This window comes from Schistocerca gregaria, chromosome 7 (assembly GCF_023897955.1).
Source record: "Schistocerca gregaria isolate iqSchGreg1 chromosome 7, iqSchGreg1.2, whole genome shotgun sequence".
Classification (NCBI taxonomy): Eukaryota; Metazoa; Arthropoda; class Insecta; order Orthoptera; family Acrididae; genus Schistocerca; species Schistocerca gregaria.
In genome coordinates, this window is record NC_064926.1 from 36,073,436 (window position 1) to 36,145,524 (window position 72,089).

The 72,089-nt window shown below is 43.4% G+C and overlaps 1 protein-coding gene across 1 annotated transcript; it reads right to left on the bottom strand.

Annotated features, from left to right (window-relative positions):
* Positions 1 to 5,254: 5,254 nt before the first annotated feature.
* LOC126281556 (myogenesis-regulating glycosidase-like) lies at positions 5,255 to 31,731 on the bottom strand. The gene is made up of 6 exons (XM_049980626.1): positions 31,662 to 31,731; positions 24,845 to 24,979; positions 17,329 to 18,299; positions 10,175 to 10,609; positions 8,023 to 8,179; positions 5,255 to 5,565 (listed from the first exon to the last, which is right to left on the bottom strand). The coding sequence occupies exons 2-6, from the start codon at positions 24,975 to 24,977 to the stop codon at positions 5,369 to 5,371; spliced, it is 1,893 nt and encodes a 630-aa protein (XP_049836583.1). The 5' UTR covers positions 24,978 to 24,979; positions 31,662 to 31,731; the 3' UTR covers positions 5,255 to 5,368.
* Between the last annotated feature and the right edge of the window lie 40,358 nt (positions 31,732 to 72,089).

The following is a 72,089-nucleotide window of genomic DNA, read 5'->3' on the forward strand; positions in this document are numbered from 1 at the left end:
CAGAGAAGAAGCAAATGGACCTTCTTTACTTTTATATCAGGGTGGCAGTTGTATTGATACTGTGCCATAAGAAAGTGACTGAAAAGAAGAGGGAGCATCCGTCTGATGATGGACTGGCTTCAGACATGAGAGTCATACCAAGAGATAGAGGAGAATTACGACCAGCTACAGAGATACAGTTTGATCCCATTGACCTTTTGCCTTTGCATGATGTAGGAACTCCAAGTCGCTCAAATTAACAAAATGTACAGGGCGTTCTAGACTTCATTACAGAAAATGTAAAGTACATTTGTGTCTCCAAAAGGACAGAAATTGTTTTTTGCAGTTTCGTACTAAACCTTAATGTAAGAGTGTTGACCATTGTTGTTTAAATATGTACTGTAATTTGGAATTATTTTTATTGTTTCTTCTATTTTAAAGTGAAATAAAGAGTGGCACACTTGATCAATACTGTTAACCTCCTTACTGCATGCCATGCAGCTCGAGACCTGATGAACACAAATGTGTACATTAAATGTCTGGAAGACTAGAGGTCATATGAAAATTTTTCTTAGAAAAATGTTGTCAGGAGACTCACCTGATATAAAAATTATGTTAGACCTTTTTTTTATAAGTGAATAAAAAATCAGGTCTGAAAGGGTTAAAATAACACACAAAATACCGACAAACACTGTTGGTATGACTATGAATTATTCACGTTTTGTCGAAGTACAATAGGGAATAAACAATTACCGCTGTTCTTTATTGAAAAAACGCGGTTAGTGAGAATGATGCAAACACCTTCCCTTGCTATCGACTGAATTAGAAGGCTTATCGCTTGTTTGGTTTAATTAATTGATAGAATATGAAGCAACTGGTATAAAGAATGCTTTTTCCAAACTTTCTATAAAAGAAAGTCGTCTATCAAGAAAATGCTTTTGTTCAATTACTTTATTTATGACTGAACGCTTCTAAAACTGATGAAATTCGTCAGTGCTCTGCACTGCAATCGAGCTCTGGCAACGTCGTTCTCTGTTCATTGGCTGGCTCTGTTTTGTGACGTCAGATGCGCAGTACGAACCTGAACTCGGCCTCTGTCGTAAATAACGCGCACTTTAGTTACAAAATGGGCCATGAGTTTTTTGTTGCAACGTTAGATCGATCCTATGCACAGGCAATTTTTTTTGGGTTGTTAAGATATACGTTTCAGTTTGCATACATAGTGGTACATTTCTATCAGTCATTTTTAAGTTTTTCTATTCATGCTGGGACATGTTAAGATTTCTAAAGTGTAGAACAATTGTGTTTATGGCGAAACAGATAATTTTATTTATTGAACAAATCATTCATATGTAAAAATTGCGACACTGTGGTAAGTAATTGGAAACAGGAGCAAATAAATTAGTTATGACAACACTGCATAGCGACACTTCTAAGAATGAAGAGAAAAACATGAAATATGTAACTAGCTTCAGTATTGTTCCTCGATCCATGGGAGCTGATTAGATAAACGATGTATATTCCTTTCTTGGGACAGAAAGGCCACAGCCTGTCCAAACATATTTTTTGCTGAGCTATGTCTGGTTGTGGATTTTGGCACCTGTGCACCGATGTTGGACATGCTCCCGTCAGGCGGGTTTGGCTGCTTGCCTCCGTCAATCCGTACTCAAGCTAGTAAATTCGCCCTCCCACTCTCTGTGCGAACTACCCTTATTTGTAATATATTTGAATGTATTTAAACTTCCAAAACTTCTCTGGAAAGAAGGAATTTATTGTTTTATTGTTGTGTATCTTATTACTACTGTGATCTCGTGCTTAGGTCTCAGAGTTTAGGCATTCCATGTTACTTTTAAGCCTACTTAAGTGAATTTGTTTGTTTGAGGGGTCTTGTTAGGAGTTGGCTGTTTAATCAAATTAATTCCTGCATTCGGTCATTTCTGTTAAACGATTAAGCGATTAACCTTTGTATTAATTATGCAGTCATTGTGAGACATAAACTTTCTCCGGTGCCCGGGGCAGGGTTGGCATTTATTACTCTAGTGTCGATGCTTGGGAATTACTTATCTGATGCTCAATCTTGCCTGAATTATCCGTCTGCGTGTTTGCCCTCGGCTTCCCCAGTTGGCTGTACCGCAGGTGCCGTTGGCACGCTCGTGCTCTTCGCCGTCCGCCGACGCCGCGGGCGTGCTCAGTACGTGTCGCCTTCGTACGTGTGTGTGGCGTGGTGTTCCCAATCCTGCCTCCCGTCTCTTTACAAGTTCAGTTATCAGTCTTGTGGCATTCGCACTTCAGGTGAAATCGAGGTGTCCGCTACCGTAAGCTATGGCAGCCAAGTTTTGCCTCTGGCAGCCCAGCCATGTCTTGTATTCCTACTTCATATGAAGATCTTTCAAACCGTAATTGTGGATTACTGTAAAATTTTAAAATCTTTGTTAGCTTTGCTTTAAAATTGTCAGTTCCCCATGGGCGTTCCAAATCTTTGTTGTAATGCTGGTAGAGTAAATTTTAAGATATTGTCAAATGCTGAACTTGTAAAATTTTGAATAATGTTATGTTCCTGTTTGGAACGTTGCTAAATTGCTAGCGCCAAAAGCGTCCTCAAGTTATTTGGATGGTAAGCCTGAGCTTTTATATATACTCCTGGAAATGGAAAAAAGAACACATTGACACCGGTGTGTCAGACCCACCATACTTGCTCCGGACACTGCGAGAGGGCTGTACAAGCAATGATCATACGCACGGCACAGCAGACACACCAGGAACCGCGGTATTGGCCGTCGAATGGCGCTAGCTGCGCAGCATTTGTGCACCGCCGCCGTCAGTGTCAGCCAGTTTGCCGTGGCATACGGAGCTCCATAGCAGTCTTTAACACTGGTAGCTTGCCGCGACAGCGTGGACGTGAACCGTATGTGCAGTTGACGGACTTTGAGCGAGGGCGTATAGTGGGCATGCGGGAGGCTGGGTGGACGTACCGCCGAATTGCTCAACACGTGGGGCGTGAGGTCTCCACAGTACATCGATGTTGTCGTCAGTGGTCGGCGGAAGGTGCACGTGCCCGTCGACCTGGGACCGGACCGCAGCGACGCACGGATGCACCGTAGGATCCTACGCAGTGCCGTAGGGGACAACACCGCCACTTCCCAGCAAGTTAGGGACACTGTTGCTCCTGGGGTATCGGCGAGGACCATTCGCAACCGTCTCCATGAAGCTGGGCTACGGTCCCGCACACCGTTAGGCCGTCTTCCGCTCACGCCCCAACATCGTGCAGCCCGCCTCCAGTGGTGTCGCGACAGGCGTGAATGGAGGGACGAATGGAGACGTGTCGTCTTCAGCGATGAGAGTCGCTTCTGCCTTGGTGCCAATGATGGTCGTATGCGTGTTTGGCGCCGTGCAGGTGAGCGCCACAATCAGGACTGCATACGACCGAGGCACACAGGGCCAACACCCGGCATCATGGTGTGGGGAGCGATCTCCTACACTGGCGGTACACCTCTGGTGATCTTCGAGGGGACGCATCCAAACCGTCATCGAACCCATCGTTCTACCATTCCTAGACCGGAAAGGGAACTTGCTGTTCCAACAGGACAATGCACGACCGCATGTATCCCGTGCCACCCAACGTGCTCTAGAATGTGTAAGTCAACTACCCTGGCCAGCAAGATCTCCGGATCTGTCCCCCATTGAGCATGTTTGGGACTGGATGAAGCGTCGTCTCACGTGGTCTGCACGTCCAGCACGAACGCTGGTCCAACTGAGGCGCCAGGTGGAAATGGCATGGCAAGCCGTTCCACAGGACTACATCCAGCATCTCTACGATCGTCTCCATGGGAGAATAGCAGCCTGCATTGCTGCCAAAGGTGGATGTACACTGTAATAGTGCCGACATTGTGCATGCTCTGTTGCCTGTGTCTATGTGCCTGTGGTTCTGTCAGTGTGATCATGTGATGTATCTGACCCCAGGAATGTGTCGATAAAGTTTCCCCTTCCTGGGACAATGAATTCACGGTGTTCTTATTTAAATTTCCAGGAGTGTTTATATAAGAACCACCTTCCTTGTTTGATGTTTATTACCTAATGAGTGGTTTTCATATTGTTTTGATACTGTTGTTTCTACAAGGCCTGTGAAGTCAGATTCACCTGGTTGCAATCTTGCGGGTGTCTAAAGGGCTCTCGAGCTGTTTTTTTAAATGAATGTTAAACTTTTTATTTTAAAGTGGCTTTACTTGTCCTGAAAGAAAAAAAAATTTGGTCCTTTTGGTTCGCTGTCCTGGAATCAATCTGACCGTTACTATTGATTTACATGTTACTGATGTTTTTAAGTGTATCTTGTTAAATAAAGGATAGCTAACTATTGTGATGCAACAAATGGCATTCGTCAAACTCAACCTGTGCCTTCCTCTTGCCCGTTGATTTGTTGTAGTATCCTGTGGCGGTTCTAGGCGCTACATTCTGGAACCATGCTACCGCTACGGTCGCAGGTTCGAATCCTGCCTCAGGCATGGGTGAGTGTGATGTCCTTAGGTTAGTTAGGTTTAAGTAGTACTAAGTTCTAGGGGACTGATTACCTCGGAAGTTGTCAGAGCCATTTTTGAACCAAAACAAAGCGAGTAAAACATCTGAAGAAACATAGTAGAATGTGAACTGGTACTCACTTTTGCTGAAATGGAATATAGAGGTAATCATGTGATGTTTTCACAACACTTTCAGTCAAATGTGTCTTCAGTGTGTGATATTACACAAAATGGTTCAATTGGCTTTGAGCACTATGGGACTTAACATCTGAGGTCATCAGTCCCCTAGAGCTTAGAACTACTTAAACCTAACTAACCTAAGGACATCACAAACATCCATGCCCGAGGCAGGATTCGAACCTGCGACCGTAGCAGTCGCGCGGTTCCGGACTGAAGCGCCTAGAACCGCTCGGCTACAACAGCCGGCTGTGATGTTACACAAGAACGCGAATAAATACATGTAACAAACGTGGTTTTGATGCAACGAACTCCTGCCTACCATTCTGGTGGCCTACAACAATGTTTAACACTCCACTGTCGTTGGCACGTGTGGTACTGCTTGTGTAATATGCGGCAACTTTAAATATGAGCAGGAGAACGATGCCCTGCAAGAACGATCAGCCACTGTTCTTGGTCGACACTTTTGTAAATACACATAGCCGACAGCTGTATTCCATGCTATAAGATAACAGACTGTTCATTTGGACCAAGTGGCAGGCTGAAAGTGAGTTGCATGGGTACATTTTATGAATAATCTGAACACATATATTAACCTAACATCTATTTCCAGCAGCCATCATACAGGTTAATGGTAGCACAGTCCCGTCACTAAAATGACCAGCGACGCTCGTACTGCCTTCACATTACGCCAGCTCGAGCTAGGCGCTGACTCTGGTGAAGTAGGGCAGAGTGTTGAGCGGCGCGGGGTAGCTGTGTAGCCAGGCCGGACCCTGAATGGTGGGGTGCTCGGGGTCCGCCTCATCCCGCCACATCCCCTTCGGCAGGTAGATGTCGCGACTGTCGTTGTCGTGCCACACCACTGGCGCCACCAGAATGTCGTCGCCCAGCAGGAACTCTGCACATAAAGCAAACACAGCGTCACCGCACGGCATATGCCAGTTGTTTAGCGTCTACGTTATGTATTGAATCTCTTTTTGTGCAACCCCAAACTTTCTCGAGAATCTCATCTCTGCTGCTTGTATTCTTGTTCTCTTTTTTATAGAACTGTCGTTTCCATACTACAGTAATGTTATCGCCAAGGTTTCATGAAATCTAATCTTTGTATCTTTTCAGGTTTTATAGTTGAGTTTCGTTCATTGTTTCACACACTGTTTGAAATTTGTACATTACGTTTTTTTTAGTTAACGAAATTTGAAGACTAGATTCTATACGTGTAGGCTTGTGTCAATTTACTGGTAACTGGATTTTGTCTTTTACTCAGTACTGGGCTGAGCGCAAGAAACAAGTAGCCAATCTTCAAAGAGAAAGTGGACATGGAATGACTCAAGTGGTCCAATGTGACCAATCAAGTTAATAATAAAATTACATTATCGTCTGCGAATTGCATAGATTAGTTTGTGTATCTAATTTAACTCCTGAATAATGGATAATTACATGATTACCAGTTTTTATGGGCATTCTCAGTATAAGATTGTATACCGATTAGGTTCCTTTCAGATTACGCTGATACTATAGCTCCCTACTTAGCACTCATATACAACCGCTCGCTCACCGATAGATCTGTACCTACAGATTGGAAAATTGCGCAACTCGCACCAGTGTTCAAGAAGGGTAGTAGGAGTAATCCATTTAACTACAGACCTATATCATTGACGTCGGTTTGCAGTAGGGTTTTGGAGCATATACTGCATTCAAACATTATGAATCACCTCGAAGGGAACGATCTATTGACACGTAATCAGCATGGCTTCAGAAAACATCGCTCTTGTGCAACGCAGCTAGCTCTTTATTCACACGAAGTAATGGCCGCTATCGACAGGGGATCTCAAGTTGATTCCGTATTTCTAGATTTCCGGAAAGCTTTTGACACCGTTCCTCACAAGCGACTTCTAATCAAGCTGCGGAGCTATGGAGTATCGTCTCAGTTGTGCGACTGGATTCGTGATTTCCTGTCAGGAAGGTCGCAGTTCGTAGTAATAGACGGCAAATCATCGAGTAAAACTGAAGTGATATCAGGTGTTTCCCAGGGAAGCGTCCTGGGACCTCTACTGTTCCTGATCTATATAAATGACCTGGGTGACAATCTGAGCAGTTCTCTTAGATTGTTCGGAGATGATGCTGTAATTTACCGTCTAGTAAGGTCATCCGAAGACCAGTATCAGCTGCAAAGCGATTTAGAAAAGATTGGTGTATGGTGTGTCAGGTGGCAGTTGACGCTAAATAACGAAAGGTGTGAGATGATCCACATGAGTTCCAAAAGAAATCCGTTGGAATTCGATTACTCGATAAATAGTACAATTCTCAAGGCTGTCAATTCAACTAAGTACCTGGGTGTTAAAATTACAAATAACTTCAGTTGGAAGGACCACATAGACAATATTGTCGGGAAGGCGAGCCAAAGGTTGCGTTTCATTGGCAGGACACTTAGAAGATGCAACAAGTCCACTAAAGAGACAGCTTATGCTACACTCGTTCGTCCTCTGTTAGAATATTTCTGCGCGGTGTGGGATCCTTACCAGGTGGGATTGACGGAGGACATCGAAAGGGTGCAAAAAAGGGCAGCTCGTTTTGTATTATCGCATTATAGGGGAGAGAGTGTGGCAGATATGATACACGAGTTGGGATGGAAGTCATTACAGCATAGACGTTTTTCGTCGCGGCGAGACCTTTTTACGAAATTTCAGTCACCAACTTTCTCTTCCGAATGCGAAAATATTTTGTTGAGCCCAACCTACATAGGTAGGAATGATCATCAAAATAAAATAAGAGAAATCAGAGCTCGAACAGAAAGGTTTAGGTGTTCGTTTTTCCCGCTCGCTGTTCGGGAGTGGAATAGTAGAGAGATAGTATGATTGTGGTTCGATGAACCCTCTGCCACGCACTTAAATGTGAATTGCAGAGTAGTCATGTAGATGTAGATGTAGATGTAGAAACGGTGGAAAGGTTGTCACGAAATAGCAGCTCAGTCGCGGTACGACGGTTTCGAAGCTAGGCCAATCTTGAGGAAATTGACTGAAAAGACTAGTCTCGGGGTGGGTTACGGAACATGCGGCGTGCGTAGTAACCGGACCACCTCGCGAGAATGTGAGCGGTTTCTGTCGCTACACTGTATCCTGAGTACTGCTGAAGTTTTCCGCTAAAAAACATCTCTTCAAAGACAGTCTTCAATTCAGATTTAGAGTTATCTCAGTTTTGCGCTAGTTTTTGGTGGAAGCACGCTCTAATGGTTAGTTCTGAGACAGACCGTAACGCACAGAGTCGGAAGTGGATTACAGACTGAACATGGTAAAATACGAACAAGTGTGCAAAATAAATGTACAGTAGGAACTGCACAGCAATCTGTCGGTCATACCTGAGTCGATTGTGAGTGCCGTGGGATCCGTTGGGTCGATCCACCAGATTGGCCTGTTGACGGGAGTGCCGTCCTCAACGGCTTTCTTCATCAGCTCAACGATGAGCGGTGCGTACTGGATGTGCAGGCTGATCAGGTTGCGGCAGATGTCCAGCGTCTGTAACGTAATCGGCCATTGTACTGTTACAGGGGTGAGCTACCCTGCTCAAATTAAATCCAATAGAGTGTTAATGAACGAGTAAACAACGTTTTGAAGATAATCGTGTACTGAACATATATCTTGGGATAAAGAATCAGAATGCATAAATTTCTCAGTGCAGAGAACATTATTACGACACTGTTTTCTTGAATCATACTGAAATTGGGATTCCAGCAATCTGAAGGTAGGCCTTGAAGCAAAACATCTTTCTCGACGTGTATTTAACTGTAATTTTAAGATTTCTGTGATTCTCTTGCAATGACTGTCCGAGAAATAACTTTTATCAACAAAGGGAGTCCACCAACATTGATGAATGGTCGCTGAAGCAGATACACAACATCCTGTGCTAAAAAACAAAAAGTGAGACATTAACGCAATGAGAACTAAAGGGAATACGTTACATTTCTGGTACAAACAAATCATAAAAAACATGTAGGGTGACAACTGAACCCCAAACCAAAGGATTACAGCTACGACAACTGGAATTGGTACGATCACAAACAACATGTTGTTTGGAAGGCAAACCAGAGGTTACGTTTTATTGGCAATATACCTAGAAAATTTAACACACCTATGTTTGTCTGTCCGCTTAGGGAATACTGCTGCGTGATATGGGATCTTTACCAGACACAGTTCACGGAGGATATCAAAAAAGTTCAAAGAAGGGCAGCTTGCTTTCTGTTATCGCGAAATAGGGGAAAGAGTGCCACGGATATGTTATGCGTGTTAGGTGGCAAAGATTAGTACAGAGGCGTCTTTCGTTGCGCACAGGTCTTTTCACACCGTTAAATCACGAACTTCCTCTCCCGAATGCGGAAATATTTTGTTGGCTCTCAGATACGTAGGAAGAAATGTTCATCTTCAGAAAATAACAGAAACCAAAGACCGAGTGGAAAGATTTTAGTGTTCCTCTTTCCCACGCACTTTGCTTGACTGGAAGGTTAGGGAAATAGTCTGAAGGTGATCTGATGATCACTGTGCAAAGCACCCAAGTGTAGACTGCACATTAGTGGGACGCACGTGTAGAGAGAGATGTAGATGTGTGAATGGGCAGTTCGAAGAAAGAACTACCAGGTATGAACTGCGGAGAAGACATACGTTTTAATAATAAACGATCCACGCGATTGGAATGTTGGTGTTCCCTTCTAATGTTAAGTTGTTATTATTTCATGATGTGTTGCTTCGTAATAAGAGAAAAGTAAATATGCTGGTTTCTCGCACGAATCAGTCGATAAACCGACTAATAAAACAATGCCGACGATTTCTGCTAATATTTCTACTGTCGCCAAGTTTCAGAAAATAAGCACCCTGAGCGTAGTTACAGGGACAGCTCCAAATCAAAACACTGAGCACCTGCACAGATATCGGTCTGACAGAAAATCTTTTGTTGCAGGCAGTCCGCTCGCTTTGTCTTAATTCACGAGCTAATAAATGATTGTCTCCGCTATTTCGTGCACGAGTATCAGTCTACTTGAGAAAACGCTATATATATATTTTGAAAAGACCTACAGGTAAGTTTAATACGATCACGCTAATTGAGATTACTCGAGAAATTGAAAAGTACAAATGCTAACCGACCTCTTTGTTACGTTACGCCATTACTTATTAGAAAACGAATTACATCTGTAAATTGAAAATTATCAGGTACCTTCACCTGGCGCTGGTTTCCTGATAATCGCACACCTCACACGGAATATTTGTTTCCACAACTCGTTGTTTATAAGTGTTTTGCGTGATCTCAGTCAATTGTATATTTATTGTCTCTTGAAAATATTCGCTACAAGTGATTACCATATATTGAACCGTATTGTTTGACTACTTATAGATTTAGAATTAGTTTTGAAATACATGTCGATTAATTCTGCAGCTTAATCGGTAATGCCTCACATTGTATCAATGCTGTGAAAATATATTTACTTTACATGTGAATCGCGTAGATAGGAAGTTACTCACTTCGTTGTCGAAGTCCCAGGGCTTGACGTGGAAGCGTAAGCCAGGCATGAAGGTGACCAACTGCAGCCAGCGGATGTACAGGTCGTAGGTGGGGTAGCCGCCGTGGTTCTCGGCGCCGCCCACCTGCTCCGGCATCACGAAGGGGTGGCCGACCATGCTGAGCTGCAGAAGCTTGGGCACCAGCGTCTTGAGGCCGTTCTGGCCGCTCCACGCGGTGTCGACGACGTCCATGAGGAAGAAGTGAGGGAGGTGCTGGCTCTCCACGCTGGAGCGCAGCGTCACCATGGGTCCGAACTGGGAGGCGGCTCTCGAGTACTCGTCCGAGAAGACCACGGGGCTCTTCTCCAGTGGCGTGATGTCCGCCGGCTGCGGCAGGTAGCTGGACTCGCCGTAGTCGAACCTGAACGTGTCCACCCCTGTCTCATTGCGGAGTGCCTGAAAAGAGTTTAGGAATAAAATGCCGTACCTGGACAGACGGAGGAAAATGGCACCCGGGGAGGAATGATTGCTTGTCAGACGCAGGCGCGGTGCACGTAGCATCCATGAGCGCGCTGTGTGTGTGGAATGGGGAAGTTTGACCAAGGGGAGATTGTCTGGAGGCTCGCCACGAGCGTTTCGGAAACTGCACGACTTGTCGGGAGTTCGGGGAATGCTGCGGTGAGTGCCTTCAACAAGTGGCGAAACCACGTCCAGGCGACGTGAAGTTGGGCAGCTACTGGTCATTACAAGTGTCGGACATCGTGAGGTCAGCAGACTGGTAAAAAAGGATGGAAGTGAACTTTGGTGGAACTTACATCAGACTTTAACGCTGGGCAGAATATAAATATGTCGGAATATACTCCACACGATAGGCCTCCGCAACCGACGCCCGGCTCATGTGCCGCTGTTAACAGCAAGACATCGGCAACTACGAGTCAAGTGAGCAAGGGGCTGTCGGCACTGGAGGTTAACACAGTAACAGAGCCTGGCGTGGTCTGATGAATCCCGAAGCCTTCTGCATCATGCCGATAGGAGGGGAGAATTCGTCATCGTCTACAGGAACAGCTCCTCGACACCTGTGCTGTGGGACAGATACAAGGATGCGGCGGCTCCAGAATTCATCGCCCTGTCCCCGGAATTGACGGGAATTAGCTGACTTGTGTATGCCGATGCGGTGTCAACTCCCTCCAGCTACATACCGAGGCTTCATTTGTTCCATGCCACACCGCGTTGCCGTTGGTATCCGTTGGCTATTAGGAAGGTGCTCATAATGTTCTGGGTGAACAGTGAACAAGGTACATATTATCTGCTGGCAGGAGTGTCCGAGCGGTTCTAGGCACTACAGTCAGGAACCGCGCGACCGCTACGGTCGCAGGTTCGAATCCTGCCTCGGGCGCGGATGTGTGTGATGTCCTTAGGTTAGTTAGGTTTAAGTAGCTCAAAGTTCTAGGGTACTGATGACCTCAGCAGTTAAGTCGCATAGTGCTCAGAGCCATTTGAACCATTTGAACATATTATTTGCAAATGCATAAGCCTTCTCACTGAAAGCAAAAACAGAATTTAGGTATTGATCTGTTCTAATCACAACCACTCAACTGTTGATATATGTAGATGGAGTGCTGGAGTGTGATGTCCTTAGTCCCTGGAGTGTGTCTCTAAAATCGGAAAATTGTTCCTCTGACGTATTTTTCGCAATAACTTGAACCAGTGTAAAAAAAAAAGGTTCAAATGGCTCTGAGCACTATGGGACTTAACGTCTGAGGTCATCAGTCCCCTAGAACTTAGAACTACTTAAACCTAACTAACCTAAGGGCACCATACACATCTATGCCCGAGGCAGGATTCGAACCTGCGACCGCAGCGGTCTCGCGGTTCCAGACTGCATTTCCTAGAACCGCACGTGCACTCCGGCCGGCGAACCACTGTAAAAAATATGAAAAAAAGGATTTGCAATGGCACCGACATTCCTAGGAACGTCAGTCGCAGCTGCAAACAGGTGATAGTGCCAGTTCTCGCTCACCAAAGAAAAATCTCTATAAAAATATCTTAATTCTATGCAGTTTTATTGCGCGGTAACACCCGCTGTCTTGCAATGAAACAGAATTTAGAATATTCCGCACGAAGTCGAAAAAAGTATCGCAATTAAATCATACAAAGACACAACAAATGAAGGCAGGAGTTCAAAGTTAATGTATCAAGAAATCTACATAGGACTACACTTAGCTCAACGCTAGATTTTAGCTAGTAGGTGGGTATATTTAAACTTCTTGGGGTTACGGTGGGTTAAGTGTTTTACCGGACAATATAATTATTGTTGTTGAGCATGGCCTCCAAAATACCATCTCCTTCCAATTATGAAGACTTCTCGGGTTATCAGCTGAGTCAAAGCGCCGTTCTGCGGCAACGCTTCCACACGTTTTCTACTTACCATCTTTAGGTGAAGTGTCGGGTTCGTGTCTTATCCTGGTTTTTATAGCCGCTGGACCTCTGCCTCGTCTGCTTCGGCGCGCCTCTGGTAGGAGCTCAGCGCCACGTCGAGGTGGCGGTGGCGGTGGGGTTCGGGGAGGAAAATCGCGCCCGGTGGTGGTGGGGGCTCCCTGTCTGCTGACAGGTCCGGGCATCGCGTCCTGCTGAGGCCTGTTCATTGCATCCGCTGCCGCGCCTTCCCTGTATCACGTTGGAGTTCGCGTTGTACTTTTGTTATCGCTGCCTCCCATGCGGTGGTAATCTAAAAACCGCTATCTCGATTGACAAGATTATCATAGACTCGTATCTCCACACCTTCCTTAAATATCGAACCCCAGAACATGTTCGCCCTGCTCAGCAACTTTGTTTGTTCGAAATCAAACATATGGTTTTGGTTGAGACTGTATTTCACCGCTGCAGATTTCTCCGTTTGGCTTAGGCGAACGTTCCTAACGTTTTCTGACCAGCGCTGCGATATACATCGCTGCCTCTGGCCGATGCACTGTTTGCCACACTCGAAGTGACTGCAGCTATCTGTATTCCTAGTTTGTGCTTCACCGAGCACAGCATGTTCTTCATTCTGGCCGATGAGCGAAGAACGATTTATTAATATCCTGGCAATATTTGCCTTGGGTGTCCCACGATACTGAAGGAATGGCAAGCACTTAATGCCTTAGACACACACAGTGATTACGGTAACTGCACCGACCTTTAGCCAGCGAAAACTTGTTATAAGATGGCTTAACTTGCTGACAGAATTAGAACCTCGTGCAAGGAAACATTACGCCACACAGTCCTGAATGAGCGACCACATCATCAACCAACAACAAGCATGAATTTACTCATAACACTCGACAGAATAGCGAAACAATTAAACTGTCAAAACTACACCTCCCATCGGGCAGTACGATAGGAGGAGGGAAGATCACCGTCTTCAATTACACCGGTGCCGGGGACAGGAAACCCGATCGCCGGAGGCCACAAGGCAGAAGAGACACTGTTTACGCAAACTTATTACTTAATGATGAAACCTTCCACTAACTTAAGTTGCAATTATGCTCGAATAGGCAATGCACGACCTCCGATGGCAAGGATCCACACATCCGACCACGAACGCTTCGCCAGTTTACCCAACACGCCACGGTCACGCGACAACACGCTCTGTCACCGGAGTTGACGTCTTCTCTGCGACGTTGACGGATAGTGACCGCTCCTTCATGTTAGGTGTGTCCTATTTAAGCTCCAGTGTTGAAACGGAGGACTTAAAGAAGCTTCGTAACGTCCCACCAAGGTGAAATGAACAGCAACTAGTCGTGGGGCGATTCTGTATACAACCAACCGGCGGGGAGCTCTTCTGTCACCCCCACCCGCTCGTTACACACAACATACATCACGTGGCATCTCGGTACAACCGAGCACGCCAGGTCGTTGCTGGCGAGCCTCACTGCCCTCCCGTATCGGCTAGACTCTCCGAGCGCACTCCGACTTCCGCGCCCCCACCGGTCAAAGATCTCACTTCCCGGAAGCAAAAACGCAGATGTCGATAGCAGAGAGAAAAGACAACCAAGAAGCCACTTAATGACAAACAACATTCCAAACGAATATGTCAGGGGAAGAAAAGGAAAACCAATGCAATCTAAACACGAGGTGTAGCAGGAGACGATACACGGCTCAGACTTCTTCACAAATTTCATCTCTTTTCTTCTCGCCAAAGAAGGCCAAACGAAGAAATCTGCAGAACACAGTCTCAAAGAAAACCAAATGTTTGAATTTGAACAAACAAAGCTGCTCTGTACGGCGAAAGTGTTCTGGGAATCTATCTTTAAGGCGGTTGTGGAGATAGGAGTCCATGATAACTTTGCCAACTGAGATAGCGGTTTCCAGCCTCATGGGGGGCAGCAATACCAAAAATACGATAATAACGCTCCGATGCGAAACAGGTGAAGCGAGCAGATGCACTGCACAGACCCCACCAGGACGCGACACCCAGACCCGCCAGCATGCAGGCAGCCCCCAGCAAAACCGGCGGCGACTCTCCCCTCCTCCCCCACACCCACACCGCGGTCCGCGACACCCCTACCAGAGGGGCGCCATTGACACTGCTGACGCAGACGAGGCTGAGGAACCTGCGGCCCAGTGGGTATAAAGACCACGACAGGACACGAACCCGATACTTCGCCTGAAGATTACAAATAGGAAACATGTTGAAACGCTGCCGGCCGGGGTGGTCGAGCGGTTCTAGGCGCTACAGTCTGGGACCGCGATAGCGTTACGGTCGCAGGCTCGAATCCTCCCTCGGGCATGGATGTGTGCGATGTCCTTAAGTTAGTTAGGTTTAAGTAGTTCTAAGTTCTAGGGGACTGATGACCTCAGATGTTAAGTCCCATAGTGCTCAGAGCCATTTGAACCATTTTTTTGTTGTAACGCTGCCACAGAACGACGCAAAATTTCATCGTCGAGATTCGCCGAGAAAGTCTAATTTCTCATATAATCTCTTTTCAATTCGGTAATTGCGGATTCGGCGGTACAGTAACAAACAATTATCAGGTCGTCCAGTAAGACACGTAATTGTGCTGTAGGAGTTGCGTCTTTTGCTGGCAGTCAAAATGCGTTAGGCCCCTGAATTTTCTGCTCAAATTGTGAATCAAATTCAACAGTAACGTCGGACAGAGACTGCCGGTATAAGGAAGCGCTCTCGTTTTGTCAATTGCCTTGCCAAACAGGCCGGAAGAGAGCAGATAGAATTCCGTGGTAATCCCTTGCCTTTGCGGAGGGAATCTACGCTTAAAAGGTGGAGGAATCAGCCATGTTCAACGGCATGAGGATGCAAAACACAATGAGAAACACTGCATTAAAGACACATAATGCATGTCTACAGGACATCTGGCCTGTAATTAAAAAAGTATCATGACGGGCGCTCCATTCGTGATTCCAAATTAGTCCCCCATTCATATCTCCGGGGGAGGACTACCAGGGAGAAGGTAACCACGAGAAAAAGACTGAATAATCAACTAACAGGTAATAGTACAGCTCTGAGCGTGGAATGTCCGAAATTGAACATGGTGAGGAAACTAGAAGGCCTGAAAAGCAAAATTCAAAGGCTCAGTCTGTATAGAATAGGGATCAGTGTAGTGTAACGGAGAGTGAGTGATGAGTTCTGGTCTGTGGGAATATTGGGAAAAGATGAGAACTGAAACGTTTGACATGTAGTGCCACATAAGGATGTTGAAAATAAGGCGGACTGCTAAGATAAGGAATGTTGAGGTTCTCCGCGGAATCGGCGAAGAAAGGACAAGAATAAGGGAAAGGACGACATGTATTAAGATATTATGGAATAATTCCCCGTGGTACTAGAATGAGCTGTAGAGGGAGAACACTGTAGAGGAAGACAGAGAGTGGACCACATCTTGCAAACATCTGAGGTCGTAGGGTGCAAGCGTTACTCCGATTTGAAGACATTGGCACAAGCGACGAATTCACGGCGGCCCTTATCAAACCAGTGAGAAGACGGATGACAAAAATAACCACAAACGCGAGTCATATTGGGATGAAGACAGAGTTTATAAAAATGAAGAAAAAAATCCAAACGGCCCACCACAGATTTCTTTAGAAGGATGATTTAACTCTCCGCTACTAGAATCGTGTTTTAGACTGCCCAAAATGGCAGCAGCGGTTCCTTAACATTCAAACTTATCTCTAAATTATTTGCCTTTTTATCAGAATGCTTACACACAGTGTTTCATTCAGCGTTTCTTGTATCTCTTTCGTTCAGTGCAGTAAACAACACACCTTTGTAGCAGTGTCAATTGTCTACTGCACCGGAGTCGTCGACAATTCGGCCGTCTCCCCTCCACCAGGCAGTGGAAGTGCTGCACTTTTGTTGCCGACCAGGTACCCGTCGGTACGTGAAGTATAGGTATAAATAGAAGTGAAAAGGAAAATTATGCAAACAAGAGCTATGAGTTTAGAGGCAAAACGGTCTCCTGCACCAGTTGCTTCATAAATTTACATATATAGACACGTGTATGTATCTGGTTTCATTTGAAGTTTTATCATGCGCCAGAAAATGTACGTAAGTAACTAAAACGCATACTAAGCAAACACTTGACTGATAATTTTCAATCATTTCTCCTTTTATATTGTATTCCAGAGTGCTTAAGGTTCCGATCTTGAGCTACAGATCAAATTGCTGAGTGCCTGTTGCGAGTATTAAATTCCAGATATTGTAAATTCTCCTCATATGGAATATCGCCGGCCGCAGTGGCCGAGCGGTTCTAGGCGCTTCAGTCTGGAACCGCGCGACCGCTACGGTATCAGGTTCGAATCCTGCTTCGGGCATTGATGTGTGTGATGTCCTTAGTTTGGTTTAAGTAGTTCTAAGTTCTAGGGGACTGATGACATCAGAAGTTAAGTCTCATAGTGCTCAGAACCATTTGAACCATTTCTTATGGAATATCAACCAGTGCTAGCTAACTATATGAAGACCACATATTCTCAGTAGATGATCGTTTGTAGGACAGGACTGCTCTGAAGTACGATTTCTATAGAGTGTATGTCTAGCACCTTCTAAACAGTGAACGATGAATTTTTTTGACTGTATTTAAGGAATGGCAACAAGCTCTCCAAATGATTGGTTGTATTCCAGGAGAGGCGTACCCTGTAGATCATTTGTACACCTTAGACAGTGGATGTAATACGAGTGTACTTACCGAAAGTCGGCTCGTCCACCAAGCTACTGCATCTGGGTTGGTGAAGTCGACAATGCCGGCGTCGCCCTTCCACCAGCTAGTGGCCGTGCTGCCATTTTTGTTGCGGACCAGGTACCCGTTGGCCAGTGCCTCAGAGTAAAATGGCTCGCAGTCTTGGTTTACAAATGGGTGTATCCACAGCGAGACGGCCCATCCCAATGCGTGCAGGTCATCCGTGAGAGCACGCATGTCGGGAAAGTTGCTCGTGTCGACTGTCAGACTGCCGTGGCAGGTCTCCCATTGGTCGTTTATTTCGATAACACTGTATTCGAATCCGTGATCCATTATGTCGGCGACCCTATCCCTCACGTTCTGCTCAGGTGGCGCCACTGTCCAGGTGGGGTTTGCCACCATGCGTTCGTCTGGGATCGCCGTCGGTTTGCCCAGATACTTCTGGACGGCGAACTCGTGCGCCTGCCTCACGTCGTCGAACCAACACAGCTCGTACTCCAGTAAGTTGTCGGGTCGCTCCTCCGCATAGGGAGACTTGTTCTCGGCAACGAAGCACAACTGATTCTGCGTCTGATCGGTGTTCTGGTCGATGAAGAGAGGACTGTTCGAATGGACACGCACGAGTCTGCCGTCGGAGAAGAGCCAGTAGCGAGCGGCGATGGCGGCGTGGTCTCTCTTGTTGGTGACGTACGGGTAGCGGTCGATCACATTCTGCTCGATGGGCCACTTCTGGTAGGTCGATTCGATACCTCCGTACACGTGGCTTCCTAGGTGGTACTGACACATGGTTTCCGCCGCTACCGAAGAATTGATCCACTGCTGGGCAGTGAGACACCGGCCCGTTCTGTCTTGGCGCCGAAAGACGACCTTGGAGCTCCGGAAGTGGAAAGAATCCCCATCGATTTGACTCTCGTGACGTGGAGCTGGAGACTGCTTGTCGCCGGTAGCTTCGACGTATCCCACTTCCACCTCGCGGCCACCTACAAGATGCAAGTAACTAGGTCCTGTGAGTGAATTTAAGACAATAGTAGATATTTGAAAAACATTTCATAAATACCAAAGGTATCCAAACATAGGAAATATGTAGCATGCTACATCACAAAAATTATTATAAATTTATCTTCATCTTACTAGGAACAGAAACGTCGCTCAAAAGTTCTCAGTCTCAATATAGATGTGTATTATCTATTAATGATAACATGGCTGCGATGACCTCAGCAGACATTTCTCTATATCTTTGTTACACTAACGTTCGAGCAACCACTGTCGTTCTCCAACATGCCATGTGTACTTATCAGTCACATGTCCATATTATATACTATTAAACTACCTCTAAGCCCGTCCTTCGCATCGGCACTTAGAGCTGGTCCTTTGCATACCATCACTACTTTGTCTTCCGTATTTCAATCGGTAAGAACAGAACCCTTAAAGGATCAATTTACCAATAAATTCGTTTTTCCCACCCAGGAACTCAAATATAAATGAAACTTATCGAAAGAAGAAGAGAAATTTGGTTAAGTTTTTAATACACAAACCAAAAACAGTAAATCTGTATATCATAAGCTGCGACATGGTCGAGGATTAAAACAGTGATGCAGGAAGTTTCCGTTAATGATAACAAAACATTTGGACCATAGAATACCAGTTTCGGTCAGCAATGACCATCGTCAGATAGGCAGCTAAAATGGGAAGTACTAGTGGGTAGACTGCACATTAAAACAATAAAATAAGTCATAATTAAAAATGTTGCTTTCGTGGATGTGGAAACAAGCACTTTAAATACGATGAGGTTTAACCGTTTTATAACATATCCTAATACAATAAAGCCATGTGACATCGTTGCAAAATGTACACAAAATCAGCTTAGCATCACCACACATACATACAATATAGTGTAAACCAGGCCACAGTACCGGTGGAGTCACCTTGTTAACAGCCTGCTGTTCATATACAAACTGCATTACAATGGCCACAATATATACGAAGGTTGTCCAGAAACTAAGTTCCTATCGGTCGGTAAATGGAAAACACAACGAAAATCAGAAACATTTTATTTGTAAGAGTTAGCTACACTTCCCAGATACTTCTGTACATAGTCGCCGCTTCGACTTAGGCATTTGTCGGAGCGTCATAGAAGGCAGCCGCCTGTACTTTTCCGATAATTCTCTACGCTGGTATATAAAGCGTAGCTGCACCCAAGTGTTGTCTTCGTATCCAGCGTTTCATGTAAACAGAGACGATACACAGGACGAGCCAATTAGGAGTGCATTGTGGGTAATCGAACACTTCCCATCGAAAAGGCTGCAGCGACGTCTTCACTGCCCATGCAGAGTGCGGCTAAGAAGTGCCGGGAAGAAGGAAGTGCGTGGCAGTTGTGCTAGGTGGGTTACATTCATTAAGGTGAAGCCTCTCAGCGGGCCCTCCTACTTGGCGGAAGACATCGTTGTTCTAGGCACCTTTACTCACTCACAGTGCGCTCACAACTGAAAAGAGCGTCTCGATGCAATCCACGGTCGTACTAGAGACACTACCCATGACATCCGTACAACGCGTTATCGGGTCTTCACTCTGGTGTCCATTTCACGACCGATCGGAACTTAGTTTCTGGACAACCTTCGTATTGGTGCCATAAGCTGCTCATATGATGCTGCTGTAAGTCTACACATATTCATGAGCTATAAATTTGTACGGAACGCAGAAAGCGGACCACAGATAGGGTGTACAGTGGACTTGGCAAATGTATAACTTATTACAGTGATAAACTGTAAAAATTAAAAACACGAATAAAATTAAATTGAAAATTGTTAAAAGGAAATGGTTAACTGATAAAATATGATTCTGAGGCTCTCTTGAGGTCATTTTAGATACAAATAATGGGATGAACAAGGACAAACCTATGAAGATAGTAAAATAGTATAAAGAGATAGATTAGCTACGGAAAAAAGCGAAAAGAATGAAAATAAAAGAAGTCGAAAGAAAGTATCAACCAATATTCTAAAATCAGTATTTCCTAGCGATGTAAGTTCAATCTTAATTTGTGCTAGTAAAGATGAGATTGCAGCACTTAATTTTTTCACTGACGTATGTCTGAAAATACTTGTGACACTGAGGTAAATGAAAATTAACAGCGCCATCTATTGGTTCCTTGGCGTACTATGCTGTCAGAAAGGTAAACATCCGAAACTACCAAGCTGAGCACACTAAAACATGAAACTAGGATACCTTTCCTATCTTGACCCGATTCTTGTAAAATGAAACCCTTATACTGCCGCAAGCCACGGTGAAATTACCTGTGAAAACCTATAAAATTTGTCTAAAAGTTTCAGTGCTTAGCGTGTTTAGGCAGGCAAAGCGGTTCACGGTTTTGTTGTTGGCATAAATAACAGCAGGGCACTCTGTCACTACTACAAGACAGATGTAACACTCGATCGTACATTATTTAAAACTGAATTTTAAAATGGGGCCGAGTGTAGTTTACGTGAATTCAAGTTCCAACGACAAATTTGAGACAGACAAACATTTGATACAGCAGGTGGAATACAATAATAGTTATTGTGTAAGAATGGTGTAAAATACACTCCTGGAAATTGAAATAAGAACACCGTGAATTCATTGTCCCAGGAAGGGGAAACTTTATTGACACATTCCTGGGGTCAGATACATCACATGATCACACTGACAGAACCACAGGCGCATAGACACAGGCAACATAGCATGCACAATGTCGGCACTAGTACAGTGTATATCCACCTTTCGCAGCAATGCAGGCTGCTATGCTCCCATGGAGACGATCGTAGAGATGCTGGATGTAGTCCTGTGGAACGGCTTGCCATGCCATTTCCACCTGGCGCCTCAGTTGGACCAGCGTTCGTGCTGGACGTGCAGACCGCGTGAGACGACGCTTCATCCAGTCCCAAACATGCTCAATGGGGGACAGATCCGGAGATCTTGCTGGCCAGGGTAGTTACACCTTCTAGAGCACGTTGGGTGGCACGGGATACATGCGGAAGTGCATTGTCCTGTTGGAACAGCAAGTTCCCTTGCCGGTCTAGGAATGGTAGAACGATGGGTTCGACGACGGTTTGGATGTACCGTGCACTATTCAGTGTCCCCTCGACGATCACCAGAGGTGTACGGCCAGTGTAGGAGATCGCTCCCCACACCATGATGCCGGGTGTTGCCCCTGTGTGCCTCGGTCGTATGCAGTCCTGATTGTGGCGCTCACCTGCACGGCGCCAAACACGCATACGACCATCATTGGCACCAAGGCAGAAGCGACTCTCATCGCTGAAGACGACACGTCTCCATTCGTCCCTCCATTCACGCCTGTCGCGACACCACTGGAGGCGGGCTGCACGATGTTGGGGCGTGAGCGGAAGACGGCCTAACGGTGTGCGGGACCGTAGCACAGCTTCATGGAGACGGTTGCGAATGGTCCTCGCCGATACCCCAGGAGCAACAGTGTCCCTAATTTGCTGGGAAGTGGCGGTGCGGTCCCCTACGGCACTGAGTAGGATCCTACGGTCTTGGCATGCATCCGTGCGTCGCTGCGGTCCGGTCCCAGGTCGACGGGCACGTGCACCTTCCGCCGACCACTGGCGACAACATCGATGTACTGTGGAGACCTCACGCCCCACGCGTTGAGCAATTCGGCGGTACGTCCACCCGGCCTCCCGCATGCCCACTATACGCCCTCGCTCAAAGTCCGTCAGCTGCACATACGGTTCACGTCCACGCTGTCGCGGCATGCTACCAGTGTTAAAGACTGTGATGGAGCTCCGTATGCCACGGCAAACTGGCTGACACTGACGGCGGCGGTGCACAAATGATGCGCAGCTAGCGCCATTCGACGGCCAACACCGCGGTTCCTGGTGTGCCCGCTGTGCCGTGCGTGTGATCATTGCTTGTACAGCCCTCTCGCAGTGTCGGGAGCAAGTATGGTGGGTCTGACACACCGGTGTCAATGTGTTCTTTCTTCCATTTCCAGGAGTGTATTTAAAATATTTCCGGAATATAGGCAGGAAGAAGAATTACATTCGTGTAGTAGAACAGGTATCAGCTGTCTATGCACGATGATTGGCTATTAGACCATTGGAAACACTGTACGACGTTTGACGGATCGTTACAAAATTTACGGCCAAATACATGTCAAAAGAAAGGGAAAGAGATGTTACGCTTTGGTTGACCCCTTTCCAAATAATAGCCTACGCTGACAGTATTGCCGTCGCGAGGCGTAAACCGAATCATCGGCGCGCAAGCTTTTATTTGCGGGGCAGCGAGGGGGAAGTGCAGAGAAAATGGAGCGAGCACGAGTGGACCGTAACCGGATGGTGGACGATTGTGCCTTCAGCCTTCTGAAAGCGCTGTCAGCAGCTGGTCTGGATAAGAAGTTTGACAATCGGCAAAGTGTGTATCCTCGGTCAGGGCCTGTGGAATGAGAGAGTGTGCATATGTGTTGTGTGAAGCCACCCTGGGTTACTCAAGCTCTTCGTGTTAAGAGGTACCTTTGTATGTGCTGGATTCTGTGGTGGATGGCAACTAGGTGTATTGGACCCACGGCCATACTGTATTCTTGTGTTTGAAGCACATGGAATGTTTCTGTTTACTCTGACATTTCTACATATATTTTCTGAATCCAAATTCGGCTCACGGAATTGACGGGTAGTTACCTGGATATATACTTGTATGTTCACAGGGCCGCATTTCTAGTGAACAATACAAACACTGAACGGCCTTTATTATAGGAAAAGCTATTGTGAGATTTTAATTATGGTACGTTTCAGATTTGATTCCCATGTACATGTCGAATGAAGGAGGGCTACGCCATTGGAACACGCGGCGAACAAGGGAAGCTAACGTTGTTTACATTCTTATGTCTACGTTTACATCTACATCTACAACTATATTCTGTAAACCACTGTGAAGTCCATGGCAAAGATAAAGTCCGATTGTAACAATTATTAACGTTTCTTCCGATCCCATTCCCTAGTTATCATAATAAAGGGAACTATATGTCAAAAGTATTTTTTTTTCTTATTGATCAAAATCGTCTGTTTTAATATTGGCTGATTTTTGCAGTTAACCTTTCCCATCGAAGTATGACTTGCCGGCCTATTTTAAACATCCGAAGTATGGTGTTTCTAAAGAGTATGTTGGCTGATACATATCGTCTAAGTCAAGGAGGGTGGCAACTTGAGGCCCGTAGAAAATTTTAAATTGTGTTTCACGTAAAACCCCCAAAGGAGCATTCCATTAAGCGTCATTCGTATCATATCCAATTGCAGTAGGAATATCTCACTTCATTGATTCAACTATCATTATATTTTCGTCTATACTGCTGTTTAGAAAAAATTTGTTGTTGGTCATAAAATGTAAGCTTTCACGGCAGTTACTGACATCACTTAAAACTTTCGGGCTAATAGATCGTGGTCAATGTATAAAGTTTTCCCCTAACGTTTCCTCTCGAACTGCGGGAAACATCTTCTAGGTAAATTAGCCACTTTGTTTTATTTCCTTTAAAAATAAATTAATATTTCTTGCATTTTTTAGGTTCGCAAAACAAAAATAGGTCAAGTGTCAGAAGGTAAAATTCCCCTTCAAAAATTCAGCTCGCCTGGCGAAAAGGTTGGCCACATCTGATCTAAGTGTTGCTTCCTAGTCTGTTTCAAAGACCTAAAGCACAACTATAGTTTTTAATTTCGTCTTATGTGCAATTATATTTGCTAGCAAACATTTTTGAATAACTGAAAGGTATATTTTCTAATGCTGTCTTATTGAAAGTTACTCGCTGGGCTGTTGAATAACTAGAGATTAATGTTTTCTTAATTGAGTGTTAGTCATCAACTTACTGAAACGAGTCTAGGATTAAGATTTGTTAAACAGTTAGCGTCGTGATTGGAACACTGACTGTTTTCTTAGTTGACACCTCTTCATTGTGGCCTGTGAGTCCATATCGAAATGGATTTTTTCTGTTGAATTATAGTGATGTCAAATTTTCTTAAAGCATTCAGTAAATGTGATTATGCAAAATGTGAAACCCTAACTCAATCAATTGCTCTAGCCTTTTATTCTAATGCACCAGTATCCATGTACTATGTGTAAGAGAGTTTTCTAACGCTCCCGGTTATCGTACTATTCGTGTGAGGACGATGAACGAATTCTGAGAACGTTTATTTAACTTTCATTCCAAAATTTTGTATTTTGAAGTTTAGTCACTTAGTAAGTCATATTGGTTGGTTCATTCCGCTAGCCAGCTGATTGATTAGAAAAAAAAAGTAGTATAAACTTCAGATCGTTCAACGCTGAATACTATATACATTAACTAGGACAGTTGTAATTATATTAAGGAATTCCACTGGTACTAGACTCATACTGCTACTTTTGCCTCTTCTTTTAGTGGTGGATTACAGCAGTGATCGTGTACTGTGAACGCCATGTCTAGAAACATTGCCATATTTCGGTAGCTAAGGGCGGCTGCTCTGAGCAGGTGGCCTGGCACCTAGCTGTTAGCGCGCCACACACTCACCCCTGTGGGCCAGTATCAGGATTCGCCCGGTGGCCTCGTCGTAGCGGGTGTTGAGGCCAGTGGAGCATTCGGCAGGCCCCACCAGGAAAACACCCAGCAGCAGCGGCAGCAGTAGCGCCGGGGTCGACCACATTGCTGCGGCAGACAAGCATACAGGCTAATTAACTGGCAGTCACGCACCACCCCAAGTTACGACCACAAAACAGATGTAGGCACAGTCGTAAATGGCATGGGGAAACAGTGCATAGCCTTTACTATCTAGGAGGAACAGTCTAGGGCTCCGACACAAGCTTCAACGTGTTCCATTCGTTTACAGAATAAATTATTGCCAAATTTCAGATTAATCAATTTACGTAGAATCCGTAAAAACGTTCTTATATTTTTGCCCCAGTCTGCTTCTGATGCGCCTGGAAGGGCCTGATAACCTGTTACAACATTTTTAAATCCTAAGGAAACCTTATTTATCTTGGAAGCATACTGATATCAGACGCTACGGCAAACACGACTTCTGATAGTAACTTATCTGTGCTGACTCCTTCAATGAAAGTTTACTCGGTCAGCATGGTGTCTGCTAAAACTGCAGTTAATGTTTCGGATTTGACGCTCGTATATATGTATTTGTTTCCCTTTATTATACACATGTATAGTATAATTAACAACACAAGTAAATCTTCATAATAAATATTCTTTCTCTTCCTTAATTTCTGCAGCGTTTTGGACACATCATCAAGACGCAGACCAAGAAGGAAAGCAAACTCTATTGAGAAAACGTAACGTGCAACGAACATTTCAAACTCCCACTGCTTTTGACAACAGCAAATATTCGAAAAAAGCGTTTTGTTTGTTGAATTCTTTTGTAATCTGACAACCGTACGAAATTCGTAACTCGCATATCGTTAATACTAATGTTTCAGTATTTAGATTTTTTAAATATGTTTTAATGCCAACCGGCTGGAGTGGCCGAGCGGTTCTAGACGCTTCAGTCTGGAAGCGCGCGACTGCTACGGTCGCAGGTCCGAATCCTGCCTCGGGCATGGATGTGTGTGATGTCCTTAGGTTAGTTAGGTTTAAGTAGTTCTAACTTCTAGGGGACTGAGACCTCCGCTGTTAAGTCCCATAGTGGTCAGAGCCATTTGAACAATTTTCGTAATGCCACATACCAAAAGTGTGCTCCACAGTTGCAGAAAAGCCCCCAAAGGCTGTTCAGGGTCAACAAACAATAATGTTGGTGTCTTGTCTAATATCTAAGTAGCCTACAATACTATACAATGGAGGTAATCGTTTGCTGTAGTTTTTTCTAAACATTCATGGTGGTGCCTGTTTGTCCTATATCGTGTCTCCCTACCACTTTCGCGCAACGACGCTCTGAGCGTGTTTTTTAGGGAATTGACTAGTTTGAACCTGGGACCTGTTGCTGGTAAGGAGACGCCAGACCACACATGACATGTAGAATTCAGAAGAGTTCAGTGAGACTAGCGATGATATAACCAAATACTAAATGATCTCAGCGTCAGCTCCACTGCACTCCCTGTAAAAGAATCTTAATACTAACTAAGTATAGTGGAAAGGGTTCAAGGCTTTCCTATTTTTAGTTAGCTGGTAAAAATAACGTTGAAAATGCAGTTAAGTTTACCATTGGAAATTTTATTCTACTCACAAGACATCGTTTATAAATTGAACTATTGATAAAAGGAAATGTTTTAATACAGGATGGTAAAAACCAACTGCGTTCAACAAAAATGTGAACGAATATTCCCTGAATGGGTCTCCAAGTTCTACAATCGATCGAAGGTTGACCTATGCCATATCACATCTATAATCTAGGTTAAAATTAAGTTTCACAAAAGAGCGAACTATCAAAATGGTCTACAGTGACCCTCAATTATCTTTAATTACTCATCTAACTTGTCGTAAATTACAGTGGCTGATGTGGTTTCTCAATAACTATATAACAAGAAAAATTATCGCGTTTCAGATTTTTACTTCAAGTGGCAAATGTGAACACCATGAGTTTTAATTAACGATCGACACTAGTTTTAAGCAAAAAGGGGGTGTAACAGATGAGTCTTTTGCAGTTCTGAGTGAAGCCTTATGCGCTCAAAAATGCGGCATCGCGTGCGTTCATTACCTTGTCGGTGTTTAGGCAGCGTCAGGGCGACAGCGGCCGGCGTACCAGCCATCCAGCTCGCCGTCTCGGAACTCACTCTCTCTTAACTTCTCCTTACTACTATTTACCGAAGTTAGTTTAAAAAAACTATCTGGCTATGTTTTCATCTGACCAATCAGGGTCTCAATGTTAACCTTAAGCTCCGCCTACAAAAATTCTGTATCCAATGAGAAACTTTATACTTTTCGTGGTGGGGCAATGTTTTTTAAAGTTTGCAACGTACAGAGACGCTAAAAAGTCTCACGCTGAAACCTGCAGCTGGTGTGGTCCTTTTAGCGTAATCGTGAGATCTATACTGTTCTTCTGGAGGGTTCTATCCTTTAACATGGGCTGGGGTGGATTGTCCTAATGTAACAGACACGCGAAAAAGTCTCACGCTAAAACTTGCGGGTGGTAGTGGCCCTTTTTGTGTTATCGTAAGATCTATACTGCTTTTCTGGAGGGCTCTAGCTTTGGACATGGTCTGGGGGTTGTCCTTGACGTACCTGAGACGCGAAACAGTCTCACGCTATAACGTGCGGGTTGTGTAGTCGTACAGGTAGGCTCTGGGCGTGGGTGCCCAGCCCCTCCCTTATCGTAGGGCCTTCTAGCTTAACACGGTTCTGCTCTCGGCTTCTGTCCTCGTTTCTCCCCTCGGAACTGCGTCTGCCTCACGGTGGGAAGGTACGACATGCATTTAGGCATTCCTGTGTTAGTCTGTGGTATTCCATTTGCTCACTCGTTACTCGTATTACTTTGGTTAATTTAATGTCACGATTTATTCGGAGCTATGCGACATACTAGTAGATTTGCTTGTTATGTCAGGGTTTTCATGGAAGGTGTTGGATTTACCTGACACCTTACAATCAGCTATAGTTTGGTAACCTATACGATTTTCTAATCCCGTCCTCAGATGTCACTACCTGCATGCAACGTTTCGACACTCGAAATCTAAAAAATGTATAGCAATCTTCAATGAAAGAATGGAGTAATCTTCGAACATTCAACTTTTAAATTTCATTGAAAAGTTTTCTGAATTTTTTTTTACAATGATGGAGGCAGATAAACTGATTTATATAGTCTTTATTTACCTTGACCCTAATAACCACCAGGAAGAAATAATTTCCAGTACATCTCTTCTCTGGAGAAATTGTGTTCACTTATAAAATGTGAGTCCTTTACACCCTGTTGACTCTATTGGTTGCAAATATTTTGTGGCATCTCCTCATGATAATAGCATTTTGATTTCACACAGAGCAATTTTGTTCGTTGTATCTTTCTTCGGCCTTTGAGCGGTTCGCCTAGAGGGAGTGCTAGTTCTACAAGGTTCGCAAGAGAGCTTCTCTTAAGTTTTGAAGGTAGGAGACGAGATACTGGCAAAAGTAAAGCTGTGAGGACGGGGCGTGAGTCGTGCTTCGGTATCTCGGTTGGTAGAGCACTTGCCCGCGAAAGGCAAAGGTCCCGAGTTCGAGTCTCGGTCCGGCACACAGCCTTAATCTGCCAGGGAGTTTCATGTCACATCCATCCAGTAAACGTGGATATAAACTGATAATATCACAAGATAGTACCTCAAGACAGTGCCTGTGGATGTCACATCCATCCAGTAAACGTGCATATAAACTGATAATATCACAAGATAGTACCTCAAGATAGTGCCTGTGGGCTTATCTGGAACCGTCACCAAGAAGAGCCAAAATGGACCCTGCATTAGTGATTTTAGTCATCGTTCACAGGACCTGGAACTATAGCGAAGATTACAGAGCAAGACAAGCAAACATTTATTGTCACAAACAGTCTTCATACTCCACGTAATTGGAGTAAGTATCGTAAAACCACTTTCAATAAATCACTGTAAATTGTTGCTACTATGTTTTACGAGCAATTTTTGGCATAGTTGTTGCGTAGCCTATTTGGGTCTTTGGTGTGACAGTACAGTTTCTGTGGGCAAGCAAACCACAGCATAAAGGCAATTATTTTCGTAGGTAGTGAATTCTTTTCCTGCCGCTTTTATATGTTGGACGTCAAGTGAATTTGGTGAATACAGCACTTTCAGTATAGTCTCACAGCTTCTCCGGCATTCATCGTCTTGGGAGTATTACACTTCCGGTGATGACAATCGTTTTCTTCTGTCGAATATCCCGGCAGTGGGCGCAGAATGCTCTCAGTACTTAGGAGAACGATATCGGCGTGTAGCCTACTTTTTACCACTGGGAATACATTGGCGACATGCAGAGTTGCGTTTTCACTATAGGAGAATGGAACTTCCTGGCGGGACTCTTCCAGTGTGCAGGTAAGCATTTCTTGATAGTGAGCGAACAAACGAAGCTGTGGTGACACTTTTTCCACTTGGATGTCTGTCCTTCATGATGTACCCTTTGAGCCGTAGCTCGCTCAGGCTATACGCTGGATTAAACCTTTATTGCGATTGTGTCTTAAGTCTCTCGTGGTTATCGCCATTATGCTGTTACCCTCTCCTTCCGCCGGTGGCAGCAGCGGTGTGTATCGATATTCACCCCTTGCACTATCTTTGACCTGGCATTTATAGTTTCCGGCTGGGCTTTGTGCGACCAGTCGGTCGGTTGGCGTGGAGCAGCGAGGAATTCTCAGCGGGGCGTGGTTTGGCCGGGGCTGCTGGCAGTGTCTACGCGCCATCGGACAGTGTAGTGATGTTCACACTGTTACGAGGTTCGTGGCTCACAAATCCTGGACATGAAAGTTGAGTTTTCATTTAACCTACCAGCAAATCATGACTGTTCACATTGTGTCTCTTTGGAGTTCGTTGTCGGCTGTTGGGATTTCCCCGCGAACAACAATGTGGTTTTCAAGTTGGAAAATTCTATCCATCATCCTGTGTATGGAGTTTCATTGTATTTGGTTAATTGGATTTAAGTGCACCGGCTACATCTTCTGCCTTGTGGCCGTTAACGTTCCAGTTACCTGCCCTGAGCGTTGTAAATTTCAAGCAGTGTAGTTTCCTCATCGTGTTGTTGCTGTCCAGCACGGTGTGTAGTTTGACAACTCCATGTATGATTGGTTGTGGGCGCCAATATCTTCTACGTTGTTCCGTTGAACTCCCTGTTGTGCCCTGCTCGGATGAAGTGGAAGTTACCTTGTCGGTGGGTCCGCTGACTGTCGGTCGGTTGGGTTGTCATCAGATCGTCAATGGTCGGCCCGGCTGCCTGTCTCACCTAAGGAAGCGGTAGTGTTGGAGTTCCAGGCCGACCCTTCCGTGTACTACCGTATTTTTTTTTTAAATTTGTTCTTGTTGTTGGTACTTGTATGGCTTCTATCCGGTTTTGTTTTAAATTAGAGTTGTTTTACTCTTGAGGCCTTCAGCCTCGTTTAAAGTACTGTTGCACATAAGCCCGTTGGTATTTTAAAAAAAATGAATTCGTAAGTCTTCCGCCTTCAGCCAATTCGAATTTAACTTGTTTACTTCAACCAATTGAATTTTTAAGTCTTCGGCCGTCAGCCGGTTTGAGTTTCAGTTGTTTATTCTCAAGGCCTTCAGCCTAAATTAAAGAAATGTTTCACATAAGGACTGCGGTATTTAAAAAAAAATATGTTTTGGAGTGTTCACCCTTCAGCCAATTTGAATTTAACTGGTATACTTCAGCCTAACTACAGAACTGTTTTAAGATAAGGCTGGCCTTTTAAATTTCTGATTATGCTTGCGTTTTAAGTTATTGGCCTTCAGCCGGTTTTAAATGAAAGTGGCTTTCAGCCAGTAATGAAGTCTCAAAGAGTAAAGCCGTGTGTTTGAAAAAAATTGGGGCTCTTGTAATGTTTGATCAAATAATAAAGTTGTATGTTGGAGTGTAACTGACAGTCCCTTATCCTGGCCCCTTCCCACTATTAATTCTATCTGTCCTGTCCTGCGGGTTTAGCAGGGCATTTCACCCTTGCTGGTCATGGCCAACACCCTCACATATGAAACCTCAGACAGAACTTGTCAAAGTGTTTGCGCTCCTTACAATGTGACTTCCAGTTCGGCCTAAAATCTCTCTCTCACATTTCGCTGTTCGGTACGGCGTTATACCTGAATGTTCGATCTTTATTCCCGAATATTTATTTTAGGAAGACCGCAATGTCCCGTTCTTTCTCTTTCTGTTCACCTGTCAATTAGGGAGGGAACAGCATTGTTAGTTGCCGGTGCAACGACTTCGCCTCCGTTACACATATCTGTCTATGTTGATGTGATGAAGGTTATTGCTCCTTGGAGCTGGATCATCTTTCACACTCAGGAGATCGCCATGATTAGAAGCTGTTCAACGTCCACTGACCTCAAAAATCGCTTAAAGAAGACTTTCGAAGCGCATTCACTTTTTCTCTGCTGTCGTAGCGAATCCAGATCGCTACAGTAGAAACCGATGTTATCTCTTCACAGAAACAGAAAGTTACCTCTTGCACTATGGATGCTCACATTTCTGTGATTATGGTGCCTTGTGGCCTGTTGTAATACAGGTATCCACAGTATTTACTACTACAATTTCCCTCCTTCCTCCGTCACTGTTGCTAAAACACTCCAGAAAAATACTTTACACTTTCCGTAATTTTCATAGTTACTAGCGACAACGGCATCTCATTACCACTTAACAATATTCAACACTTGTAAATTACACTAATTTACGTATTTGTCTGCCACAAAATCCAAAAAACGTTAAAGCTCACCTGTAAGCACGCTGCCAACTGCTATTAAATACAGAACTGCAGATCTTCCTCTGCCACTGCTGTCCTCTATATATACAGAGAAAATAATCAGTTGGCCTTTTTAATGGGTGCGATTCATGTTTGTTGCGCCAAATGTGTCATTATCTTTTAATAGTATAACGAGCGGTTTCACATCAAATTAATTACAACTGTGACAATCGGCATATCATGTGGATCAGGTGATATTAACATCGCAGCTATCAGCTGCCTTATCTCTTGCTCCAAGTCCATTCAAAGTAATTAAAGTTTATCGTAGTTGTTAACGCTAAAATTTTATCGTAATCTCATTGTATGTAGCGTCACAGCAATTGACCACTTTATCTCTTGCTTGAGAAAATATTTCGAATTTGATTATACTCGTCAAAAAATAATATAAGTTTCCTAAGTGAATTTTTGTTTTTGAGATTTGTCACATCTGAACACACTTTAATGTAACGGAAAGTAAAATCATAATTGTATTCTATATTAAGAAGGCCTTCAAAATATTATCTACTGCTTAAAGAAACTCCTTTGTTGTTTTGAGAAGTTGTAAACAATATTCAAATCGAACAGAACACTCAAATTTTGGAAGTTTTGCAGTTTCGAACTGCCCATAGTCGTTGATCGTAGAAGTCAGTCACGTCGCGAAAATTCTAAATTAACAATTAACTCAGTTTGCTAAAATTTATTTTGAGGGGAAGCTATCGACATCCCAACATATTCGAAGGGATATGTTAGAAATAACCCACAACCAGTCAACGCAGCCTCTTAGTACACATAGCAACAACAGATGCGTAACTCTTAAACAGGAAAACCAGTGGTCTGATAAGCACGACGATATCGCACAGTATAGACGCGGATTGAATTCATTTCAGCTGATTTTTAGTCTCTGTCTCACAGTCGATCGCGAATGTAACATGTATTCGAATAAAGTTTTCGTTATTTAAAGCACTGGTAACTTGGACAGTTGTTAAGTCCCAGTCATATGAGCCAATATCGCAAAATGTAATGTGACTTTGTGTGATGGATTTGCTTTCCAAAATTAAATGAGTGGACCTGAAAATTCCCATAGAATTTTATCCTGATGTAAATGCCCTTTTTTCTCTAATTATCATGACACAAAAAATAATTTTACAATGTGATCTGACTTCAGCAACAGTTTCAATCCAGGAAAGCTTCCTTAATGCAACAGTAGTTTGGTACTTGGAATTTCGTATTACTTAATAAGGCATATATTCCAAATCACAGAAGCTAACACGTGACCAATTAAACATTTCTTGAATTACACTCCTGGAAATGGAAAAAAGAACACATTGACACCGGTGTGTCAGACCCACCATACTTGCTCCGGGCACTGCGAGAGGGCTGTACAAGCAATGATCACACGCACGGCACAGCGGACACACCAGGAACCGCTGTGTTGGCCGTCGAATGGCGCTAGCTGCGCAGCATTTGTGCACTGCCGCCGTCAGTGTCAGCCTGTTTGCCGTGGCATACGGAGCTCCATCGCAGTCTTTAACACTGGTAGCATGCCGCGACAGCGTGGACGTGAACCGTATGTGCAGTTGACAGACTTTGAGCGAGGGCGTATAGTGTGCATGCGGGAGGCCGGGTGGACGTACCGCCGAATTGCTCAACACGTGGGGCGTGAGGTCTCCACAGTACATCGATGTTGTCGCCAGTGGTCGGTGGAAGGTGCACGTGCCCGTCGACCTGGGACCGGACCGCAGCGACGCACGGATGCACGACAAGACCGTAGGATCCTACGCAGTGGGGACCGCACCGCCACATCCCAGCAAATTAGGGACACGGTTGCTCCTGGGGTATCGGCGAGGACCATTCGCAACCGTCTCCATGAAGCTGGGCTACGGTCCCGCACACCGTTAGGCCGTCTTCCGCTCACGCCCCAACATCGTGCAGCCCGCCTCCAGTGGTGTCGCGACAGGCGTGAATGGAGGGACGAATGGAGACGTGTCGTCTTCAGCGATGAGAGTCGCTTCTGCCTTGGTGCCAATGATGGTCGTATGCGTGTTTGGCGCCGTGCAGGTGAGCGCCACAATCAGGACTGCATACGACCGAGGCACACAGGGCCAACACCCGGCATCATGGTGTGGGGAGCGATCTCCTACACTGGCCGTACACCTCTGGTGATCGTCGTGGGGACACTGAATAGTGCACGGTACATCCAAACCGTCATCGAACCCATCGTTCTACCATTCCTAGACCGGAAAGGGAACTTGCTGTTCCAACAGGACAATGCACGTCCGCATGTATCCCGTGCCACCCAACGTGCTCTAGAAGTTGTAAGTCAACTACCCTGGCCAGCAAGATTTCCGGATCTGTCCCCCATTGAGCATGTTTGGGAGTGGATGAAGCGTCGTCTCACGCGGTCTGCACGTACAGCACGAACGCTGGTCCAACTGAGGCGCCAGGTGGAAATGGCATGGCAAGCCGTTCCACAGGACTACATCCAGCATCTCTACGATCGTCTCCATGGGAGAATAGCAGCCTGCATTGCTGCGAAAGGTGGATATACACTGTACTAGTGCCGACATTGTGCACGCTCTGTTGCCTGTGTCTATGTGGCTGTGGTTCTGTCAGTGTGATCATGTGATGTATCTGACCCCAGGAATGTGTCAATAAAGTTTCTCCTTCCTGGGACAATGAATTCACGGTGTTCTTATTTCAATTTCCAGGAGTGTACGTACCACTGGGAAAACAACTGTACGGAGCACGCTATGCTCTTGCTTATAATCCAGAATACGCTTTCACAACATTGCTGATAACCCAAGCTTTCTACACAGATTGCATTGTACATATCACAGCCTTTGCTGATTGGAAGTTATCGACATAAATTTATCTTCTGGAATATGTAATGAAAATACTACAGTACTGGCAAGAACATCTAGCTTTTGAGAAATCGATGACGCGAAATAATTGTTTTTCAAGTAACGGCTGTTCTGATGGCAGAGAAACACAGTATTAATTAACATCATAGCATGATATAAATGCACCTCACTCCAGCTACTTCAAACACAAATTTCAGAGATTATTTTTTCGCGTTTAACTCCTAGAAGGCAGTATATGCCTGGGGGATACCCGTCCATTTTTGTTTTATTAGATAGTCTACACTGTTTGCGCTATTGGAGGGAATGTCTCTGTAGCTTCAGATAATTTCCGTGTCAGTCTTCTGATATAAGCCATTGTTAGTGGTGACGGTGAAACGCGAAGTAATAGTTGTTTTCTCAAATATTACGGTGTCTGTGAAAAACGTATTTCCAGTAAGGCATGCGAAGTTCAGAAGAACGCGAAATCCCGAAGATGGGCTAAAATTTAGAGACGCGCGAAATTTGGCACGTACTTCGATGCGAGATGCCTTTAATAGGTTCCACAACGAAACATTGTCTCGAAATTTGGTAGAAAATCTGAAGAAATTCTGGTCGTATGTAAAGTACACAAGCGGCAAGACGCAGTCAATACCTTCGCTGCGCAGGGCCGATGGTACTGTTATTGACGACTGTGCCGCTAAAGCGGAGTTATTGAACGCAGTTTTCCGAAATTCCTTCACCAGGGAAGACGAATGGAATATTCCACAATTTGAAACACGAACATCTTGTAGCATGAGTTTCTTAGAAGTAGATACCTTAGGGGTTGCGAAGCAACTCAAATCGCTTGATACGGGCAAGTCTTCAGGTCCAGATTGTATACCGATTAGGTTCCTTTCAGATTACGCTGATACTATAGCTCCCTACTTAGCACTCATATACAACCGCTTGCTCACCGATAGATCTGTACCTACAGATTGGAAAATTGCGCAGCTCGCACCAGTGTTCAAGAAGGGTAGTAGGAGTAATCGATTTAACTACAGACCTATATCATTGACGTCGGTTTGCAGTAGAGTTTTGGAGCATATACTGCATTCAAACATTATGAATCACTTCGAAGGGAACGATCTATTGACACGTAATCAGCATGGCTTCAGAAAACAGCGCTCTTGTGCAACGCAGCTAGCTCTTTATTCGCACGAAGTAATGGCCGCTATCGACAGGGGATCTCAAGTTGATTCCGTATTTCTAGATTTCCGGAAAGCTTTTGACACCGTTCCTCACAAGCGACTTCTAATCAAGCTGCGGAACTATGGGGTATCGCCTCAGTTGTGCGATTGGATTTGTGATTTCCTGTCAGGAAGGTCGCAGTTCGTAGTAATAGACGGCAAATCATCGAGTAAAACTGCAGTGATATCAGGTGTTCCCCAGGGAAGCGTCCTGGGACCTCTACTGTTCCTGATCTATATAAATGACCTGGGTGACAATCTGAGCAGTTCTCTTAGACTGTTCGCAGATGATGCTGTAATTTACCGTCTAGTAAGGTCATCCGAAGAGCAGTATCAGCTGCAAAGCGATTTAGAAAGGATTGGTGTATGGTGTGTCAGGTGGTAGTTGACGCTAAATAACGAAAAGTGTGAGATGATCCACATGAGTTCCAAAAGAAATCCGTTGGAATTCAATTACTCGATAAATAGTACAATTCTCAAGGCTGTCAATTCAACTAAGTACCTCGGTGTTAAAATTACGAACAACTTCAGTTGGAAGGACCACATAGATAATATTGTCGGGAAGGCGAGCCAAAGGTTGCGTTTCATTGGCAGGACACTTAGAAGATGCAACAAGTCCACTAAAGAGACAGCTTACACTACACTCGTTCGTCCTCTGTTAGAATATTGCTGCGCGGTGTGGGATCCTTACCATGGGGGAATGACGGAGGACAACGAGAGGGTGCAAAGAAGGGCAGCTCGTTTTGTATTATCGCGTTATAGGGGAGAGAGTGTGGCAGATATGATACACGAGTTGGGATGGAAGTCATTACAGCATAGACGTTTTTCGTCGCGGCGAGACCTTTTTACGAAATTTCATTCACCAACTTTCTCTTCTGAATGCGAAAATGTTTTGTTGAGCCCAACCTACATAGGTAGGAATGATCATCAAAATAAAATAAGAGAAATAAGAGCTCGAACAGAAAGGTTTAGGTGTTCGTTTTTCCCGCTCGCTGTTCGGGAGTGGAATAGTAGAGAGATAGTATGATTGTGGTTCGATGAACCCTCTGCCAAGCACTTAAATGTGAATTGCAGAGTAGTCATGTAGATGTAGATGTAGATGTAGATGTAGGCAAGTTTTATTGTGTGTCTAATAGACATGTTTTGCCAAAAGTAATAATTTTATTTCTGGTGAGTTGAACTAGATGCAGGTAATTGCCTTTTCTTTTAGAAGTTCTTTTAACTTGCAAGTTTAAAACATTATACAGGTGGAAAAAAATTGTGCATATTTCATCTACGTCGCAGAACAGAAGAAAAATCGTAGAACTGAGAGGAAATAATTATTATTTTGAAGAGAAACTTGCTAGGATGCAGGAAGAAGTAGAGAGATAGAAAAAGGGTCTAGAAGATTTATTTTATGTTTATTACAATTATGTTCCTTGTTTTTCTCCCGAAAAAGCAACCCCTAGGTCCTCCTCTGATGAACGAGGCTGCTGCAGGTGTTGACTTTACTGCGCAGTTGACAAAGCAAATAACGATATTTCAATTCCTTTTGTTTACAAAGGGAAAATTAATTTTAATGGGAATGAAAAGAACCAAATAAACATAGACGATTATCTCGTGATAACGTAATCGGAGAATACCGGATGTAGCGAAGGCTGTTAAAAAGTTAGGTGATAATCCTAAGATAGAGGATATTTGTTCTTTTGATTTTTGATGATGAACTCAAAAAACTAATTGTGAAATACATAAAAGTTAAACAGGGTTCGTACAAAAACAGGACTGAAGTAAATCAGCAAAGAAACTACAGATCTACAAATCTGTAAGAAATAAAAGAGGGAGTGCACTCTCTGTCCGTACCAGAACCACAGAAATACTGCATATGAGTATGTGTGACTAGTGATACATTTGTATACCTGTAATGTTCCAGAAAAATGTGTGTTAAGTGTTTAATAGGTTAATTTACTATATGTATTTGTGAATTTGAAGCTTAACCAACCATTAATTTTTTACTTACCCAATTCATGTTTTTTGGTTGAGTTCCATTATACGAGTACTCATGAAAGTAATGCATACTACAACCCTTAGTTGAGGGGAATGTATAGTGACTTATTGTTCAGTTTGTTCATTGTACTAATATATTAATTTACCTCTTTGAGAGAGGAGCATCGTTTATTTATTTACTTTTAAAGTGTCTTTGACACACACATTTCCTGTTAAGTAATAAAAATCATTCTTCCTATTGAGGGTTAATTTTCTAAGGGAACAACACGTAAATAAATGGAAGAGATTTTGTGCAACGAACTATCACCGACATGTAAAAGGCAGAAGTAATTTTACGGGACCGCGCGGGATTAGCCGACCGGTCTTAGGCGCAGCAGTCATGGACTGTGTGGCTCGTCCTGGCGGAGGTTCGAGTCCTCCCTCGGGTATGGGTGTGTGTGTTTGTCCTTAAGATAATTTAGGTTAAGCAGTGTGTAAGCTTAGGGACTGATGACCTTAGTGGTTAAGTCCCATAAGATTTCACACACATTTAGACATTTTGAATTTAACGGGAAACATCGCAACAATACTAAATCCTCGTGGCATCCATAGCCAGGGACAGGCAAAGGGATCACTCACGGAGGAGTTGTGAAATTAAGAAAACGCGAAAAATTTTGATGAATGAAGAACGCGTTCACTTAACTAGATTACCGATCAAATAGATCTATACTGACGATTGACACGTAAGGACCTCTTTCCACCCAAAATCATGTTTCTTACTGTTAACTGTGCGTGCAGGCAGCATTGCGTCTCTGCATACTCTCTGGCAGTCCCGTACGGTACTGGAAATGGCATCCGATGGATGACGCACCACCTTTCCATTGTACCGAACACTTATTTGGACGTTGCTTATCCAGATTTTTGCTGCGGCAGGCATGCACCTCCGGTCCAACATTGCGGCGGATGGCATTGATTCCTGATGTGACCTGTGTGCCCATACCGATAACACTTGAACCCGGAGGAGAAATTGCGCTCGGTCCGTCTCCAAGTATGAATAGCAGTGACGTAATCTTCCAGTTGTGTGGCGACACTAATAGCACCACTTAAATCGCCTGGGTTTTTCCATCCTGATGCTTCTGGAGACGTGAATAGAAGTACCCCACACACACACCTAGAACCCAATTCTCTGCCCCACACAGGAAGACTGTCAGTCTCTGCGCTTCATACCACCTCATAAGTAGCACATTGACCCTCCTAATACCGTCCGAGAAGGACTCCACCGGTTTGTTATGTTTCTGCAACATCTTGCTGAGTTTTTCCCTAAGAGCCTTGTGCTGTATTGCGTAACACTGGACAAGTCCGTCAGCCAGCTCATCAAATGTTTGCGCCTTCCTCAGTGTCTCATGTTGTGTAATGTACGTCTTTGTGTAAGCCATTAATGGTAACCTAGCCATATTTAAGGAAGTTTAATCCTACCGGTTCTTAAATTTGGCTTCAGTCCTCACATCACTAACAAAAACAGACACGTCCTCAGTCGTTTTCCCCATAAATGGAGCTATGAGGTTAGCTTCTTCGGGATCAAATGAGGGGGCGGGTTTATTCAACTAGGCCTTGATCCCTCCCATAACAGATAGTGCTTGCCCACCATGGCCTGTAATGCTTCTCCGTGCTTTGTAATGGAACTTTACTCCGTTTCTGTTTGAACGTAGCATCCAATTGCGGCTATCCGCCCATTCAGTTTCCACAGCCTCATACAAAGTGGCAGAACGAGTATCTGGCACTTGTGCAACCTCCATTTTCCGTCATATAAGAAAAATACAAAAACTTTGTCAACAACGCACAAACAAGAAACAAATTGCACTAACCCTTATGCTTTATCTTAGTCCAAAATGTTCAAAGGTGAGTGAAATCTTACGGGACTTAACTGCTAAGGTCATCAGTGCCTAAGCTTACACACTACTTAACCTAAATTATCCTAAGGACAAATGCACACACACACACACACACACACACACACACACACACACACACATTCCCGATGGAGGATTCGAACCTCCGCCGGGATCAGCTGTACAGTACATGACTGAAGCGCCCCAGACCGCTCGGCTAATCCCGCGCGGCTATCATGGTCCCAAAGGCATTCTGCTCACTGCTGTGCCTCGTGGTCAAACCTTCTTGACGCACTACAAACAGCTCACACCATCTGAAGTGCTGATGAGTACAGAGGTGACCTGATTACTGGTAGATTAAAAACGGGCACCTACTCGTGGGGAATAAGAGAATGAAGGGAAAGAGGAATCAGAAATGACAAAGTTGAAAGGGAGAGGAACAATCTTCTGTCTAGTTTGGTAGTAACTGTAGTATGTCCAACTACCACTGGCACAGTTAACCATGTTATCCTTGTGAAAAGTAGGACGATACCCCACAGCTGGTGCGGTGATCTTTTAAGTTTAATTAAGATAATTAGTGAAGATGTCATGTGGACTCGATTCAGTACAAGGGGTACTAATGTTGTGGTCTTTAAGGGGAGTAATGTAGAAGTATCAGCTCCAGTATGACGTGGAGTTGTGGGGTCTGAGGCAGCTGTATTCCCAGAGTAAGAGTGGGCGTGGACAGTGGCGTGGCTGACTTAAGTGTAGTAGTAGCATCCATCCCACAGTGTGATAGTGGGTGTTGTTTAGAGGCCGTGGAGCCTCGACTCGATGTACGGAGAACAGCAAGGGAACAGCAGGGAAGCATTGCAAAAGCCACAGGCAGCTGGTGGGACAGGATGTGGCCATACAGTTGCAGCAACATAGCTGTTTTCGTGAGTGTGTCACTGATTTATGCACAGCGCGCAGAAGAAATGCAAACGATGCTGCTATTGTGGGTACTACGGGGAATGCAGGAGAAGCTGTTGATCTCGATGTCTGTGTTACAAATGTTGTGAAAGAAACGTCAAATACTAGTATATTTCCCCAGAATCAGACAACAAGAGGAGTCGTAATCATAAAGTTAGTGATAGGGCTGACAAGGACGAAACTGTGTAAAAATGTAAGCCTGAGGTTCGTAATGTAACAGAACTGTGATCGCTAGGTCACAGCCCCTCGGATAAAGGTGTTTATGCACGCTAAAAGCTGTTAATAACATAGCCACAGTCTCCTGTGGGCGTGGGCGTAATGTAAGGGAAGATGAAAAGTACAAGACGGATATGAGGATAAACTTTGTTTCCGAACATCATGTGCCATAATTGACCAACACACGCTGAAACCTGTAGGGACAAAATGCCAGCGGAGGGTGGGTGGGAGTGGGGGGAGGGAAGCTATTTAGACAGTGATCAACTGCTACGACTTAATTTGTGTGACATGGTGTCAAAAGGCCCCAGGAAGTTGTTGTGAGTTAGGAGGATTATCAGAAAGCCGATAGCACATCGGAAAGACTTCACTTTTTATTAGCACTATAGCGAGCGAAATCTATTGACATATTGTGTGTGGTAGTACTGTATGTAATTCATGTGCTTCGATAGGTCTAGGATGATGATGTCAGGGAAACAATAGGCTGAACTGCTGTAGCAGGGACAGAGTTCCGAAAGAGTTCCAAACCAACGGACTATAAATCCACCTTGTAGAGGCGCTGTGTATGAGCTTCACAACAGAACCAGGCCAAATGCTGTTTAGGAAGGTTTCTTCAGGATAATTCATTAAGAGCAAAATCAGAACACATGCTGTGAAAGAAGGCTTTTTCAGAATAATTTATTAATCAGAAGTGAAACTGATTGAATGTGCGCAATTGTGACGTGCGTGCTTGTATGAAATGTATTTCCTAGCATTTAATATGTATGAGACTATTCAGCAGGCTAGATGGGCTTGAAAGTGAGATGCAATGTTCAGCCTATTGTCATGAATACTAATGGACTGTTAATTAGGGCGACAAGGATGTAATCTAATAGTTGTAATGAAAGGTCCAACGAACGGTAAATTTGACCCACCGCACTTCCTGTTCTAGACATCTAGAATTTAGCGAGTAAAACGTTCAGTTAATATTTTACACTGACGTCCATGCATGTTGTGATCTATTGCAGACCAGTCGAGGGTGGAGAACCGGGGGCCAGATGTTTCAAAGGAAGGGAGAAATTTAGCGACGCCACTATTTTTTGGCAACAACAGCAGGGGAGCATTGCAAAAGCCACAGGTAGCTGGTGGGCACAGGATGTGGGCATACAATTGCAGCAACATAGCTGTTTTCGTGAGACAGACTAAACCCAGCGGCGACAAGCGCATAGTGTGTGATCAGTGAAAGAACATGCATCTTTTCAGAATTTGGTTTCCCAAGTCTGATCCATTAAAAAGTTATTACTTCTCTACGATACCGACATTACTTACCAACGTCATGCATCACTGTATTACTAGCGGACCAACAATTAAAGATTGTGCTGATGTCGAGACAATTGGTTGTATTATTAAGATAACTCCTTCTCTCCTGTTTGCTGACCATATCGAACAAACATGCAATGATTTATCCAAGAGGGAGGAAAAATTATAACAGATATTTATATGTATCACCAAACATTACTATAAATTATAATAAATTTGTAAACACATTCCACTCTTCATTTTTCAGTACAGAGCTTATTTTTTCTCATAGTTAACTTGGGTTGCAACCACATCTTTGTAACTCTGTCTAGGCCTACTTCTGCAAATCACTTCATCAGTCTGCATTCCGTTACAGTATCTATGCCAACTCATTACATTGAACAACATACCCTGTACCACTGTCTGACAGTAAGCATTTGGTATGAATCTCATCAACCCTTTTTATATTATTCAGTGACTCATTCCTTTCCTCTCTTACACTATAGTTAGTTGAAGCTATCCAAAACTTTTTTAAAGGTAATGCTTCATCGTTGCAATCATTCACACAGAGAACTCTGTTATATTCCACGAAATGTCAACAGAAAGGGATAACAACCTTATCACTTAGTATGCAAGCCAGTTTCAAATATCTAAGCAATAGATCCTGCCGAGAACCCGAGAAAATTCTGGTATTACGTAAAATAACTAACTGGCTCTAAGGGTTCTATGCAGATACACATTGACAATTATGGTGTGGCTGTAGAAGATAGCAAAAGTAAAACTGACGTTATAAATTTCGTATTTAAGAAATCGTTCAGACAGGGGAATCGCGCAAGTATACTGTCCGTTTGGCCATCACACAGACCCCCGTGTGGAGCCCATAATAATGAGCAACCCTGGTGTAGAGTTGAAAGCAAATAAATCGCCAGATTCAGATGGAATCCCAATTCGGTTTTAAATAGAGTACTGTACAGCATTATCCACTTACTTACCTTACCTTTATCGCGAATCTCTCGTCCAACGAAAAGTACCAAGCGACTGGAAAAAAGGGCGAGTGACTCCCATATATTAGAAAGGTAAAAGAACAGACGAGCAAGATAGCACTCCAGTATCTTTAACATCGATTTGCTGCAGAATCCGTGAACATATTCCAGGTCGAATATAATTAATTTACTTTACAGGGAAAAAGCTTCTGTCCACAAATCACAATGGTTTTACAAAGCACGCGAAATTCAGCTCTCCCTTTTCTCACATGAGATCCTGCGAACCATGGATGGAAGGAAACAGGAGGATTCCATATTCCTAGACTTTCATAAAGGTTTTGAAATTATGCCACGATGCCGACTGTTAACGAAGGTACAAAGATATGGAAGAAGTTCTCAGTTATGTGAGTGGCCCAAAGACTTCTTGAATAATATAACCCAGTATGTAGTTCTAGACAGCGAGCGTTCGTCAGAGACAAGGGCATCGTCATGTGTGCCCCAAGGAAGTGTGATAGGACTGCTATTATTTTCTGTATGCATATCTGTAATGATCGTGAAAACATTTCGCTTCTGTCTCTGAAACGAGCTGGCGAGGCAGGACATCCGACACACAGTCTCCCAGTTAACCACTGCATTTTTCAGAAGCCATATAGGCACCCATGCAAGATCATTTTCAACGTAAACCGACAAACGGTGCCTTGATTGGAAATCCATGTCGGAGGGCGTCCGTTCTCTGTCGCGGAAAGCGACAGGTTGGCTGAATGATTTTGCCTGTCTTGTGGAGGGAGGCTCTACTGAGAGAGAAGAAGGATGCGCGTAGTGTTTTCAAGACCACACCATGTGGAATATTTTTGGAAATGCTAGGGAAAGACTGAGGAATTTTTATTCAGACGAGTGGGTTCGAGATTCAGGCTTTGGCTGTCAGTCGCATTAGATGGTGATTATGTGTTCCGATCTGGAGACATGGTCGTTGATCCTAGGACGAAAGAAGGAGGCCCACCATTCATGTGAATGCAGAATTGCAAACTCTTATAGGTGAGGACGAGCATTTTGTATCTCCAGCGGCTAAGGAATCTCTAAGGAGAATTTTCATTATTCGCAATGTGATCGGTCAGCGGCAGTTAGCTTCCATTAGGAACGTAGGTACACTCAATGCCCATATTATCTTTGATGCTATCTTCTTATATATGCACCTAGACGATTCGTAGAAGACGATATTATCCAGACCACACGTAGATAGCCGTCATATATGCGAAGCATAATAACCAGAGCCGTCCCTTGAACTACTTGCAACAAGGTATCAAAATTAAATGGGTTGGATTTACTGTTCGGGAAATGCCATCTGGCACACATTACTAGATACAAGGTACCGCTGAAGCTATTTTCCTGACAATTAGCCAGTGTGCAATGATGTGTTCTGGGTATCATTCAGCTTATAGCAAGAATATGTTAACCAACTCCATCGTAAAGTGCAGATAGGAGTCAGTAGCTGGAGAGGTTTGGCGTGCACATATTGGGGCATCACACTAAGATACTCTTACACTTGTACAAATAGCAAGATAAAATATGTTGGCTTGCTTCATGGTTCCACATCCACATCAAGTCTTAGACAGTATTAAATCAGCAGCACTGTAGGTTTTCAAAGACTGAAAGAAATGCACCCATGTTCGTTAGTCAGAGTATAGCAATCGTTCGTCCTTTTCTTGCAGGTTTTATTCTGTTCATATGGGTCAAATGGCTCTGAGAACTATCGGACTTAACATCTGAGGTCATCAGTCCCCTAGAACTTAAAACTACTTAAACCTAACTAACCTAAGGACATCACATACATCCATGCCCGAGGCAGGATTCGAACCTGCGTCCGTAGCATTCGCGTGGTTCCGGACTGATGCGCCTAGAACCGCTCGGCCACAACGGCCGGCTGTTTGATTCGGCAGATTTAGATTTCGGATTGTGTCTAGCCATTATCAGTGCACAATTTCATTGTCCAAATGCATGTTCTAGTATATCAGCCCCCTGATCTTCGGCCGTGAGTCACAGTTCGTTCAAGACTACTCATTGAGTTGCTGGCGGAAGTAAAAGTGAGATTTGATCGTAAGTCATTCCTGTTAACTCAGATGGTAGAGCACTTGCCTCCAAAAGAAAAAGTTTACTGTTTCGGATTCAGGTCTGGCACAAAGCTTTCATGTACCAAGAAATTTCAAATCAGTGCATACTCCAGTGCAGAGAGAATTCCTTCTAGACCACCTTGAGTGCATGACGCTTTGTTGAACCTTCTTCGTTTCTGAAATCCAGCGTAAGGAAATCAATGTAAGGATGCACAAACACCACTAAATCGTTAAAAATGGGCATTCCTGTTAAATGTCTCATATTGACTTGACCAGCCTTCAAGAAAAAGTGGTTCGGTTTATTGGCTAAGGCCACCACTCATCTATTTATTCTCCATAAAGGGGGAATCTTTGAAAGGCGCACCTCCTACCTTTGCCCATTACTCTAATGTATCCACACGGACGTGCTTTTGCGTAAGTGTACAAGTTATTTCGGGATAACTTGTTCGCACACACACACACACACACACACACACACACATACATTAACACGTTCGTTGTTCAATGTACACTTCCTGCATGAGATTATAAAGCGTGAGAAAGATGCAGACGTTTTCATAACGAGACTGTAATTCAGATTTAATCAACCTCTTAAAGCTTCAAATGCGTAGTATCAACAACGATCTGCGGAAGATAAAAAATCGATTTCAACTGTGTACAACATTACAATTGATAAATTTGTGTTTATATTTCCTGCACCACAGGTTTTTAAGATGAAACACAACGGACAGGAACTGATTTCCGGAAGTGGTCTTTTATACTACCTTGTTATATATGCACCAATATATTCGTAAGTGATGACATTATCCACAGTACTCGGAGATCGTCGTCATATATGCCAAGCACAAATAACCACAACTGAGCCTTGAGCTACTAACAACAAGGTATCAAAATTAAATGGGGTGGATTTAGTGCCAGTGAAATGGGACTTTGCATTCTTTACTAGATACAGGGTGTACACCAAAGCTATTTTCCTGATAATTAGCCAGTGTGCAACGATGTGTTCTGGGTTTCTTTCAGCTTATAGCAACTATATGTTAACGAAATACATTGTATAGTACAGATGGCAGTCAGCAGCTGGAGAGGTTTGGCGTCCACATATTACGGCATCACCCTAAGAAACTTTTACACCTGTACAAATAGCAAGATGAGATATTTCTTCTACAGTATTAAATCAGCAGCAATGTAGGTTTCCAGAGATTAAAAAAAAGGCATCCATGTCCGATATTCAAGCAAAATTGGCGATCTCCCTCTCTTTACGAGATGGAAATTCTTAAGTGGTATATGTGTGTTGAGCATCGGATCCTCTATGAATCTCTCATTACAATAGAGGTTGTCCTCATCAACAAACACTATCTACTTATGCTGGCCAAAGGTACCCAAACCCCTACTACCAGCATTCTATACTACGATAAAATGCTGGAAGAGACACTAGTAAGATGACAACATAAGTTTCACAGAGGAGGCATAAGACAATTTACATCTCATCAAGATAATTATTGTTCATTATATATCTGGCAGAGAATCCACATCCTCGAGAGACTTGAGAGTATCTACGCTGTAAGAACTGAATCTCTGCTGGCATGACTGGTACAAACTATTCACAGATGGCACTAAAATGTCGTACAATTGTGCCACAGTAGTTCTTTTTTGTGATTAAACTCGTTGAGGACAACGCCTCTTGTTAACTATTAGAGCCTCAGCAGTATATGTTAAGATGGTCTCCAATTCTTATACATTCGATCAACAAGTAGGTACTGACTGGACAAGTGCTCTACTATCCGTAAGATAGCAGCCAAAGGCACAACTGTAGATCATGTTGTGCCCCAGATGAGTATTCAAGGTGGGCCTTAAATCATTGTCAAAACTCTTCTCTGGCAACGCCAGAAGCAGTACAGAACGCTTCAACGACGAGCAGGTCAGCAGAGGGACCGCCGATCGAGTAGCAGGAAACATGGAAGCAACTGCGAAAATCCGAACTGATTGAGTGATCAAGAAAGCGAACGTCGCCCTATGACGTCACGACAACAGAAGGACACCGTCATAATGGTGATTGTACAGAGCGTCGCAAGAAAGCACAGACCTATCGCAAGAGTAATTATTCTGTTATCGCCGCAAAAAAGAGTGTCTGAAAGACTAATTTGGGAAATTCTCAAGCGACCAAGAGAACTTGCCAAACGGGAAAACCAGGATGTACGGTGTCACAGCTGCCTCAACATACCAGAACACGCGAGCGTGCCCAGCATAGATATTACTCCTATCCTGGTGGATTTCTATTCAGTTGGGGCAGTCCTGCCAAGATATCGGTCGATCCTCTATTCGCCTTGTGGCCTTCAAACTTCTATGGAACCTGATGGATAGACAGTCCCTGAGTAGCTGCGCCCAATATCGAGACAAGACTGAGGGCGTGCTGTGATTGTCACGATCCATCTGGGCTTCTGGAGCACTGACCAGCTGGATCTAGGAGTAGATCGTCTTCCATCATTGTTGTTGTTAACCCTTTCGTTAAATGCACGCCTGACAGGTAGACTGTCCAGACGGTTAAAGGCATGCTTGTACGCCAAGAAAAATAGAATGGTCAGACCACTATGGGCAGTCATGTATGCCTGCAGTCAGAAAACCGTGAAGGATGTGTGCGGGTGTAGGTAAACTTGCTCAGTAGAATGGTGACTCTCTGTTGTCTCCACTTCTTTCTCAACGCCGTCGTTAACTGCTCTCTTTTATTTCAGAAAGCGCTACAGCTTTCACCTACTACTGTTTCCTTTCTGTTTGCAATTTGATCCAAAATATATAATATCATTTACTAACGTACACCTGACAAAACGCAGACACTCTTATCTTCACCAGGAACTGTTCTCTTTAAAAAAAAATTGTATCGCAAACTGTCTTGGTCCGATATACAGGGTCCCAGCTATCTTGTCCACCCAAAATATCTCTGGAACAATAACAGCTATTGGAAAACGACTTTCACCGGTATCAATGTAGGGCTGGGGCCCATGAATGTACATATTTCGAAACATTCTAAAACGAAAGCGTATGTGTTTTTAACACAAACTTGTTGTTGTTGTGGTCTTCTGTCCTGAGACTGGTTTGATGCAGCTCTCCACGCTACTCTATCCTTTGCAAGCTTCTTCATCTCCCAGTACCTACTGCAGCCTACATCCTTCTGAATCTGCTTAGTGTATTCATCTCTTTGTCTCCCTCTATGGTTTTTACCCTTCACGCTGCCCTCCAATACTAAATTGGTGATCCCTTGATGCCTCAGAACATGTCCTACCAACCGATCTCTTCTTCTGGTCAAGTTGTGCCACAAACTTCTCTTCTCCCCAAACATAATCAATACTTCCCCATTAGTTATGTGATCTACCCATCTAATCTTCAGCATTCTTCTGTAGCACCACATTTGGAAAGCTTCTATTCTCTTCTTGTCCAAACTATTTATCCTCCATGTTTCACTTCCATACATGGCTACACTCCATACAAATACTTTCAGAAATGACTTCCTGACACTTAAATCTATACTCGATGTTAACAAATTTCTCTTCTTCAGAAACGCTTTCCTTGCCATTGCCAGTCTACATTTTATATCCTCTCTACTATGACAATCATCAGTTATTTTTCTCCCCAAATAGCAAAACACAAACTTATGTTTTTTTTAATGGACCTCTTACATTTTCTCTTCAGCAATCCATAGCATGACAAAGCACATACACAATGGCGTTGATTGCATCGCAATATTCCCATTGCATCCCGAGATATTGAGAACGAAGTTGACGCTTGAAACACCCGACATGCGCTGCTATCGCTCGTCCTGAGGCTCAGGCGTGAACCCCATGCTGCCCGTAATCGCGATGTTATTGACATGTGTAATCACACCTCCATATTTATCAAGTGGTCCGAAACGAATAATACGGTCTGCTGCCATCAACTCTCACAAGCACATAATGGTTTCCCTCTTGCACGTTTTACGTATCTACGTACACAATATGAACCAGCACCGATCTCTACCTAGTCAAGTGTCCAATGTAGTTCCCACTACCGCCATAGTTACCACTTCGCCTTGTTTATGATTTGCGACCTATGCAAACTCCTGTACTCCACCACCCTCCAAGCATCCCATTTGTTGTTGCTTTGGCGTGCAGTACACGGCTTGCCAGTGTAGTCGTGCATCAGAGTAATCCAGTGACGGCACGGAGGTAGTACACATTGTTAATAAACGTTGTGTTGTGGAACTTATACTGTACAGTATAATGTACACACATGAAGATATGGTAGAAATGCTGCTGATCTATGAAGAATGTACGTTGACGGGAAATACGTTATGAGATTGCTTGTTTGTTGATAGTACTGTTAGCGAACATTATGATTATTAAGTTAATATGTCTGTTTTCTACCCTACTCTACATACCTGTACTGTACCCTGTTGTAGGTGGACGAAATGCTGTTCAGGCAGAACGATTGTCCAGAAGACGATTCCCTGACACGCCATCGCCTTCGCGCCGGATGTTTGGTCGTCTCACATATCGTCTACGTGAAACGCGAAACTTAAATTGAAGACCTCGACATCGTCCTAGAACACGCACAGATGAACGTGCAGAAGTTGCTGTGCTCGCTTCCATAGCTGTGAATCCTCAAATCAGCACACGTCAAATTGAACGTGAAGTTGGTGTGTCGAAATCAAGTGCACAGCGTATTCTTAAACGTCATAAGTTTCATCCTTACCATGTTCATTTATACCAGGATCTTCATGGAAATGACTTCCGCAATAGGGTAACAGTTTGTCGGTGGGCTCAGCAAAAACGTCTGACTAATCCAATTTTTTTTGCAGATGTTCTCTTTACCGACGAGGCATCATTCACCAACAAAAGAATTGTCAATATGAGGAATATGCATTATTGGTCCACAGACAATCCAAAATGGTTCCGTCAGGTAGAGCGTCAACGTCCGTTGAAAGTTAACGTTTGGTGTGGGATTATTGTGGATAACATTATCGGACCTTTCTTCATAAATAGCATCCAAAATGGCAGACAATACTTCAGATTTATACGACACAATCCTCCTGTTCTCTTGGACACCGTACCTCTGAATCGGAGAATGGTCAATTGGTATCAGCATGACGGATGCCTTGCACATAACGCCTTACGAGCACGACGACTTCTGAACCGTAAATTCCCTGGTAGGTGGATTGGACGAGGTGGTCCAGTTAGGTGGCCTGCCCGATCTCCGGACCTTACACCGCTGGATTATTTTCTTTGGGGAGCAGTGAAGGATGCTGTTTACCAAAATGAACCAACAACACCAGAGGACATGAAGCAACGCATTATTGATGCTTGTACAGCCATCAAAGAGGAAACAGTAGCACGAAGTAGGGCATCCTTCATCCGCAGAGTGACCCTATGTATGTAAGCCAATGGCTATCACTTTGAGCATGAGATGTGAACGCTATGTTTAGTATGTAGTGCTGGTATCACAGTGGAAGTTTCTACAAAGTGCCATTTTACCCAGTGATGTAAAGAAACATTTGTTTGCAACAGTTTGTCATTTAACGCATTAGATAAACATAACATTGATAATTATGTGATGATAAAACTAATTGCTTAAACACTAATGCAGGATGGCAGCAGACCGTATTATTCGTTTCGGACCTCTTGATAAGTATGGAGGTGTGATTACACATGTCAATCACATCGCGATTACGGGCAGCATGGGGTTCACGCCTGAGCCTCAGGATGTGCGCTAGCAGCGCATGTCGGGTGTTTCAAGCGCCAACTTCGCGTCTTAATATCTCGGGATATAATAGAAATATTGCGATGCAATCAATTCCATTGTGTATGTGCTTTGCTATGCTATTGATCACTGCAGAAAAAATATACGCGGTCCATTTAAAAAAACTTAAGTTAGTGTTAAAAAACACATATGCTTTCGTTTTAGAATGTTTCCAAATACGTACGTTCATGGGCCCCAGCTCTATATTGATACCGGTGAAAGTCGTTTTCCAATAGTTGTTATTGTTTCAGAGATGTTTTGGGTGGACAAGATAGCTGGGACACCCTGTACTGAAATTTTAATAGGTTACATGAATTTAAATTGCTACTATAAATCTCAGGTTACAGAAATTTCCAGTCACATATAGAAAAGATCTTATCATTTTGTAAACCTTTTATCAGCCCAACACTAACTTATAACAGAAAACTTTTATTGGTTTTGAGCTTCCCTTTCATGATTATCAAAACTTCTGCCACTGAGGGTGTACTGTGTGATACAGATTTTGTAAAGAATATTATTGAACAGGGGTTGTATGGGTTCTGGAATGTGTGGTCAGCCGCCAGTGGACACAGACTGCAGTACTCGTAGGCTTAGGCCAACCGCCCGCTGCCGAGGCACACAACACACCTCTTTAGTCGGTCGAGCTGGTTTGAAGTCCGGCCTTAGCAGTCAAGCAAGGGTTAAGATTAAAAGATCTTTCCAGTAGGCTGAAAATATGAGCGCTAAGGTCCACAGAATTTGATTTCAGAGTGGTGCACAAACTGGGTAAAAAGTAACTAATGCTAATAGTTACATTAGTTTCCAGGTCGGCAAAAATAGCGTTGTAGAGAGGCAAAGGACCCAAGTAGCAGACGCTAATAAATGTCCGAGGACATGTGTGGAGAATGACAAAGTGTGGACTATGCATGATGGTACCCACAACTTTCTGGAATAAGGGTTTGAAACAAGCACACCGGCGGGTGATCGTAGAGCACTAAATTTAATACACAGTTTCTCCATTTCATATGGATGACTGCAATTCCTGATCAACGAGCAAGTACGTAGCACAGGCAATGGTAAACAATTGGTTACTCGTATTCGGCGTTCCAGATATTTTAATCACACAACAGGGCACTAATTTTATGTCGGATGTGATGAAGGAGTTATGTCAATTACTTCACATTTGAAAGTTGACATCATGTCCTTTCCACCCTCAAACCAAGGGGAGAACACCCTCAAACCAAGGGGAGAATGGAGAGAGCTCATTGCATGGATTCTAAGCTGATAACCCTTTATGCGAATACCAATCACAACTTACGACTTTTACCTTAACAACATAACCACTGCATACAATTTCAAAGTGCTCACAGTTACTGGCCTTTCGGTATGAGACAGTATGTGGTAGGAAAATGCCTTTACCTTCCACCACTCAACTTTCTCTCACATAAATTCAAGTGTTGTGGAGCAATTGAAGAGGACTACTAAACTCCATAAACAGATGTAATTTAATCATCATGATTCTTACTCTTAGCTGGACATTCTTCTACAATTTATTGGGGAGTATAATCGAACTGAACACCTTAACATGAGACCTATCGGTATACATGGCGTCAGATTTCGAAATACAGCGTACAGTAGTATTTAGATGGTTGATACACTCAAGCGGAAGTTCAGTGAATGTCTTTTGGTGCATATTTCGAAATAAGAAGCTGTATTCAAGTAGACTTACCTTCTGTAACAGATCAGGGCTTTGCGACACTAGATATTGGGGGTCAGTGAGAGAGGGGAGCAAAGATCATTACCTTTTTAGGGATGGCGGGTGGAGAAGCGACCCTTTGTGAGCTGTGGAGTGGGCTCTTTCCTTGTCTCAATGGATGAGGTGTGTGTGAAACATTTGTTACGACCTCTGCACCACTTGTTAGCAGCAGACACAGTGGGTGCACCAAAGACTGAGACGGCGTGGAGTTTTACAATTATTTATTGAACTTTCCTTACAGTTTAACCCTCATCGTCGCTGGCCAGCCCTGCGGATCCCTCCGCCTGGCTGCTGCCGTGTAGATTCTCTGACAATGCGCGCAACGTGCGCCGCATTTGGGAGTGTCTGGCCACCAGTGCTCCACTGAAGCCAGGACGCCCTGTGGTTGGGATGATCTCGTCGCCTTGAGGTCAGCTGCCGGCGACTGCTGCACCGGCGGCTGGGAAGCCGTCAGTAGCAATGTCCGCGGGGTCCCGTCATGGACGGACCACTCGCCATGGGGGCATGTTGCCGTGAAGTACGGGCGTCAGTCCCCGGCGGCGCCTGTGACCGAGACCGCTAACTTCTCGCTTTAGTTAGTCAGCCATGGTGCCGACCGAACTCGGGCCGACCTCCAGAGCTGAAGTTGGCATCTGGCGGCGAACGGATGACTCCTGCGAGCTGGAACAGACTTTCGGAATCGTCACCTACGAAGATTGAACATTGAGACACGGACCACGTCCGTCCTGAGATCCGAACTGCTTCCTAATGGCTTCTGTCTGTTGCTGCCTGGGCTCCACTACTTATATCTGCCAGGAGGACGTTTTTCACCCTCGGTGGTAGCTTTTTGTTATTACTCCTGCAGTATATTGCAGCGCATTGCTGGCGTCACTTCCCCTTACTCAGCACTCTCCAGGCTTCGCTCGGCGCTCGGTCTGTGTGCGTCCTTGCGTCAGTATGTTGGTAGAAAGGTGCCTGCCTACTTCGCATCGCCTCGGTCGCCGGCGTGCCTCTGTTTTGCCTTTCTCCATTGCATGAAGCAACTCTTACTACATGTGGCCGCAATACATTGGTGGCTCCACTGTCAGTCATTTGTTGAGGTATAAGACCCTTTAAACAAACAGAGTGATACAATGTGTTTTAACTCGCTCAATTCCTCGCAGCAGCGGAGCGACGCGGGATCGTAGCGTGCAGATTCCAGTGACCACTGATACGGCGACGGCTAGTGTTGCAGCGGAGTGCCAGGCGACATACTCGTCCATCTAGTACCACGCCCGTGACCCTCTGCGATGGTGGCGTGGTCACCTCCTTCTGAATTCGCTCGTTGCGTTGTTAACAAGTGGCTAAGGCGTGGTGCGCTCCGTGCCGGAATCGAACCAGCGAGCCCCAGGTTTCGCGTCTTCTGGCGGAGTTCATCAGCCTCTAGGTCCACAGGTGACCCATTTGGTGAGCACGCAGTCCCTTCATCCTCACCAGCCACCTGGGTACCACGCCAACTTATTTCTTGTAACACGTGGGATGACATCTTCGTCGTTGACCTGTTGGCGCGGAACCGACATGTTCTGTCGAGCAGTGTAGCGTAGCAGCTAAGTCGTTGCAGCGAAGTATGAGGTCCGTTGACTAACCTTCAGTTCTTCCGTCCAGGCGACGTTCCTTTCTCTTCTTTCTCTTCTCCAAGGTTCAAAATGGTTCAAATGGCTCTGAGAATTATGGGAGGTCATCAGTCCCCTAGAACGCAGAACTACTTAAACCTAACTAACTTAAGGACATCACACACATCCATGCGCGAGGCAGGATAAGAAACTGCGACCGTAGCTGTCGCGCTGTTCCGCACTGAAGCGCCTAGAACTCCTCGGCCACAGCGACCGGCCTCTCGTCCAAGGACCCCCTCGAAGGACCCCGTCATGCCCATTTGTAGGAGGTATTTATGCTGCGTTTTTGACAATGTTGTGAAGTTTCTAGGGCGGAGACTGACTTTTCTTTCGTTGATGTATGCTTCTCCCATTGGGCAGAAACGTTACCAATGTCGATACAAATGCTGGCTTTCCGTTGTTATACTTCTATGCTGGCTTCGTTGGGCATTGCCCTTTCGTCCCCCTCCGCATCGCCAGATACGTCACGTATATGAGTTCAGTATGCTGATAGTTCCTAGAGCATAGACCGTTGGTCATGGTTTTCGTTGGAAGACTTGCTCATCTGCTCAGTCGTTCATCTGTCGAAGTGGTGACTGCTGCTGTGCAAACCCCGATGGTCATGGGTTTGACTGCTGCCGCCTCCGTATATTGTGGCTTAACGCGTCCAGATCTCTAAGATGTTCATTTAACCTATAATAAGTCATTACGTATTTTTCTGCTAGACCTCTGTATTAAATAACCATAATTATTATACACAACCATAAATAAGAAATAATTATTATACAACCTACACTTCCAAAATGGTTAGTGGAAATATTCACAGCGTCCAAAATATGGACAACATTCCAGATAACTTCTATCTAAAAGCATAGTGACAGTGAGTAAATGACAGGGAGGTTTTACACATAAGAATTACCGTAAAGCTCTGAACTACCTGCTCCTCATAAAACATGTCAAAAAGCGTTACAAAATAGTTGGGTGAATGCTAACGATGTGCTGTATAACATGGTGTGCAAACCTCAGAACTTGCAATACAATTCCATTAGTGTTATGAGGCACATCTGCCGAGGTGGTGACGGTGTTCTCAGAACACTCTCAGTTTATTTTCTACTGCTGCTTGAACTTCTTGACTGTGATTTATTTTCTGTAGCACTCAGAAACTGATCAGTTCCTCTTTGGTATTCATAAAGATGCACTCATTATTCTCGTTGTACCCCCATAATTCTGTTGAGACGGATGTTCAAATGTTGAAATGCGTGTGAAGTCCTACAACCAAACTGCTGAGGTCATCGGTCGCTAAGCTTACACACTACTTAATGTACCTTAAACTAACTTACGCTTTGGATAACACACATACTCACATGCCCTAGGGAGACTCGAACCTCCGACAGGAAGAGCCGCGCGGATCGTGACGTGGCTACCCCGCGGAGCGAGAGGGCTGTTCTGCCTTGTTTTGCAACATACGCAAACTCTTTATCCTTGCAGGTTTCGTCAAGTAGGTTAATCAGATCGAGCCAGACGATTTTTTAGTTTCGCTGTAGGTTCCTGCACCCCAGGTATGTACAGTTCAACGAGTGGCTTCCGCGAGTAGCATTGCGACCTCTGTTGTGCTACCCAGCACGCATGTTGCGCTACTGCACAGTCTTAGATTTGTGCCCCCTGTTACACACCAAGTCGCGAGTATTCATCAAATTTTTATGAAATGATGAAATGCCATGCCGTTTCACTGAATCTTTGTTTCCTCAATACCTTATGACATCCACCTCTATACTCATCTGTAATTCCTCTGTGTAGAAACTCCCTGCACTTTCTTCACCTTCACTGTCCTTTAGTTAAGTTCGCTGGTTTGTCTGCTGCACTTTGGAAACTCTAAATGTCTCTGTTCACTAGTCTTTCAGGTGAGATTTTTCAAATGGGGAATTCTATTTCCAGATACACACCAAATCACCTACGATGAATTTCTGCTTGCATCGATCAATCATCTTAATGCGACTGTGTACTGCATTTAGAGGCTCATTTGCAAAACCATTAATACGTCTCATTTTACATTTGTGATGTTTACCTCCATTATATTCCCATTAGTTTGCGAAAAAAAGGTCTAGCCATGATCATGAGCCACAAAGACGAAACTGCATCCAGATACGGTTTTTACGGCACAGTTCAGACGCTCCACAATACTCACACTCATGAGGGAGAATACTAATTAGTTGTTTATTCTGCATCGCTTCAGCACTGATTTCAAACACTTATTCTACATAGATCTGATTTTATTAAATTTTCCTTCATACTTCTGAATCTCACCATCACCTACGATAATTATAGAAGCTGAAGAAATGAATTTACATTTGTGGCATGGTTGGGACTTGATTCCACGTCTCTTTGCTTACTAGGCAGGTGTGCTTGCCGTTGCTCTACAGTAGCAGTTTAGGTAACATAGTTGCATGGACTTTTTTTTGTCATTAGTCTACTGACTGGTTTGATGCGGCCCGCCACGAATTCCTTTCCTGTGCTAACCTCTTCATCTCAGAGTAGCACTTGGAACCTACGTCCTCAATTATTTGCTTGACGTATTCCAATCTCTGTCTTCCTCTACAGGTTTTGCCCTCTACAGCTCCCTCTGGTACCATGGAAGTCATTCCCTCATGTCTTAGCAGATGTCTTATCATCCTGTCCCTTCTCCTTATCAGTGTTTTCCACATATTCCTCTCCGATTCTCCGTAGAACCTCCTCATTCCTTACCTTACCAGTCCACCTAATTTTCAACTTTCGTCTATAGCACCACATCTCAAATGCTTTGATTTTCTTCTGTTCCGGTATTCCCACAGTCCATGTTTCACTACCATACAATACTGTACTCCAGACGTACATCCTCAGAAATTTCTTCCTCAAATTAAGGCCGGTATTTGATATTAGTAGACTTCTCTTGGCCAGAAATGCCTTTTTTGTCATAGCGAGTCTGCTTTTGATGTCCTCCTTGCTCCGTCCGTCATTGGTTATTTGCTGCCTAGTTAGCAGAATTCCTTAATTTCATTGACTTCGTTACCATCGATCCTGATGTTAAGTTTTTCGCTGTTCTCATTTCTACTACTTCTCATTACCTTCGTCTTTCTCTGATTTACTCTCAAACCATACTGTGTACTCATTACACTGTTCATTCCGTTCAGCAGATCATTTAATTCTTCTTCACTTTCACTCAGGATGGCAATGTCATCAGAGAATCGTATCACTGATATCCTTTCACCTTGTATTTTAATTCCACTCCTGAACCTTTCTTTTATTTCCTTCATTGCTTCCTTGATGTACAGATTGAAGAGTAGGGGCGAAAGGCTACAGCCTTGTCTTACTCTCTTCTTAATACGAGCACTTCGTTCTTGATCGTCCACTCTTATTATTCCTTCTTGGTTGTTGTAGATGTTGTATATGACCCGTCTCTCCCTATAGCTTACTCCTACTTTTTTCAGAATCTTGAACAGCTTGCACCATTTTATATTGTCGAACGCTTTCTCCAGGTCGACAAATCTTATGAACGTGTCTTGATTTTTCTTTAGCCTTGCTTCCATTATTAGCCGTAACGTCAGAATTGCCTCTCTCGTGCCTTTACTTTTCCTAAAGCCAAACTGATCGTCAATTAGCGTGTCCTCGATTTTGTTTTCCATTCTTCTGTATATTATTCTTGTAAGCAGCTTCGATACATGAGCTGTTAAGCTGATTGTGCGATAATTCTCGCACTTGTCAGCTCTTGCCGTCTTCGGAATTGGGTGGATGACACTTTTCCGAAAGTCAGATGGTATGTCGCCAGACTCATATTCTGCACACCAACGTGAATAGTCGTTTTGTTGCCACTTTCCCTGATGATTTTAGAAATTCTGATGGAATGTTATCTATCATTATCCAAACGTTGTACTGTGGTATCTGCACATGGGTATGTTTTGCAAGCAGGCCTTTGGCGCTTATAGATAACTGTCTCCATAATTATTATTCAATGAAGCGTCTTTCTCGAATCTCCAAAACACGTGATATTTGATTCGCGTGAACTGCATTCCCTGTAGCAGGTAATGTTCTGTATAGTCGTAATCGTTCCATGATTTCTTCGAGCTCATTGTAGTATATGAAAGGAACAGTTAGGTAAATTGATAAGGAGTAGAGTCAAAAATGGTGAATTCTGAATCTGTCCATTAACTCTACATATTCACCATGGTATTGCTTCCCTAGTAATCTTTACAGGCTTGCCTCTTGCACTACACTTGCTTGGCCGCTTCGTTTTGTTGAGAGCAGAGACTTGTAAGTGGGCGCTGCTATAAGTGTCGTGTAAGTAATAGTTCTATATTAATGAATATAAGTTGTTTCCTCTTAAACCTTGTAGATGTACTGATGCTTCAGTGATGGTTAAGTGAAATTATTCTGTAAGATTTTGTCAATATTTAAGTTTCTATCCAAAATGTCGACTGCAGTTAAGGTGATTAAATAATGCAGAGGCTATGATAGTAAATTCGTCATCTTACCCAATTCTGTCCATTGTCATACTTCTAATTCCTTTGTTATTGTGTATATGTGTCGTTTTGATTACAGGAAACATAATAAACATGGGGAACGTTCTATATAAGGGAGACAGATCGACAGGTTGGGGCAAGAAACTAATGAAAGAGACAATGCAGCATGTACGAAATGGAAATGCTGTTAATTCCTCCAATAGGAAGTACAATCTCACTGAAGCTATTTTATGTATCTATATAAAAAAACACACTGATGAAGTAAGCTCAGCACTTATTCATGTTTAAATATACTGAAAATCCCATTTTCAATTAATATTTTATCTGAAACTTCATGGCAGATTAAAACTGGATGCCAGACTGAGACACGAACCTCTGCGTTTCACGGTAGCTCGGTTGGTAGAGCACTTGCCCGTGAAAGGCAAAGGGCCCGAGTTCGAGTGTCAGTCTGGCATACAGTATTAATGTGCCAGGAAGTTTGGTATCAGCGCACATTTTGGAAATATTTTACCTAATTATTTTTATTTAAAATAAAATAAAATCTTATCATTTAATTTTTCGTAAATCTTATTGTTGACCTAATAATTCACACTACTTACTTTATTTCAGGATTTTCCACAAACTGCAGGCAGGTTTAAAAATACGCTTTATAATGATCAATTCCAAGAATTGGAACAATATGCAATAGATTTGGACACAATAAATTTTGGACTGACAAGGTCTGTCTTCACTCGAATTATCTATGGCTATGCTGAATTTAAGAATATATAGCACACATTCAACGAAGCTAAAAAGATATCTGGAAAAGATTTTGGTTAAATACCATGCCATGGTTAAAGTTTCCTTTCCGTAAAACGGAACCCACGTCAGTAGCTAGATTGGCTACATTTAATAACGTGAATGTGGAGGGACTCTTTAAAACATACAGAAAAACAAGAACAAAATACAAAGCTGAGCCCCATCAGACTTTGGCGCCCGCCGTTGTGGCCGAGCGGTTCTAGGCGCTTCAGTCCGGAACCGCGCTTCTGCTAAGGTCGCAGGTTCGAATCCTGCCTCAGGCATGGATGTGTGTGATGTCCTTAGGTTAGTTAGGTTTAAGTAGTTCTAAGTCTAGGGGACTGGTGATCTCAGATGTTAAGTCGCATAGTGGTCAGAGTCATTTGAATCATTTGAACCCATGAGACTTTTTATGTTGATGATACATGATAGTGTATTGTTTCCACAGAGGTACCACCAGAATTTATTCCTCGTGGCAAAAGAAGGTAATGTAGCGGCACCACCGTTTAGAATAGGGAAAGTTAGTTTTGTGAGATATTCTGAGAACAAGTTACAGCCAGGTGTGGGCCAGATTGCAGTGAGTTACACATACCAACAGTTGCGAAGTAGAATAGAGGCCACAGAGCTGTCAAATTACTGAAAGAGTATACGTAGCTGTTTCGCATGTCGCAAGTCGGATGCGGGAGGGGCCCACTGGCCAACCTAGCATGTTACGAGTACATGACACGAAGTGGCGCACATGGCAAAACAGAGGTGCACAGCAGAGTATAAATAGGTGCCTTTTCTAACGAGATTCATTCAAGTGTGGCAGCTGTCCTGGACGGCGGGGCATGTCACACCACTGGCTACACACAACAGCAGATGGGGCGCCAGCATTCCAGTCCATGGTGGGTCATTGGTTCGACCCCATGAGGCCGACGCTGGGTTCAGAGCCACTCCATTGCTAGGTACTGCAGGCATTCATCCTGGCATTCAACACACGCTGGAGGCATAGCGAGGCGAGGGCCGCAGATTCGGATGCTGGATCACAAGCGCCAACTGCAGCTTACACCGAGCAGCGCTGAGTGTGCGTGGATGCATACCGCATTCTCTCACAGTTCCGTGGCTGTCTGAGGCTGGCACGACACAGCACTGTGTTGCACGGGCTGCTGGGGTGCTTCCTCAGCATTTGGGGCCCTGTGATGCAAACCAAGAGGAATGGGGCACTGTAGTTGGAAACAATAAATCATTTGGAAAGTTCTCGCTGAGTTTTACTATGGTGCCTTCTACCTCTTCCTACTACAGTAATACAGTTTTCCTGTGTTGAGAGGGGAACAGATGTCAGCCTTGTTTGCTGTGTTCATGCTACAAACCAGTCCATACCTCCATGTTTTATTTATCCAAGGGTTATAATGCAGTCAGCATGGCTTGACAGTGGACCACTAGGATCGGCTGGTGTTGGCCATGAATCTGGCTGGATGAAAGCTAAGAGGTTTTTAAAATGGCTGGAGCATGCAGTTAAACATGTAAGACCATGAGAGAGAAAAACACTCCTTTTGTTTATGGATAGTCATACTTCACTCCTTACTTTGGAAGCCATTACTCTGCAGAGAGAATTTCATATATGTTATTAGTTTCCTAACTCACTCAAGTTATGGACTGCACCCACTGGATGAGTCATTTTAAAGACCTCTGAAGACTCCGTATAGAAAAGCTAGTACTGACTACCTTGTTAATCATCCATGCCAAATGATAACAGTACAGGTCTTTCAAAATTCTTCAAATTGCCTTTAGCAAAGCTGCCTCTCTAATAATGCAATCAAGGATTTTATAGACACATGAATTAAGCCTTTAACTTCACAGATATTTGGTGATGAAGACTTTGTATCATCATTAACAACAGACAGTCCGTCAGTGATATTCGATTGGAAACAGATGCTCTACCTAGGATATCAGCAAGTGAAACTGCAGAATTTAGGGCACTACCAGGGTCTTCATCTAACTATACAACCACTCTATTTTATCTCCGTTACCCCTTTCATTTAATGCTACACTTACTTCTGTTATTATCCTCATTAACCCACGCCGAATTTTGTGGATTATCAGTGTCTTCACCTACCTCTAACTCAACTCCACATCTGCGTCTATTCTATCTCCGTTATGTCAAGCTGCACCTAAAGGATGTCCAAGAAAACGAAGAAGTAAGTTGCAATCTAAAAAAAAATGATTCAAAAGGCTCTGAGGACTATGGGACATAACATCTGAGGTCATCAGTCCCCTAGAACTTAGAACTACTTAAACCTAACTAACCTAAGGACATCACACACATCCATGCCCGAGGCAGGATGCGAACCTGCAACCGTAGCGGTCACGCGGTTCCAGACTGAAGCGCCTAGAACTGCATGGCCTAAGTTGCAATCTCTACACATAACCAGTAAACACGTGAAAATAGCTGAACATGTAAAGAGGCAAAGAAAAGCGGACAATGAGAAGAAAATAGCAAGAAAGAAAAATGAAGAAAGATAAATAATAAAAGAGGATGCTAATCAAAATAAAAAAAGGTAATAAAGGTCCTGAACATTAACTTGCATTAGTGATTTTGGAACGAAGACTGGATCCTAAAATACACTTCTGCGGTTCATCTTCAAACTCATTCATCGGAACTGAGTATGCTGATAATGATTCAGATTATGTCGATGAAAGAGCCTGCATCCTTTGTGCTAAAGTTGGAAACAGAAACATAGTTTCAATATTCTCAATGCCAACAGTGAGCTCGTGCTTATTGTACAGGCTTCAATTACATGCAAACAAAGAAGAAATGTTATATTTGTCACTTCTGTGATAAGTAGATGACCATTAATAAAATCTATTTTTTTATATTTAAAATGTTACTTTCATCATCTTACCCGTACGCCACAGTCATCTTACCCTCCCTGAATGGTAATTTGACGAATGGTTCTATGTATAACATAAAAAGATGTAGCTAAATATCTTTAGATCTAGGATATGTATAACATCTTTAATCTATAGGGCATCCAAGTGTATGGTGCCGTTTGTTAAGTTTGTAGTTAGCATCCCCAGCAAATACGATCAGTATCTCCTTCCCCATATACTGTACCTAACTCTCTAGCACTGTGATATTTGGTGAATACAGTGGCAGGTATCCTTCTTATTCCTCTCCTCTTCTGCTGCCTCCATATGCCACGGTGTGTAAGAACTGTTAAATACATTCTGTTAGTGGATTACAAGTTTCAGGGAAACTGTTCCTTCCCCAACCATCGAAACTTTTACAGTGGTAATGCCTGGCGAATAGCTTGCTGCACACCAATAACTTTACATTTTGTCGAGATGATGCTGCATACTAGCTGGCTTGGGGATTGCCTCCGTCTTACATACTCTGGGATCAACTGTCGACAAGGGACGTGCTTCTTTTTAGCTCTTATATCTTGGAATCAAGTCGGTGGACTCCTTCATTCGACTCCTCGTCAGTGATTCATACAACATAACTTTCACAGAAATTCGCTTGATAACACCGTCTAGTTCTGTTAATCGTACATTGAGACTTCTGTTGAGTGATCCAATTTTCCCTATACACATGCCTCATGTCGCTGGATTCTGATATTTTGCTGTGCCACCTTGGAATGAAATGTCTCGCCATTAGTAGCTGCTGACTTTACAATGCTATCCATTTCTGCTAACCTAGTGCCGAACGACAGAGGAATCGTTTCACTGGATTATGTCAAGCATCTGTTCCAACTGCGATTTGCCTTTCACAGTACCCGCTTTGACACCGCTATAGAATTCCGTTGACCTTTAGTTGATTTTTCCTGTCGATGTGTAACCATATGTCTGGCTTGTGCTTCATGCCATGAAAATTAATGCACTACACGCGTGCTAATTTATTCATAGCCCACAATATACTGATTAAGTTACGTAATTGCACGTTACCTATTATGCATAATATCCTGTTAGTTTCCGCTATGTCGGCTGTCATTCACTTTCCTCATTTTATAAATAACCAGAAATCTATGCCTCAAATTATTCCAGTAATGCACACATACGGTAACAAATCCGTCGAATGGCGTGTCTGTTCTCACATGCACTTGGTTAATATGTTCTGAATTCATACTGTCCAGTATGAAAGCGATAATAAGATCAGCTTTATCCCTCATGAACTGCTTCAGTATCCTGGAGTGTGTGAGGTTCAAATAGAAGATATCGACTTTCATATGTTGGCCAAAATAGGAATATTTACATAAATGGACCCGCCATTCCACTGCGACATTATCAAATATACGTAAGATGTTGGCTTTACTTTCTCAGGCAGTGGAATATCGCCGAAAGCCTGGTACATCACTTCGTTGATGTCATGCCAAATCTCCTGCAATAGCTGATATTTCGGATGAAATAATGTTTTTGAAAAACCAAACAAATGCTTAGAGCGGCTCCCTATCAGTATATGTTAACAGTGATAGAACAATAATAGGCTTTCTGCAACCTGAGCGTCCGACAAATACTGCACATATGATACGGGAAGCAATGCTGCGTTGTTTTTCTTCATCTTCTGGTTTGCAGAATCATCGCGGGACCAGTCGGTTACTACGTATAATTTCTGTTGATGGTCAAATGTATCATTTTGTAATCGAATCCCAATTCATTGCCTATATCCAAGAACTAAGCAGATACAGGTGCATAAATTGCGCAATGGTGCCATCTATCATTATTTTGAAGATATTCTGGCATCCCTCAGCCAATAAACAGCCTCTGTATGCCACTAATGCCCAGTTGCTATTCATGTATATGAGAAAAGAAATCAAATCAAAGATACAGTATCTTTACTCAAACATGGCCTGACAGTGCCACACCACCTGAAAATTTCAAAAGAAAGGAGCTCGGCAGACGCACTTTTATCATTCTGAAGCCTGAATTACCACAAATTTGGTAAACTGTTCCTATTATACAGCTGTGACTCTTCCTAAACAACTTATTTTACAATAGTGAGCCCTCATAGACACCCTACTTAGGCAGAAATGAGTTACAAATCCGCACTAGCATTAATCACAAAATATTTATCAGTATGCATGCGACAGACAGAGGTTCAAAGTAACCCTACTTTGTAAGTAAAATCTAGTAAGAGGCAAAATGTAAATAATAAATAAGCGTTGCAGAGTGCCCAAATTTTAACGGTTTCTTCTCTACGCCACCCCCGTTTTCAAAAGTCTTCATCCGTGATCGAGAAACACCACACACAACTTGTTTCGTGTGTACAGTAACAGTGTTGCGAATTCCGAGACGGCTACGCACGGCAAATGACTGCAATTTTTACGTTTCATTCCTAAGATACCGATCTCGAACAACAATGAAAATTTTCTCCATATTTTTATTCATTTCCGAGACACATAGGTTCAAATGTACCCTACCTGTACATGGAAAATACGCGCGTAAAATTCAGTGTGAAGCGAAAACGTAGTTTATAAAGTGACACACCAGGCGGAAATATTCTGTTCAGTGTGTCCGTTATAACCTGGGACCACAAGTTATAGCACTGAAGCACTTGCAAAACCTTTTTGTATGTAAAATCCGTTAAGAGGTGTAAAGTTAGTTTTGTTTATTTCAGTTTCGCATAAGGAAACTATCTAAATTTTACTGACCAATACATTTCATTTAAAAAGTGTTACACGCCATGCAGGACGGTGAAACGAAAATCCAGCGAGAAAAAGCTCCCGACGGAGCAGAAAAAAAGGCAAATATGTTTATATCTATTCAAACGTCTCTGAGTAAGACGTGTCATACCAGCTGCCTCATTCTACTTTCCTAAACACATTTAAAATTTTTCCCAGAATGCTTGGCATGCGAGCATATTCGCGCTTTTCTCATGCTGAGAGAGAAGACGACAGTTGCAGTGGCAATGAAACGGAAAAGTAATAAATACACACTCATAAATACACAGTGCTTGTATTATAGATCGAGCGAAGTACACAGTGGCAATGTGTGTGTGTGTGTGTGTGTGTGTGTGTGAGAGAGAGAGAGAGAGAGAGAGAGAGAGAGAGAGAGAGAGAGAGAGAGAGAGGGACACAGTGGCAATGGAACATAGCTGACAGTGACAGAACATAGCTTATAAAAAAGTGTAGGAGAGCAGAACACTGGTAAGAGAAGGAGATAGTGCCAGGGAGAAGGAATAAAGAGAAAGGGAATGTGGAGGGGGTAAGAGCCAGTGATAATGAGAGAATGAGTATATGACAAGGACTACGAGTAATTCGGTCGTCTACTTCTACAACTACTTCAAAGTCATTTTGTGATCAGTCAGTATTCACTCTCATCTTTAACATTACAGGTTTTTCTATTTATTTTTCCACTAATAACAAAATATTTTTATACATTATAACATTACTTGCATAAGTTTTGTGTTCATACATCACACCTGATGGGCGAGTATCCATAGTGACAGATGCTGGGGAAGAAATCTTCATAACATGATGAGTCGTGTGTGGCTCGTGTTCATGCTATTTACTGTTTGTCATCTTCTTTTACAGTACTGCCACCTCGTTTTCTTATTCCGTTTACTGGCGTCTCTAACTTCTGCCTTACTTGCCCGTGAGCAGCAGCAGCAGCGCTTAACGGTAAGTGCGTTGTCGTACCTTTGCTGGAACGATAGTATTTCCGGGTCGTCGTGTGTCTGGAAGTCATTGGGAGACGGACCAGCAGTGCAGTCGGGCACGGAGCAGCGGTCGGCGAAGAAGGGGCGTCGGGGACAGAGCGCCAGTGAGGTGCACACAGCCAGTACTCGCCGACCGCTGGAGACACATATGCACTGTCCGACTGAAGAAGGCTGGAGCAGGAACGGCCGTTGGTTGGTTGGTTGGTTGGTTGTTCGGTGCATCGTATCATCGGCCGACGTGTATTTGGTCTTTTGACAGTGTCCGGGTGTAAGCAGTCGGTTGGTTGGCGAAGAACAGCGAGGAAGTCCTATGGCGCGTGGTCAAGACGGAGCCGCTGGCGGTGTGCATGTGTAGTTGGAGTTGTGAGGCTCTTCTTGGGAGGGTTACGAAGTTCGTCACCAACCAATCTTGGACACAAAATTTGAGTGCTGACTTAACCTGCTATCAAGCCTCAACTGCTATCACATCTGTTCATTTGATCCTGGTTGTCACTTTCTGGAGATTCCTGCAGAACAACAACATGTGTGCATTGAAGTTGGCTGGAGTTGCAGTCGTTTTACTATGTGGTGTTTAACTTAATTCATTAATAGAGTGTACCAGTGGAGTCTTCTGCCTTGTGGCCGTTGATGTTCCGGTTACCTGCCCTGGGCATTGATGTAATTTTCGGCAGTGCATTTTCCTCATTATGTTGATGCCGTCCAGCATGGCATGTAGTTCGACAGCTGAGGTGTGTTGGTAGTTTTGGGCGTTTATTCTGACTTGGCTGGATTGGGCACCAGTATCCAGAACGTTGTGCTATTGGCATCTTGTAGTCGTTTTGCCGGTCAGGTGAAGCAAAACTGATCTTGTTGTTTGGTTTGTCAACTTGCTTTCGGTTGGGTTGCCTTCCGATTAAGAGGTTGTCAGTCTGGCTCCCTGTCTGACCTAAACGTGTGTTAGTGTTAATTTCTCAGGCTGACCCTTGGAACCTTCTGAACGCCGCTCCTCGTGTTTTCCTTAGTGATTTCCTTTTTAGTCTAAAGTACTTTGTGTGGCCCTCAGTCGAGTTTTAGCTTATTAAAATTGCAAGGCTTTCCTTCGTATACCTTAATCTGTAAAATAAATTGTTTCTTGTTTGGTATGTGGTCTTCAGCCGAGTTTTCAGCTTGTTTCAATTTAAAATTAAAAATTCCTTGTGACTAAACCTAAAGCCGTAAATTTGTTTCAAGTTGGTATGTGGCCTTCAGCCGAGTTTTCAGCTTGTTCAAATCAAAAGTTGAAAAATTTTGTCAAGGCCTTAAGCCGTAAAACATGTTTTCTGGTTTTATGTGATTTCAGCTGTGTTTTCCAGCTTAAACAAAAAACTGGAAATTTCTTTGTCTGGGCTTTAAGCCATGAGATTGTTTGGGTTTCGTATGTGGCCTTCAGCCAAGAGGTATGTGAAACATTTTAGGATAAAGGCTTTAGCTCTTTCCTTTAGGCCTTAAGCTGTAAAATTGTTTTTCGGATGGTGTGTGGCCTTCAGAGGAGTTTTAATCTCTCTTAAATTAAAAATTCAAGATCCTTGTCTAGCCCTTAAATCATAAGATTGTTATTATTTAGTATGAGTCCTTCAGCCTTTTCAAATTGAAAGCTCTTCTTCCTTCGTCTTATGAAATTAAATTATTCTGTTGTTATGCGACCATCAGCCGAGTTCAGCCTATTTAGATTAAACTTTGAAGATCTTTGTCTCGGCCTTAAGCCGTAACACCGTTCTAGATTAATGTGAGGCCTTCAGCCGAGTTCTATGGAAAAAATTTAATCTAAGGCTTTTAGCCTATTTATATTGAAGATAAAAAAAATTCTAAAGAAGTGAAACCTCCAGAAGAACTCCTGTACATCAATTCCTTGCTTAGGCCTTGTGCCTTGGGTTTTCGATGTGGCCTTTAGCTGTTCTAAATTAAATCAAAGAAAGTCTTTCATTCAAACTTCGCGAGTTTTGATTCTTGCTGGTGTGATTGTGTGTTTTAAGAAATGTAGATTATATGCAGACTGCAACTGACAGTAACTTATTTTGGCCCCTTTCCACAGATATAACCGCATCCACTCTGTCGTGTTAGCCCAGTGATTTCACATGAAATGCCGATAAGCCTGCATGACTGCATTTAGCTACGTTTCGGGCAAGTTTACTAGGATGTTTCTACTGGTCTACCAGATATATTAAGGACAGGAAGAAGCATTCATTTTTATTCTAGTACTGCAATGCTTTGTTCATCACCAAGGAACTATCGAGTCCATCATTTCACGACTGTCAATTCATGTTAATACATTTACTTCATGACTATTTTGGTATTACAATACTGTGTTATACAAAAGTCATCATTGACTGTATACAGTGTACTTGTACTTCCTTTTGCTGCATTATATCACTCTTTTGTATTCTGTTGTGCATGAATATATCTCTACGTGAATTGTGCCATTGAAGAAGTGTAAAACGATTTTCAGACAACTTGTGTTTATGTGCAAATGTCCTGCTTGGCTCTCTTCTCAATCACATGGACTTGTAATGCTTGGTCTGATCCGTTTTTACTATGTACCCCAAGACCTAAGTTCAACGTTTTCATACACCTGGCTTAGTGCAGCGTTTCATGCACACATTCACGCTATCCCGCTCACACATAGTTTTACTCATATAATTACTTATTTTCGGTGCAGCCCTTGTACTCTGGTACCAAGCACCTATTTTATCAAGGCTCTAACCCGTTTGTTGGAAGGACACTTAAATATTAACTTCAAACTAAGTGCGTAGTTGCTCACTGGCTACTAATCCATCACACTTTCAATATTCAGTTTCCATCAGTGTGCAGTTCATTCTTTATCAGTGTTTTTATGACTTCTAAGAGCACACATGTTTGTTTTGCAGTTCACTTACCTTTCTGCACCTGAAAAAAAAGTGTTGTCATACATGGGGCACAATCCTATCTCTCATACTGTATTCAAGAGTAGTTTATATTTCTTCATTCCTCATGTAGCTCGTAAATACATATTTGAGTGAATGTAAATAGCTTGTATATAGTATCACAGTGTGTAGCTAGTTTTCTGTAGATAGCGTTTACTTTGTCCTCCGTATATTAGCTTAGTTCTTCTGAATTTCTTAATTTTAGTTTTGCTCTGTAACACAGACGTTTTATTTCCTTAACAGTAAACTCATATTACAGAGTTATCTCCAAGTGTAGACTAATTGCCATTTCTTTGCTAAGCTACGAGTGTTGTCTGGCAGCGATGTGTCAGCTTACACTGTGCTGTGCACATTTGCAAAGGCGGCCAACCTTAAAGCTGGTTACTGCATGTGTGCAGTTCTTTCCTGACTGCTCTAATCCACTTCCATGCACTGCATCTCAATCACACAATTACTATTGTTTAAACAGTATAGTGTCAAATTAAATAATTTCTCACACTCAGTGAGGATAATGTTTCCTGAGTTTCTCTAGCTCATAAACACACAATGAAAAACTTACATACTAAAACTTACATTCTGATAAGGCAACACACATGAAATACCAAAATGAAATCTTTCCTAAATACCAAACATCAATTGTAATAACTATATTCAATCTCTTATATACATTTATAGACATTGCTCCAAGTCATGGTTGACCTGTGTCAAATTCTGTTTAGCACACAAACTCATGTAAATCTTTGTGCGGGTATAGCCCTTTTTCCTTCCCACTTATAGGCTCCTGGGTGAGCGATTTCTGACATAACAAATGGCCCAGTGTACAGCAGTTGTCACTTGTGAATAGCCTCTGCCCCCACATACAAAGGCAGTGTACTTAGAGCTATCTTCATATAGTGCAATTTGCCAGTACAAGGCTCAGAGATCTATTATGATGAGGTACGGTATGTAATGTTAGAAGTTGTTGCTGTACACACTACCATCTGATTTGCTAACTGCTAAAATGGGGCTACAGTGTGGGAATAAGGACGGTTGTATTATTTCTGCATTTATCATTCTATTTATATCTTTCCTGACTCTCTCCTTCTTGGCTGATGGAATGGGATAAGACGAAAAGCAGAAGGTTTCGTGTTGGTACACCTCCATTTTGTATTTGTATTCTTAGATTTTGCAGGGTGTCGCTTGACACTCGCTGCCTCACTTACCTTATTGTGCATGATGTCAGGGCCTATCTCCACTTCCTGTGATTACCCAATGCCCTGTGTGTTAACAAACATGATAGCAGGATAGAATTGTATTCGAAAGTCAGTAATGTGTCTTGGTTTGCTTTCTCTTGCATTTCATTTAACTAGATTTAATGAATATTGTTGGTTGTTCATGAAGAAATGACACTTCTCCTTATGAATTTCAGTTTCTGCTTGGTGCTTCCTAAAGGTGTCCATGACTATTGGGCAGTTTACTACTAGCCTTTCAATCACAAGAAAAATGTATTCTGAAGAGAAGCTATCACTTTGAATAGCAATCTCTTACTGCAATTTTGCGACTTTAGTCTTACATCCTACAGCTGTTTCGATTTTACAGTTTTGGACTGGAAGCGTTGGTACGTGACCTCGCTTTTGTGACTGATCAAACAAACCCTGTAAAACTACATTTATGATAGCTCTAGGGTCCAGTAATGTGGGGACACTTAAACCAAGTATTTGTGCATTGATTACTGTCTGGACTACAGTGAGTAATATCGTCTTTATACAGGTCTTTTTGAGATACCACAGCTGTCGCATCTAATAAAACTGCTTTTCACTCGTTCCATGCCCTCATTCCTATTACTGGTCATTGAATGGGGACCTATTGTGACCAGTTCGAGTTTTCCGAATTACTCTGAGAACTAACTTCCTCGTTAAGGTAACCTTAACTACGCGCAAATTATGCATCTGGTTTCGCCAGTTAGTATCCTGCGCGGCTCTTGCTTCGAAATTTCGTAGGTCCTGCCCGCCGTTCGAAACGTAGTTTTGATGCCACTGGTAACAGTCGGGCAATGGTGGATTATTGGGTCGCCCTTGCTAGTAGCAGTTCGGATCATTGTCCCCAGTCAGCAGTGCAATGTACACTGGCTGACTATAACCTCTCTAGCCATTAATTCTGACGGATTGAAATTCTGGTCATTTTTACGTCCTCAAATTTTTGTCCCTTTCCGTTACCCAGTTGTTTGCCATTGGTATTGTTGCGTGGGGGGGGGGGGGGGGGGCAGGGGGATTTCGCTGCCAACTGTGATGTTTGTTATTGCCATTCCCACTGTGTTGTTCATTAGTTCTTGTGAGGTCTGCCTGCACGCTGTCATTTTGTGGTTGTGCTGGTTTGTCTTCGTAGATAAGATCAATGGAATAGAGACTCACACGAAATTCTCTAAATCGTACTCAGGAGTGTTGATTCATTTCTCATGTATGTTAGTCAGCTTTCCAAAATTTTTACGACATCTACGTGGGTTCTTCAGTACCAGGTTTTATTTCGATACATTTCGAAGTATCTTCTGAGTCTGCAGTGTTCGCTGCAGAATGGTACGGATTAAACATTTTGCGCCTCAGTCTCTCTTGTACTGCGATGGACCTGAACTTGTCAAGGAATGCCATTTCCAGCTGTTCGTAGGCGTGACTTTTTTCTGTCATGTCAGTGACCCACAGAAAGACGTCACCCTGTGTATAACCTACCACATAGCCTATCTTCTGCGTTTCAGTCCAGTTCCTTGGAAAAACGTTCCGGAAGGCTCTTACGAACACGACTGGGTTTGTTCGCTTGCCTTCGAAACAAAAAATTGGAAACTGACTGTGTTCATATCTTGTGACAAATCAGTGAGCAATTGTGCTTTTAGACCTTTTCCGATACTTAGAAGTTCATCCGATAATTTATTTGGAAGATCAGCACGCAAATCTTTTGCCAAGTGATTGAAATGGCGTATTTTGTCAGTTTTGAAAGCATCAGAAGTTTGCTCTTGTTGGTCCAGTAGTTCCTTTTGTGTATAATGCTTTGTTTGACTTTTTGTTT

Coding starts and splice junctions, on each gene's coding strand:
- LOC126281556 (XM_049980626.1), bottom strand. CDS start 24,977: ATGTGGTCGACCCCGGCGCTACTGCTGCCGCTGCTGCTGGGTGTTTTC. Junction 18,300..24,844: donor CCTGATACTGGCCCACAGGG/GTGAGTGTGTGG, acceptor TGCATCTTGTAG/GTGGCCGCGAGGTGGAAGTG. Junction 10,610..17,328: donor GGTGGACGAGCCGACTTTCG/GTAAGTACACTC, acceptor AACTCTTTTCAG/GCACTCCGCAATGAGACAGG.